This window comes from Bubalus bubalis, chromosome 1, assembly GCF_019923935.1.
Source record: "Bubalus bubalis isolate 160015118507 breed Murrah chromosome 1, NDDB_SH_1, whole genome shotgun sequence".
Classification (NCBI taxonomy): Eukaryota; Metazoa; Chordata; class Mammalia; order Artiodactyla; family Bovidae; genus Bubalus; species Bubalus bubalis.
The window spans coordinates 118,682,257-118,753,744 of NC_059157.1; the positions used below are offsets into that span (position 1 = coordinate 118,682,257).

Here is a 71,488-nt window from a genome sequence, read left to right on the forward strand (position 1 = left end):
TCCTCTGTTGCGGGGACCCCATTCCATCAGAAAGTGCATCCCTTCTCAGTTTGCTTGTTTTTTGGGTTTTTTTAACCCAGCTTCCTTGTTTCAAAATGACATTAACCTCCACCCAGAGACCTGTGAAATGACCACAATTCATCTTCAGATCCTTGTGATCAAAGCTGGGTTGGGTTTTTTCTTCGTCTCTTTTTTAAACTCTTGTTACACAGTCCTTCTTTTCTCACATTGGTTTGCTGCCAATGTTTCCAGGCTGAAATCAAAAGGAATAGTCTATTAATATCAGGCTCCTGCAACAAGGCCACCATTGTCTGCCTCGTTTCAGAGTACCTATGGTCCTGGTGTGAGAGAGATGGTGAGTGTGTGTGTGTGTTCAAATAAGCAATTTCTAAATAAGCAGGAAGAGAGGGAATTAACAGCCCTAATTTATTTCAAATGTGAGGTGAATTTCAATGACTCTATCTATAGATTCAAATTGATCACCTGTTTAGCTTTGAAAGTATTAAGCTCTAGGAAGCATATTTGGTAGGAAAACTTCTTTTAATGCTATAAATAAGGTGGTGGTAAAGGTGACAGTGTAGGCTTACAGACAATAAAGGGGGTGCTGGTGGAGGAGGTAGGGGAATTAAAAGCGGTGTGGATGGTATTGGCGATGGCATGGAGGAGACAGAGGTAGAGCCGGTGGAGGGGTGCCAGAACAGGGTGGTTGTACTAATGATGGTGTGGAAGAACTGTAGGATGGAGTGGTTACAGAGGTGGTGAGGGAGGAAGTAGAGGAGGAGATAGTGGAGTGGTCTGGTGTTGGAGGTGGGAGAAGTAATGGAGGGAGTGGAGGAGGAGGTGAAGGATGTAGTCATGGTAGAATGGAGGCAGTGGCAGTGAAGGACATGGAGAGGGGGTGCAGAGCACAGTGGTGGTGGAGATGGTGGAGGTGGTGGTGGAGATGGAGGTGCTGGAGATGTTGGTGGTGATGGAAGTGGTGGTGGTGAAGGTGGTGGTGGTGGTGAAGGTGGTGGTGGTGGTGGAGATGGTGGTGGAGATGGCAGTGGAGATGGTGGTGGTGGTGATGGTGGAGGTGGTGGTGGTGATGGTGGAGGTGATGGTAGTGATGGTGGAGGTGATGGTAGTGGTGGTGGTGGTGATGGTGGAGGAGGTGGTGGTGATGGCGGCGGTGGTGGTGGAGATGGTGGAGGTGGTGGTGGAGATGGAGGTGGTGGAGATGTTGGTGGTGGTGGAAGTGGTGGTGGTGAAGGTGGTGGTGGTGGTGGCAGCGGCGGAGATGGTGGTGGTGGTGGAGGTGGTGATGGTGGAGGTGGTGATGGTGGTGGTGGAGATGGTGGTGGTGGTGGTGGAAGTGGTGGTGGAGTAGGTGGTGGCAGTGGTGGTGGAGATGGTGGTGGCAGTGGTGGTGATGGTGGAGGTGGTGGTGGAGATGGTGGTGGAGATGGCGGTGGAGATGGTGGTGATGGTGGAGGTGGTAGTGGTATTGGTGGAGGAGGTGGTAGTGATGGTGGTGGTGGTGGAGATCGTGGTGGTGGTGGTGGTGCTGGAAGTTGTTGAGATGGTGGTGGTGAAGATGGTTGTGGTGGTGGAGGTGGTGGTGGAGATGGTGGTGATGGTGGAGGTGGTAGTGGTATTGTGGAGGAGGTGGTGGTGATGGCAGTGGTGGTGGAGATGGTGGTGGTGGTGGAGATGGTGGTGGAAATGGTGGTGATGGTGGAGGTGGTGGTGGTGATGGTGGAGGTGGTGATGGTGGTATTGGTGGAGGACGTGGTGGTGATGGCGGTGGTGGTGGAGATGGTGGTGGCAGTGGTGGTGGAGGTGGTGGTGCAGATGGTGGTGGTGGTGGACATGGTGATGGTGATGGTGGTGGTGGTGGAGATCGTGGTGGTGGTGGTGGTGATGGTGGTGGTGGAGGTGGTGGTGGTGGAGATGGTGGTGGTGGTGCTGGAAGTTGTTGAGATGGTGGTGGTGAAGATAGTTGTGGTGGTGGAGGTGGTGGTGATGGTGGAGGTGGTGGTGGTGATGGTGGAGGTGGTGATGGTGGTATTGGTGGAGGACATGGTGGTGATGGCGGTGGTGGTGGAGATGGTGGTGGTGGTGGTGGAGGTGGTGGTGGAGATCGTGGTGGTGGTGGTGGAGGTGGTGGTGGTGGAGATGGTAGTGGTGGTGGTGCTGGAAGTTGTTGAGATGGTGGTGGTGAAGATGGTTGTGGTGGTGGAGGTGATGGTCGTGGTGGAGATGGTGGTGGTGGAGATGGTGGTGGTGGTGGTGCTGGAAGTTGTTGAGATGGTGGTGGTGAAGATGGTTGTGGTGGTGGAGGTGGTGGAGATGGTAGTGGTGGAGGTGGTGGTGGAGATGCTGGTGGTGGTGGTGGTGCTGGAGGTGGTGGAGATGGTGGTGGTGGAAATGATGGTGGTGGAGGTGGTGGTGATGGTGGAGGTGGAGGTGGTGATGGCGGAGGTGGTGGTGGTGTTGGTGGAGGTGGTGGTGGTGGAGGTGGTGGTCGTGGTGCTGGAGGTGGTGGAGATGGTGGTGGAGGTGGTGGTGGTGGTGGCGGAGATGGTGATGATGATGGTGGAGGTGGTGGTGGAGGTGATGGTGGTGGAGATGGTTGTGGTGGTAGAGATGGTGGTGGTGGTGGAGATGGTTGTGGTGGTAGAGATGGTGGAGGTGGTGGAGATGGTGGTGGTGGTGGAGGTCATGATGGAGGTGGTGTATGTAGAAAAAGTGGAAGAGGATGCAAAGGGGGTATAGGAGGTGATGGTGTTGGAGGACATGAAGGGTGAGCAGAGTTACTGAAAGTGAGCTATCCTTGCTTCCTTCACTCTGTCCCAGCAGATCCCAGAAGCTGGGAAGACTTAGATACTTATCCCAGGAATCCTTGTTTCACCTGCTGCTGCTGCTGCTATGTCACATCAGTCGTGTCTGACTCTGTGCGACCCCACAGACGGCAGCCCACCAGGCTCCCCTGTCCCTGGGATTCTCCAGGCAAGAACACTGGAGTGGGTTGCCATTTCCTTTTCCAATTCATGAAAGTGAAAATGAAAGTCAAGTTGCTCAGTCGTGTCCAACTCTTCGTGACCCCATAGACTGCAGCCCATCAGGCTCCTCCATCCATGGGATTTTCCAGGCAAGAGTACTGGAGTGGGGTGCCATTGCCTTCTCCGTTGGTTTCACATAGCGGTGTGCAAATCTTTTCTTGCATACCTGGGCAGATTTTGTGTGGTGATAGCTCCCAGCTGAGGCCTGCTTGGATAACCTTTGTTGGAAACAGTCCTCCCTGGATCAGTATCTCATAGATGTAGGTCCACATAATCCAAGTTCGTGGCATGCATCTGCTACAGGCTAACCCTTCTGCGAGTGATAGTTAGAGTTTGGGTACTAGTGGGGTAGAGATCATCTGAATCACCCAAATCAAATACGCTTAGGGCTCTTGAGTGAACTGCATGATTCAGTAAGAAAAAAGAACTGGGGGTCCCAGAGCCTGGATGCTAGCCATGTCTCTGATAGCTCTGTGACCTCCATGGGCCACTTTCCTCTCCATTCCCCAGTCTCCATTTGTGTGAAATGGCATCATCGAATTAGAAGAGTTCTGCCAGCTCTGACCCTTGGATTCTACTTGGAGAAATTAAGACAAGTATTAGAGCTTTGCTTGAGTTCTGTCCTTTCTGAAGGATGAGTTTTATTTTCCGTTTCTTCTGGCTGAGTCTTTTTCTGAAAGTAGAGCAGAGTGGCCTTAATTCACCCATGTCAGCCTTGGGTGAGAGAGAGGGTGGGTCACATGACCCAGTGCCCATTTCCCTCCAGCCACCACAAGAACCGAGTTCAGATCAAAATCAGGTTGATTCTTCCCACAGCTGCCTTAGAGGAAAGGTTACAAGTTCTGGTGAGAGGGTTCCAAGTGGCCTGCTATCTTCTATCAGTGCACATTGCCCAAGGTGAGAAGTGTAGATCAGAGCCCTAGAATAAAGCTGGACTCCCCCACCAGAGAGTAAGCTACTGACCTTGGTCTAAAAAAGCTGGCAGAGACAGGACAAGGGAGGGCATGCGGTAGGAAGGCCAATTAGGGTAGGGAGGTTTTTGTTGAAATGTCACCTCCTCAGATGATCAGATCTGCACCTCTCCCAACAACTTCCTTTCCTTTAGGTGACTAGAGGTGTTCTAGTCACAATCTGTAACGATTGTTGTTGTTTAGTGGCTCAGTCATGTCCGACTCTTTGCAGCACCATGGACTGCAGCATGTCGGACTTCCCTCTCCTTCACCATCTCCCAGAGTTTGCTCAAACTCATGTCCATTGAGTCAGTGATACCATCCAACCATCTCATTCTCTGTCGTCCCTGTCTCCTCCTCCTCCTTTGTAATGACACCTTTAGCCGGTTGGGCTTCCCAGGTGGTGCTAGTGGTGAAGAAAATGCCTGCCCATGCAGGAGACATAAGAGACACAGGTTCAATCTCTGGGTGGGGAAGATCCCCTGAAGGAAGGCATGGCAACCCACTCCAGTATTCTTGCCTAGAAGAATCCTGTGGACAAAGCAGCCTGGTGGGGTCTACAGCCCCTACTGTCCATGGGGTCTGCCTGAAGTCCTTGGATTTTTTTCAACCAAGTTTGAAATCCGAGGCAAGTGGTTCAGCCTTCTTGGGCCTAGCCTCTCAGAGCATTGGGCTGGGTGATCACTAAGGTTTTGGCCAAATGTGATCGTTCCATGTTCATTCAGGAAGTAACAGAGCACATCTGTGTTTCAAAAACTGTGCCACAAACTAGGAATACAGCAAAGGACAAGTCACAGTCCTTTTCCTCATGGAAGTTCTAATGCAGGAGACAGAGATTAGACAAATAGTTACACAAACAAAGAGCTTCCCAGGTGCGTCAGTGGCAAGCAATCCGCCTGCCAATTCAAGAGACACGGGTTCAATCCCTGGGTTGGGAATGTCTCCCTGGAGGAGGAAACCCACTCCAGGATTCTTGCCTGAAAATTCAATAGACAGAGCAGTCTGGTGGGCTATGGTCCATGGGGTCTCAAAGAGTCAGACACAGCTGAGCATGCACGCATGCATGTTTACACAAATAAGCATGTCACACAAATTGTTCTGGGAAGAGGAAGTAAAAGGTGCAATGAGAGTTGATAAATGAGCACCACTGATCATTTATAAACTATTGGGGTAATCGTAAGGTCAGATAGACCTACTCCCCCCAAAAGAGATATTTTCTTAATTTTAAAAATGTTCAGGCTCTGGGGGAAGGGACAGGTAGCTTTGGGAGAGTTTCTGGCTGAGTCTCTGAATGTGGGCTGTGCATCTGGGTAGATGCTTTCTCCATGGTAGGGATGAATCTCATGGCTCCTGGTACATGGCATGTGGGTCCTCCTGGAGCCAGGAGGGTGTACTTATGGAGTCATCCCTTGGCCGAGGGGCGATGGGGAGTTCACTGCAGTGTGAAGACTAGTTTTTTTCTATGCAGCAAATAAAGTGAAACTTGGTGTTTTCAACTTTTTGGGCCAGTCCCCTCAACCCACCTGGCCAAAGCCCCACAGGTAGCAAACAGAAGTTGGAGGTGGAGGGACTGTCCATTCTTCCCTTACTCGGTATGTGATTTTGTGGTGGGTATGAATCTTATGCAAATTTATTTGTGCAAGAAATACCACTTTATTTTTTTTTTAAATCATCTTAAATCTTTCTCGATGCCCTCATCCTTCCAGTTGGAGAAACTCAATCCCTATCATTGCTTGACTCTCCTCCACTCTCCCTGATGGGTCCTGAGGAGGCTGAGATACTCCAAGCCCTCTCAGGCTTGGTCTTCCTGGGGCACCATAGAGCTGTGTGAGGAGGCCACCTTCTTAAGGGCTTGAGATTGCACAGGACTCCAGGGGCCTCTCTCCATGGCTGGAGAAAGTTCTCATCTCTCTCTCCTAGTCTGCTTTCAAAGGTCCCTCCAAGATACCTGCATCTCTCTGTGCTTTGACTTCTGCAAAAGACAGTAAAAGACTCAATTTTCAGGCTTTGGTGCTTACTTCCCTGTAGAAACCCTTGGCCCTATTGTTAAACTGAAAGCCTAAAACCTGCTGCTGCTGCTGCTGCTGCTGCTGCTAAGTAGCTTCAGTCGTGTCCAACTCTGTGTGACCCCATAGACTGGGGGATCTTAGACCAACAATATGTTTTTGGGGGGGCAGGGGGAAAAGGGGACCATTTTTCTTTTTTATAGAGGTAGAAAATGAGGCTCAGAGAGGTTCCGTAGTTTGTCCAAGGTCATGTGACCTGTAAGCACATAAGCTGGGATTCAAAGTGGGCCTGGCTCAGGCTAATAGTCCTACCTAGTCACCCTCAGGAGACAGCACCTGAGAATTCTCGTGCCTGGGGATTCTCTCCATGATGTTCTACCTCCTTCTCCTTGTTCCAGACTTTCATGGTTCATGGAACCCACCCCTCAGGACTCCCCCGCTTTTCCGGCCACGGCTGCTCAAGGCATTGGCTGCCCCTCCTCCACTGCAAACTTCTTCCCAATCGTCCATCTCAGCGGGCCAGCAGGGCCAGGGCATCCCAGGTGTGTGATGAATATTTCTCCTTCTGACAGTCTCCCAAGGACATTGTTAACCCCTTGGCAACAACACAAAGTCTATTTTTCAAATTACATCAGTCAATGACTTTTTAGTTTCTGTATTTATCAAAGTTTCACATACACATAATGGGGAGAGTCAAACAGTTTTAAGAGGGTGGCCCTTCACATGCTTGTGTTTCTGTTCTGCTTTTTCAGTTTTAAGCACTGACTCTGGAATCCCCACCAGGAAAGAGGAGATTTGCTCTTTCATCCCCTGCTCTAGCCAGCTCCCCCTCCCTTTTTACTCACACTCCTTTTCTAGTCCAATCTTCCCAAGATGGTAAAATGCTAATATAGTTTATTCTGGATTTACAGTGTAAAAAGCAAAATTCAACCCAGTAGTGTTAAAGATCTTAGTGGTTCTCTCTATTCGATGATCCATGAGTTAAGCAGCAACCAAACTAGCAGATAGAAAGGAGATCTAAGAGGCTGTATGAAATGAAAGTCGTTTATAGGCAGAAAGGAGCAGAAATAAGAAGTTATACTAGGAAGGTTGCTTTCAGGAATGGCACAAGTCTATCAGGCAGATTTCCAGCCTGGTAACTACTCAAATGGTTTCTGATGGACTGGTTTACAATTCCAGTTTCTGGGAGAATCGAAAATTAAAATGGAGCCTCAGTTTGATGACATGTAGCTTAGTATAAGTGACTCCATTCTGGGCCTGTTGTCTTGTTTTTAACAACATTATGAAAATATAAATTATATTTATAATGGAGCCTTTTGGTAAACTGTGATTGATTTCCCTTTCTGGAGTTAGTAACTGCTTTCTTTTTTTCATTTGCTTTGTTTCCTTTGTATTAAGCAATAATTAAAATTCAAACTCTTTGCCAAAGATCAAAATACCCGCCACAGTTATTTGAACAACCAGTTCTTCTATCCAACTCGCCTCTGTGCGAAGCCCCTTCTGGAGTTCTGTCCTGCAGTGGTGCGGGTGGCTTAGGGTCAGCACCCTGAGGCTCCTTCCTTTCCAGGTTGGAGCTCTTGGATCCTGCATTCATGTCTACCTCTTTCTTGGTTTGCTCTTGAATTTATGAGACGCTCATTTCAGTAACTTTGTAAGAAAGAGGGCCTGCAGCCATGTGCTTTTAATCTCAGCATCCCCAGCACTTGGCATCACAGGTGCTCAGTAAATGTTTGTTAAATTGATGAAAGAATAAAGGAAGAAAGAAAGACAGGAAAACATCAGGAGAGAAAAAGTTGTTGTTTAGTCACTAAGTTGTGTCTGACTCTTTTTGTGACCCCATGGACTGTAGCCCGCCAGGCTCCTCTGTGCATGGGATTTTCCAGGCAAGAATACTGCAATGGGTTGCCATTTCCTTTACCAGGGAATCTTCCTGACTCAGGGATCAAATCCGAGTCTCCTGCATTAGCAGGCAGATTCTTTACCACTGAGCCACCAGGGAAGCCCAGAGAAAAAGTTATCACACATCTAAGAGATAAAAGGGAAAATAATAAATCCTGATCACCTGATGTTAAATGACTGACCTAAACTTTTAATTTATGATTTACATAAGTAATAATGAAAGTTCACAAGAACACCTGGATATAGGGAACTCTTCTCATCTTTCCTAAATCCACCGGGGAAAGAATATAAGCTATGAATGAATTACCTAACCTTTCTGTGTCTCTGTTTTTTCCATCTATAAAAAATAGGGATGATAATGCTTACCTAGGAAAATAGTGGTGTTGAATGAGAGCTAATAATTGCTGAGCACTTTCACTTGCTTACCCATCTAAATGACATTTAAATTAAGTTAAATGTATGCAAAATACCTAGCTCAGTGCCTAGACTTTTGCAGCACTTGGTGAATGAAAATGACTTCCCTTCTTTCTCAAGAGCTCAGGGCCCTCTGAATTGCTCAACACAATAGTATCAGCGGTGTTGAAAATGGTTATAAAAAGTTATGGATTGGATTTGGATTCTAGAGTGATGGAGAGATGCCCATTCTAATTTTGACTTTCTACGTGACTCGTTGTGTACCCTTTGGCAAGCCCCTCCTCGTTCTGAGCCTCAGTGCTTTCTTTAGCAAAACCTGGGGCTATGTGGATGGCAACTCAGGTCCCTATCGTCACCCAACTTCGTCATGCTAGAAGCCCATCCTTCTAGAACTGATTCCACCCAGGGGCTGTGAGCTCTGATTGCCTACAGATAGAGGCCACCGCCGGCCCTGGCACCAGCTCCTGCGGGACTGGGGCTGTGGATGGTGTCCTGAGGTTGACTGGGGAGGAACCAGTGCATTCTTCCACAGTTAATGCAAGACAGCTCTGGCCTTGTCTCTGGCCAGCACCAGGGAAGTGGACTTCATTGCAAAAGCCACCTTGTCAGAGTCAGGTCAGAGTGATTAATGACTCTTTAATCCCACAGCAGAATACCTGACAAAATACGCTAGGGCCACATAGGCAGAACAAACCGAATTAGCCTGGTCGACCCACTCACAAGGTGTGGGTTGCTAAGGATCCTAAGAGCTTGGAAAAGGAAGCCTCTCCCTTTAGGTCTGTGAAAGCATCAAGTGGCCACAATGGGGAAGGGACTCCATTAAAAGGAGGGGGCGGCCAATGAATAAACATGCAGGTTACCGTGTTGATATTTCACTGAATGCCCTTCTGAAGTGGGGTGCTTGGGGCCTCGGAGGCCGGTGCCCCTGGTATTGTGCTGGGGGAGGGACTGGCCATTTGAAGTCAAGGTGAGGACATACTGGGGGCAGATGGAACCTGCTTTGTTTGTGAAAGAGTTTTTCTGCTATTTATGCTAATGAGTGGGAAACACTTCTCAAGCATTTCAGATGATTCTGTAATGAGGCCGGGCAGAATGTGCCAACATTGTTGGCCCAGGACGATTTTCAACTCCCACTCGCCACATTAGCAGCCCCTTTCTTTACATGAAGGCCCTTGGAGGGTAAAAGGGGACAATGAAGGAAGAGTGAACACATCACAAAGAGCGGCCTTTGTTTCGCATTCCTTTGAACCCTCTCAAAAGCCCGGTTTCAAGGGGTGTGTTGGGCCTGCCTTTCAACGTTACTGAACCCAGAATCCCCTGTTGTTTAGCAACATAGAAAGCTGACCTTAATTGACTCCACTTCTGAACAGGCTTTGTAAATCACTCTGCCCCAGAGTGAAATTTCCTGATGGGGTCTGTATGTGATACACACCGTTTATACATGGGATACTAACTAACGTGGCTTCACATGTATGCAGTGATTTTCAGCTTACACCCCATTTTATGGCCATTGTCTAGTTTAATTCTCACAAGCACCTACCACTGGATGAGGAATTGTTGCTCTCATTTTACAACTAAGAGAACTGAGGTGCAGAGAGTTAGGTGGCTGGCTCAGGATCACACATCGAGAAAGAACCAGAGGTTTGACCAGAGCTTGGGTCTCTCTGGCTTTCCCCACCCTATCACTAAGGTTCCTGCATGGAAAGTCATGCAGATGTGTGTGCCAGAGAAATACCGTCAGTGATGAGCTGCTTAAAAACAGTGTTTTTTGGAGAAAGAAGGGCACCACTGGATTATGGTTACATTTTTGGATTTCCAGCTTAATTTTTGAGCATGATAGCATTTCCTGGACAAGATTTCTCCTATATCTTAGTCATGCCTAAATGATTTGTACATTCCCCACTCCGTTCCTTCTCACTCCTAGGCCACTCAGCTGCAGGCACATGGCTGTCCAGTGGAGTAGCCCTGGATATCCCATCTTCTCTATAGGATGGTGCTTCTCTGCGCCTCATCAGTGGAGTGTGTTGTAAGAAAGGGGTCCACCCTGGAACTTGTCCAGAAGTGTGGCTATAGTTCAGGCCCAAGAAACATATCTCCATCCTCTAGGCCTCTAGACTACCAAGTATAGAAGTTGACTTTGACCTCTGACCAGGGCCAGCTTCACAGACATGTGACCTGTGCAGTTGTACAGGATGCTGTGCTCGCAAGGGTCCTGTGCTTGGTTTCATGCTCTGCTATCACTGTGTCTACAGGCTTAATGATTTCATCTTCTGTTTTGTAAAGTGAAGTCCAATAAGATGATGGAGCAAGGAAAAGGCATGCAATGTGCTTGTCCACTGCAATTCCTTGCTTGCTGTTCACACATAGAACGCTCCTGAGCCCCAGGAACACAGAATCCCTCTAAGGGGGCCCACAGTCGTGGAAGTTCAGTGACACTGAAAGCAAGGTAAGTGTGCTGCGTCTGCAACTGAATAAGTGGGGCATTGGTGGCCCCAAGAGGCTCATGCTTTCTGTTCAAACCAGAATGGAAGAATGCAGAAAGAAGACACAGATGTTCTAAGAAACACGACTGACAGACGACCCCATCATATCCTTTTTAACTCATGAGACTTCCCCCTATTGACCAATCATTTACACTGAAAATGATGAAAGAAGGAAAGGGAGAGAGAGGAGGACGCAGAGTGGCTAGTCCTTTCAGCAGCAACCTAAGACAGAGTGAGCTGGGGGAACGGGTGTGTATTAAGAAGTAAAATAAAAAACACTTGAGTTAGTTTTGAGCAGCACTTCTGCTGTTCTGGTAAGAACAAAAAACATGTACATGTGGGATATAAAATCAAAATTCTATGATTTTGGTGATTCTGCATAAGAGTAAAATGCTCTTGTATTTGCATTAAAAACTGGCCTTGTACAATGTAAAGCTGAATGGTAAAGCTCATGCTAATCATTTAAAAATTTCATTTTGCTTTACTTAGAATGGCAATAAATAGAAGATCAAAATCACCATGAGAAGCTGAAAGTGAGACCACAGATGAAAGGAAGAACTTTATATTTAAGACCTTCAATGGCACCTTTTCCCGACTTTTCAAACAAGGGGCTCCCTACTTTCCATTTTGCATGGGGTCCTGCAGATTATGTTGCCAGTTCTGTTTCTGACAGAAGACATACAGAAAGTAAATATTAGGTGTTTAAAAAACATGTTCCGTGATCACAGATCTCATGATTCACTCATGGTGTGGAGCCTTCTGTTTTATTTGGGTGTGGTGTGGGCTGGGCGTGTGCTCTGTTGCTCTGTGGGTGGAGGGTGGTATGGTGGCCGTCACACGGATGTGTTCCCTATGTGAACATGGATAAGTGACTTATCCCAGGCTGTTTTCTTCCTTCTTTCCTTTTTTCCTATCTCTCTCTCTCCCTCTTTCTTTCTTTTTAGTGAGGTATAGTTAATTTACAATGTTGTATTAGTTTCAAGTGTACAGCAAAGTGATTCAGTTACACACACACACACAGATATAGATTCTTTTCCTTTATAGGTTATTATGAGATATTGAGGCTGTTTTCTTAATCTGCAAAAGAGATAACACATGCTTTGCCCATTGGTCAGGGGTTCCAGTAAAAGAATGGATATAAAGATATTTTGAAAACTGTCAAGTGTGTGTATGGATAAAGTACTTTATACATTTTAGTATTATTTAAAAACCACAAAGTAGGAATAGTGGTATCTTTGTCCCCTCCGATTTGCAAATGAATTCTGAATGAATTCTTGCCAAGTTCGCATAAATCCAAATTCATTTCATTTTTTCTTTGACATAAATCTGTTAATAACTGTTTGGAAAAGAGTATGGAATTTCAATGTGATCACAATTTTTTTTTTTCCCTTTGTAGTCATGCAATATATATCAGTGTTTTTAAAGGCAAGAATGGTTTGGCCAAAGTAAGAAGGTTTTACTCAAAAAAACCCAAAAAAAACAAAATATAAAGTAGATGATACAATATTCTATGATTACACAGCTGTCAAACCAATGTATAGAAAAAGTGACAAGGAAATAAACCAAAAGCCCAACAATGAGATAAATAAACAACTTGGAGGACAAATCAGCCATAATCACGTAGGATCCTAGCGTGACATGGTCTACTGTTTTTATCACAGAGTTTGGATGACTTCTGGATTCAAAGGTGTTTCTCTAAATGTAACAGCTGCTCACAGGCCAAATCTGACATATCAACCCACAGCAAATGTGCTAATCATATCCCTCAATACTAGCATTATAAATAGTTCTCTGTCATATAACGAGGACTTTGTCATAAATGGCAGACTGATACAGCAGAATAATGGTTGTACTAGGAGGGCAAACATTTCTGCCTGTGGCCTTGGGGAAGGAACTTCTCTTAGCATGGGCTTCAGTTTTCCCATCTGTCTTTGGGATGGAGTGGACCGTGAACTTGAAAGGGCCATCCGGCACCAACATTTTGTGCTTTGATGGCTTTGATGTGATCTTCAAAGTCTCACTGCCCGTGTCACCTTCAGGGCCATCTGAAAGAGGACATGCATAGACATGGGCTCATCCAGTGTGAACAGGTTCCTTGTCTCAAGGTGACACAGCAGATGTGGGCTCTCAATAGTTGTCCCAGTTCACACCAGCAGAGCAGTTGACCTGTGAATGTTTGTTGAACACGGAGTTATGGTTTCATAATTTACACCTCACTTAATTCTCCTTTTAGACTGCAAGCAGGTTAAAGACAGGCTCCTCAGATTCCTCTCTCTCTTCCCATAGCCCCCAGTGCACCCACAGGGCCTGGCACATGGCAGGAGCTCAGCAGATGTGAATTTCAACATTTCAAGTAGATCTAAATGATAACTAACAACCATTTTGCTGAGATATTCTCAGGAAGGGCCCCAGTTGCAGACAGCAGTCCTGATGGAGCCTGCTGCCCACCAGTGGGAAGAATAGGGGTACAACTTGTGTTTTCTGGGAAAGACGTGCAAACCAGAAACTGTCAAGTCCCAGAAAGCTTTCCTGCCTTGACTAAAACCATGCCTTATGGCTTTGGGCTTTTCCCTGCTTTGCAGTCCAGTTCAAAATGACATTTAGAATATACACTTTGAGCCAGCACCAAAAAATTGTGAGAGGCTGCTGCTAGTAGCGGTTGCATTAATAATAACCTCAAACTGGAAACACCCCAACGTCCATCAGCAGGAGAGCAGGCAAACATGAGGTGTTTTACCCTTATTGGAAAAACTATTCAACAATAAAAAGGACAAACTACAAGCATGGGTCCTAAAAGCACATAAAGTGAAAAAAAACCAGAGACAAAAGAGCCCATACTGACCAATTCCATTTAAACGCAGACAAAACAGACAAAATGGATCTAGAGTGAGAGACATCTGAACAGTGATTGCCGGGGGTGGGGTCGGGGGAGTGGGCATTTTGACTGGAAAGAGGGCAAAGAAACCTCTCTCTAGGGTTTTCATTATGTTTCTGTCTTGACTGGGCTGGTGGTTACATAGGTTACATTTATGAAAACTCATTGAACTCTACACTTAAAAAATCTATATGTTGTATGGATGGTAAATTAACCCTCAGTTCACCTCCTCTCCCAGCAGTATTTGGAACTGAAGCTTCTCAGCCTTTCAGTGGCTGGCTGTCTCCTGGCTCTGGGCAGGGAACTGGGATTCCGGTGACTGTGGCCATACTGCCTGAGGATTTCTTCACATCCGCCCAGGGCGGCCGCAGCACGTGGCCCATTTCTCATCCAGGCACTCTGCTGGCTCTCCCTGACTGTCTGTCTCTCTCTGGGCTCTCCGGGGACCCATGCAAGACACCCAGCCTCCTTCCGTTTAGTATTTCTTTAGATCTCAAGTTCTCTCTGCATTTTCTCTTCTCCAGACTAATCCTCAGTTTTTTTCCATTCATGCTTCACTGAACATGGTTTCCAAATCCTTCCTCCTCGGAGAGTCTCTCCCCTGGATCCTATCCAGCTGCCTGGGGCCCATTTAAACGATTCTCTGAACGCTTGGGCTGACAACACGACTCCTACCTCCCAAGTGACTGCAGCAAGAGGTGGCAGGCTACAATCCTTTGTCTGAGCAACCCAACAGGTTAAACTTTATTTTTTTTTAAGGGAGAGAAATGAAAACGTGGTGGGTATTCCACGAAGGCTCCTGTGAATGATTGACATACATTTAAGGGGATGATGTATTTGTGTGATGCCAGGGGGCTGATACATTAATAGATATAATTTGTAGGCTCCCAAGGAGAGGTTAAAGAGGAGAGCACAGATTCCTTTGAGCTGACTTGGTGCTCCCATGTCATCTGTCCCGGCCTTAATCAAGTTATCATATCAACCCAGTGTCTCCTGGACCCCAGCTCTCTGTCTGAATGAGGAAAAAAATTGCAGACAAATTTCTAGCAGCAGGAAGTTGGTTCTCTCCTGTGAGGCTGGATAAAAAGTACCTGTAACCTCTCCAGGCCTCCCTCCTGCTCCTGCTGGGAGTTCAGTTCAAGTGGTTCCCTTATTTGATTACGCCTCTCAGGCTTTCTCTGGTGTAGGTATCCAATTCACCGCCATGACCAGTGGCTCCCTACGAAGCAGAAAACATTAGAGTCACTCTTTTGTGAAATTACAGGGAAGCTGAGTGGGCCAAGCTCTTGTGGGGGATGTGTGTGTGTGTGTGTGAGAGAGAGAGAGAAGACGCACAGATGTAGATAAAGAAAGGAATGCTGTTTGTTAGCAAATGTGGCATTGATTTATATTCGCTTCCTTTAGTCACAGAGCAACTGAGTGGCATCTCCAAATTCTCACGATAAAAAAACAAGAGGTAGAGGAGAAAAAAGACTCCTGCTAAGTGCTATATATCATTACTGTTTTTTTTTTAGTGTTTGCAAAAGATTTAGAACACGCAAAATTTAAAATCAGTGGACCAAGTTCTCCTATTATGGATGCCTTTGCTTCATGACTATATAATTCAAATTATAACGCTAAATATTATTTATGAATGTGTGAATTATGATGGTCTTTGTAACTGTTTTCAGGGTATTATTGGAATGATGCTGATAGGTTGGTGGATCTGTGCATCTATTTCTCCTACACATTAATTTTTGAGTGGACAAAAAGATCTTCCCTATAGCTCAGACGGTAAAGAATCTGTCTGCAATGCAGGAGACTCGGGTTCAATCCCTGGGTCAGGAAGGTCCTCTGGAGAAGGGAATGTCAATCCACTCTAGTATTCTTGCCTGGAGAATCCCATGGACAGAGGAGCCTGGCAGACTACAGTCCATAGGGTCATAAAGAGTTGCACACAACTGAGTGACTAACACTTCTGCTATTACAAAAAGAGTGGAAATGATGTATATTGTCAGCATGGGTCTACTCTACATTATCTTTAAAAAAAATTGGTTTTCTTTAAAAGAAACATTTATTTCCACATGTGTGTGTGTGCTCAGTTATGTCCAACTCCTTGCAACCCTATGGACTATAGCCTGCCAGGCTCCTCTGTGCATGGGATTCCCCAGGTAAGAATACTGGAGTGGGTTGCCATTTCCTCCTCCACGGGATCTTCCTGACCCAGGGATCGAACCCACGTTTCCTGCATTGGTAGGCGGGTTCTTTACCACAGCCACGTGGAAAGCTGGTTTCCCCACACAAGCACCAAAAAAAAAAACAACCCACAAAAATACAGACAACAAAAAACCACACTCCCCTGCCTACTGTGGACAAAACTTGGCAAGGCGAGGCAATATTTTGTGTCCATTTCAGGAAATCTCAACCTAATCAGGTGAAATGATGGTACCATTGTTTATCTTCAGGTGCCTAAGACACCTGAGAATCCGGTGGAAGAGGAACTTTTTCAGATTGGCCTGTGGCTTCCGGCAGTGGCGAGGAGCTGGTAGCGAGGAGCTGGTAGCGCTGAGCACTCAAAGGATGAAATTGGATTTACCCGCAGGCTGAGGGCAGCGCTGGGCTGGCAAGCTGTGGAGTCAACATCCATCCATTCATTCCTAAGGGGGGAGAAAGGAAATACACTATCCGAACTCAAGAGGCCTATTGATTTATCCCCGTTAGCAGGCAGGACACTTGACAAGCCCACGTCTTGGGGCTCGATAGCGTCTTTATTGCGAGAAGATCTCGCCCGCGAGTTCCCACGGGGGCCAGGAGTCAGCGGGGCGCACTTTCCTTAAAAAGCCTTCTTCACAGAGTGGGCTGGAATCGCAACCGTTAAAGAGGCCTCACCGCACAAAGGGGCGTCCCGGCGGTAATCGGTAATCGGGAAATAAATTTGATTTTCTGAATTCTTCGGCAGCTGGTGACAAAGGAGCAGGTATGGAGCGCGGCGGGGGCGATCCTTGCAGAGGCGGCCGCCTGGAGGGGCGCGCGAACCCGCGTCTCACAAAGGCAGCTGGCGGCGGCACAAAGGCTCGCCCGGGGCTCCGCGCGTCGGGGCCGGTCGGCCGCGAGCGGCGCGGGGCGCGGACTGGCCTCGGCGGAGGCCCTGGATCGGCAGAGGCTGCCTCGCTGCTGGCCCGGCTGCAGGTACTGAACCCTAGGACAGCAACTGCCTTCATCCTGGAACTTCTGCTAGGGCCACAAGCAGCAGGGGACTTTGAAATTTTCAATCGGTTCATCAAGAAGTGTCCACAACCCTTGCCTAACCCAAAGTTTTGCTGTGATTTGGAAGGGATCACCAGAAATTCCCTGAAATTTCCCTAAGTTCCTCTCGTCTCAATGGACTAGGCCTTCCCTTGTCTTTGGTCATTTCCTGAGTCTTGTCCTGTCTCGTAAGTTTCTTGAAGGGCAATGGTGTATCTTATTTTTCCCTTGGTGGCTAAGTCGAAGCGCTAAGGGAAAACCCCTGGGAAATGGAGCTGTTAGGCTTGTAAGGGCAGGAATTAATGCTTTGTCATTCATTCATTCAAAAATATTTCCTGAGCACTGCTCGCTGGCCCCCCAGCCCTGTGCTGACTTTCAGACATTTTCACCTCTTCTGGCTCCTGTCACATCTTCCTAAGTCAGCTACAGTAGTAGCACCTCCCAAACTCTCCTGGAACAGAGTGTCTGGCTCCCCACCAGGCCTAGAAAGTCCTGCTGGTAAAGGCAGAGATTTGCTTCTCCTCAAACTTGAAGATGTGTGTGGGCCGGATTTCCTCAGCACCACTCTGGAATGTTCTGACAGTCATTACCCTAGACACTAGCCAAACTTTGGTCTCACATCATTCCTGTCCAAAATGAGGCCATCCATAACATTGATTTTGTTTGTAGAGGATGTCAGGACTCCAGAAAAGCAGACTCAGAAAGGAACAAAATGTGTTAAATAACACACAGCTTACTATTCCCACTCTCTTTACCTAAAAAGAAGTCTAATGTCTTTGTATTAGTCACTCAGTCATGTCTCTTTCTGACCCCAGTGTCTTTCGCAGCTATTAAAATACAAGTGGCCATTTTAAAAGATATTATAGAAGTGGTGCTCCCCTGCTAGATTAATTCTGCCTCAGGCTTAATTCTTTTTAAAAAAAACTTTTGGTGGCTCAGATGGTAAAGAATCGGCCTACAATGGAGGAGACCTAGGTTCCATCCCTGGGATGGGAAGATCCCCTGAAGAAGGGAATGGCTACCCATTCCAGTATTCTTGCCTGGAGAATTCCATGGACAGAGGAGCCTGGCAGGCTACAGTCCATGGGGTCGTAAAGGGTTGGACACTAACACCTTCATAGTTGATTTACAATGCTGTGTCAGTTTCAGGTGTACAGCAAAGTGATTTACTTATACGTATACATATATCTGTCTTCCCTGATGACTCAGAGGCTGAAGAATCTGCCTGCATTACAGAAGACACAGGAGACATGGGTTCGATTCCTGAATCTGAAAGATCCCTGGGTGGGGAAGATTTCCTGGAGAAGGAAATGGTAACCCACTCCAGTATTCTTGCCTGGGAAATCTCATGGACAGAGGAGTCTGTCAGTCTACACAGTCCAAAGGATTGCAAAGAGTCGGACATGACTGAGCAGGAACCCTGTGCCTAGTATCCATATATCTTTTCCTTTTCAGATTCTTTTCCCACATAGGTTATTACAGAATACTGAGTAGAGTTCCCTATGCTATACAGTAGGTCCTTGTTCGTTATCTGTTTTATATAATGTAGTGTATATGATGGGACTTCCCTAGTGGCTCTGGTGGTAAAGAATCTGTGCTCATCCCCAACCTCCTAATTTATCCCCACCCCCTCACCTTTCCCCTTTGGTAACCATAAGTTTGTTTTTGAAGTCTGTGAGTCTGCTTCTGTTTTGTAAATAGGATAATTTGTATCACTTTTCTAGACTCCATATGTAAGTGATATCATAGAATATGTCTATGTCTGATTCACATCAGCTAGTATGATGATCTCTGATCCATCTATGTTGCTACAAATGGCACGATTTCATTCTTTTTTGCGGTTGAGTTGGCAGATTCTTTTTGTTGTTGTTATTCAGTTGCTCAGTCCTGTTCAACTCTTTGCAATGTCATGGGCTGCAGCATTCCAGGCATTCCTGTCCTTTACAATCTCCCAGAGTTTGCTCAAACTCATATCCACTGAGTCAGTGATGCCATCCAACCATCTCATCCTCTGTCATCCCCTTCTTCTCCTACCTTCAATCTTTCCCAGCATCAGGGTCTTTTCTGATGAGTCAGCTCTTTGCATCAGGTGGCCAAAGTATTGGAGCTTTGGCTTCAGCATCAGTTCTTCCAATGAATATTCAGGGTTGATTTCCTTTAGGATTGACTGGTTTGATATCCTTGCTGTCCAAGGAGCTCTCAAGAGTCTTCTCCAGCACCACAGTGTGAAGGCATTAATTTTTCAGTGCTCAGCTTTCACATCTGTACATGACTACTGGAAAAACCATAGCTGATTCTTTTACTTGACCCTTTCTCTCAGAATCAATTACCAGATAATAATACCAATGCCTCATGTTACATGCCCTTAGACTCTGTCTCAGGGGAGTCCTCTTTCCTGCTGGAGTCCTTTTATTTCAAGTTAATCCCTAATTAAATTCAATGTAATGTGGGACCTGTGTGTGTGAATGTGGGTCTGTGCATGTGAGCAAGGTGTTTGCAATCAGCACCACAAAGCCTGAAAATGAAGTCTGATTAAATGAGAATCTAAATATAGAACACATACCCTAGGAGATCTAGGAAGAAAAATTATTCTCACCCCAGCACAGGGACAGCAACCTACAGGGTGTGTGTGTATGCGTGTGTGTGTGATGTTGGAGCAGTGTGATGCTGATAGCAGAAGAACATAATTATCAGACTCATAGGACGTCAGGCAAGGAAGATTCCCCTGCTTCACTGTATTAGTGATCTACTGCTGCATAACAAATTACCACAAACTTTATGGTGCACAACAGCACTCATTTGTTATCTTACAGATTCTGTGGGTCAGGAGGCTGGGGCAGCTTGGCTGGGCTTCCCATTTCAGGGTCTCTCACAAGGCTTTCATTCAGGAAGCAGCCAGCCAGGGCTGGAGTCTCATCTGCAGCTTGACTGGAGAAGGATCAGTTTCCTGGCTCACATGGTTGTGCACAGTTCCTGGAGGGTTATTGGACTGAGGTCCTTGACTCCTTGCAGCACACTGGCCAGAGGCCACCCTCAGTTCCTTGCCTTATGGACCTCTCTATATGGCAGCTTACTCCATCAGAGCCAGCGAGGCAGGCAGTCAATACAGAGAGTCTGCTAGCAGGGCAAGTGTTATAGGCTTATGTAGTGTCATCATGGGATGGAGTGGCATCCCACCATTTGTTGTATTCCATTGGTCAGAAGCAAGCCACAGCCCTACCTGCTCTTAAAGGGAGGGGATTATACAAGAGTGTGGACACCAGAAGGTGTGAACCATGGGGGTCTCCTTAGAGTTTGTCTACCACATTTATCTTACCCTATAAATAGACTAGGTTGGGGATGTGCCCTGGTCACAATCTCAGTGGTTAGTCTAGTGGCTGGATGTTCATCTCGCTAGGATTTCTATTTTGTCTGTGCTCTTTCCTCTATGGCATGTCTCCTAGATACAGGTGTAACACCTGTGAGGCCCCTGGTTCTGGAAAGCAGGCTGGTCTCTACACAGCAGCCTTTGATGGCTTCCAGCTTAACATCCATTCCCCATAATCACTGTGGTCTGCTCCCAAGGAATGCAAGGAACCATTATTTCCCTGGCCTCCACAGAATATCCCCAAACCAACACAGTAGAGAGAATCTCATTTCCAGATCAATTAAATGGGGACATTTTGAGAATATCAGGATTTTTCTAGTCCCCTACTTCTAACCTGCTCCAACTCCTTTCAACAGCTGAGACAACTGAAGCTAGGAAGAAGTAATTTCTTCAAGCCCCCATGGACACCGCCCAGCTCTCTTTCTTTCTGACACATATGAAGTGTCAGTGAGAAGGTACTGCCTTGAGCAAGTAACCATAGGACAGGCTGGCCTGTAGGTCAACTGGAACTAGGACTCAACACCCTCAGAGTTGCTCCTGTAACCTTGGAGGTTACTCCTCCATCCCTCCATTGCAGCCAGAGCTCCAGGACCCCAGCCCCATCCAGGCCCCAAGACCAAAAGGAAAACCATCAAGAAAACAACAGTCCTCATCCCATCAGGTCATGTTGCCTCTTGAGAGGGGGAAAAAAAAAAATTACTCAAATCATCAATTCCAGACATGCAAATCTGCTTAAACAGCTAGTTCCCCAGGGACCACACAATCACTGATAGAATAGAACCCTAGCTTTGCCTCTCTAATTTCAGTAGGAAATTACTGAAGTGGGAGTTACTTCTAGATTGACATGGGGAGAGAAAGACTGAGATTCCTTTTTCTGGGTCCAAGTCTTTGTCTCACCTCCCCTCTGCACTAGAGAGAAGAAAGTAGTATTTTTTGATCTTTGGTCACTGCATTTGGTAAAACAGCCTCCCAGGAAGCCATGAACAAAATCTCCTCCATCTGTGTTCTTATCAAAGCAGCCTCTGGCTGCATCTCCTTCCATAGTCCTCAGAGGATAACCGCTGGAAATAGTGAAACAAGGTATAAGGAGTTCTTATGTTTAAACAGGGTATCTTGAGTTTAGAAACCCTGAGCTGTCTCCTTGCTGGCTTTGAAAAGCTGAAATCACTCCATGTGTGGGAGTAGTTCAGAAAATACATAGAGGCTGTGCCTCGGATCAGCTCATTAAGTAGTGCTGATCCTGGGCTGTCTTTGAGTCTTATTTCCTGGGATCAAATGGACTTTCTTTTTTTTTTAATTTTTGAATTATTTTTAAAAATTGAAATATAGATGATGCACAATAATTTGGGTATACAGCAAAGTGATTCAGTTTCATATATATATACGTACACACATATATATACACACATATACATATTCTTTTACATTATAGGTTATTGTAAGATTTTGAATATAGTTCCATGTGCTATGCAGTAGGTCCTTGTTTATCTATTTTATATACAGTAGTCTGTATGTGTTAATTCTGAATTCCTAACTTATCCCTCCTCTGCTTTCCGCTTTGGTAACCATAGTTTGTATTCTATATCTGAGTCTATTTCTGATTTGTAAATAAGTTCAAGCATGTAGACTTCCTGATGGCACCTGTTTTCCAACAGAAATAAGAAATAGACTTCAGGAAAAAAAAAAAAAAAACATTGAATGGTTTGGGAAGAAACAGAAAAGGTAACACTTATTTTAGCAATAAGATGCACAGAGTTGGTTGGTTTCCACTCTGGACTTTCACAGCCCTTCTTTGTACCCCTGTCTGGATATTGACAACTTTTGCAATAGTTGTAAACTGTTGCTGGGGAGACTGATGCAGCATGGGAGCAGGGGTTGTGTCTTGTCCATTTCATTTTCCTTTTTGTAGGCCTTACACAGCTCGTAGTGGCACAAGTTTGATGGGTAGTTGAGTTGATAAATTGCTTTGAGGAAAATGTCTTTGACTTAGTTATTTTGAATTTTTGTTAACAAATTGTCTACTAGCATTCCTGTGCATACGCAGTCAGCTTTGAAATGATATAGAGCAGCTATGTGCAGTATATGAACTTTAAAGAAAACAAAGACTTCCACGTGGACATACAGTAAGTCCCCTACATACCGACCTTCAAGCTGGGAACTTTCGAAGATGCAAGCGAACATTCCATCCATGTCAGGTGTGAGTGAATTGCAGCTTGTCCTCTGTCTCCTGTTGTTGACGATCCTTCAGCTCTACCATCTCCCACCACCTCTCCCTCCTCCAGTCAGTGACTCTCTTGCTCCTGTGTGCCAGCTGTTGTACCGTACTACTGTACTTTTCAAAGTATTGGAGTGTAAGATTTTAAATGTTTTATATTTTGTTTGTTTTTTTATGTATTATTTGTATGAAGAGTATTGTAAACATATTACATATTACAGTATAATACTATATAGCCGATTGAGTTAGTTAGGTGCCTTGGCTGACTTTGTGGACTTACAAACAAACTGGACTTATAAACACACTCTCAGAATAGAACTCATTCACATGTAGGGGACTTATTGTATAGCATAAATGAGTCAGCTCCCTCTCAGGAATTAAAAGGAGATCGTATGCCTATTATTCCATGTTCCTAGTCATTCCCTGTATGTACTGAGCACTCAATGAGTCTACATGGCAAGCTAGAGGCTTTATAGAGACTATCACAAAATCCCTTTAAGGTCCTCTTACGCTCATTTTACAGATGAGAAAACTGAGGCACAGAGATGAAGTAAACTGCCCCAGTCACTACCTGGTGATGGAGCTTGAGTCATCTGGCTCCAGGCCCCAGCTCATGACCTCTGAAGGGTCATGGAAACTTTGTCCCAGCAGTGCATTGACTGCAATTAAGGTCTATGACACACTAGTGTCTGCTCCCAGTGCTTCAAGTACATGAATAAAAGTGATCAGGTTTCTACCCTTGAAGTTCTCTAAGTGGGATGAAGGTGGGAGCTCAGACAGGCACATATTACTATAATGCAGGATGAAATGAAAGTGTCATCAAGAAGCAGGATGTGCTATGGAGGATTAGGAAAGTTATTTTGCAGGAGATGAGTCTTGAGGGATGGGGAAGTTATCAACAGGTCATTGGGGAGGGATCCAGATAGAGGCCAGAACCAGCAGATGGGAGGGGGTTAGGTAACAGCCAAGGGACAGGAGGCTGGGAGGTGAGGCAGGGCCAGTGCATGGAGGGTCCAGCTACCTGCCTGGAGGTTGTAGCCATTCTGGTAAACATTGCCAGGGGCTCGTTTAGATGAGCAAGGAAAACCTGAACTCCAGATGGGTGAAACAGAGCCTTGTGGGGCTGACGCTCTAACTACTGGCTTAATGTCTCTGTTAAGGGTTTTCCAAACTTGTCTCTTCTTTCTGAGGTTTCTGTCTTCACTGTTGGTTTCTAACAAGTCTTTGCTCTGGCTCCCACATCCCCTACTCCCTCTGCCCCCATTACCTCTTAATTGTGATTAGAGAGTTCTATGGGACTGTCTCAGTACCCTTCAGAGATTTGCGGTGGTTAATAACTTGCCTGGAGCCTCATTGTTCCAGCTCTCTGATCACTCTCTCACTCGCCCCAGCTGCTCCTCTGCGACCCCAGTAGCACTCAGCCATGGCGCTTCACGTTTTAAATATCACATGGTCCTTTAAATATCAAACGGTCCTTCTGGCCTCTTAGCCAATGTAAACATTATTAAAACCTCATTGTCTAGAAACTGAGTAGAAACTCGCTCATGAGAATCCACTTAGTAGCTTTAAAATGAAGCATCGTTCTAAAAGTTCAGCCTTCAAGGTGTTCGTGGGGAGAGGCTACAATTCCTGTGGCAGATTACCCTCCAGTTCAGTTCAGTTCAGTCATGTCTGACTCTTCGCGACCCCATGAATCTCAGCTCGCCAGGCCTCCCTGTCCATCACCAACTCCCAGAGTTCACTCAGACTCACATCCATCGAGTCAGTGATGCCATCCAGTCATCTCATCCTCTATCGTCCCCTTCTCCTCCTGCTCCCAATCCCTCCCAGCATCAGAGTCTTTTCCAATGAGTCAACTCTTTGCATGAGGTGGCCAAAGTACTGGAGTTTCAGCTTTAGCATCATTCCTTCCAAAGAAATCCCAGGGCTGATCTCCTTCAGAATGGACTGGTTGGATCTCCTTGCAGTCCAAGGGACTCTCAAGAGTCTTCTCCAACACCACAGTTCAAAAGCATCAATTCTTCAGCACTCAGCCTTCTTCACAGTCCAACTCTCACATGACCACTGGAAAAACCATAGCCTTGACTAGACAGACCTTTGTTGGCAAAGTAATGTCTCTGGCTTTTGAATATGCTATCTAGGTTGGTCATAACTTTTCTTCCAAGGAGTAAGCGTCTTTTAATTTCATGGCAGCAATCACCATCTGCAGTGATTTTGGAGCCCAAAAAAATAAAGTCTGACACTGTTTCCACTGTTTCCCCATCTATTTCCCATGAAGTGATGGGACCAGATGCCATGATCTTAGTTTTCTGAATGTTGAGCTTTTAAGCCAACTTTTTCACTCTCCTCTTTTCATCAAGAGGCTTTTTAGTTCCTCTTCACTTTCTGCCATAAGGGTGGTGTCATCTGCATATCTGAGGTTATTGATATTTCTCCCCACAGTCTTGATTCCAGCTTGTGTTTCTTCCAGCCCAGCATTTCTCATGATGTACTCTGCATATAAGTTAAATAAGCAGGGTGGCAATATACAGCCTTGACGTACTCCTTTCCGATTTGGAACCAGTCTGTTGATCCATGTCCAGTTCTAACTGTTGCTTCCTGACCTGCATACAAATTTCTCAAGAGGCAGGTCAGGTGGTCTGGTATTCCCATCTCTTTCAGAATTTTCCACAGTTTACTGTGATCCACACAGTCTAAGGCTTTGGCATAGTCAATAAAGCAGAAGTAGATGTTTTTCTGGAACTCTCTTGCTTTTTCCATGATCCAGCAGATGCTGGCAATTTGATCTCTGGTTCCTCTGCCTTTTCTAAAACCAGCTTAAACAACTGGAAGTTCACGGTTCACGTATTGCTGAAGCCTGGCTTGGAGAATTTTGAGAATTAGTTTACTAGAGTGTGAGATGAGTGCAATTGTACAGTAGTTTGAGCATTCTTTGGCATTGCCTTTTCTTTGGGATTGGAATAAAAACTGACCTTTTCCAGTCCTGTGGCCGCTGCTGAGTTTTCCAAATTTGCTGGCATATTGAGTTGAGAGGGTAACAGGCAGGAAGGCCAGGGGTCTCCAAATGGAGGAAATAGCCTACAAGTGTCAGACATTTTTCTCTCTCTTAAGCGGCAGGAGGAAACAAACTAGCAATATTTTTTTCCTTCTCTATACAAATTTAAAGAGAGGTTTCTCTTAAAATACTGTGTTGCCAAAATGACACCTGGTTTCACCTGAAGTTAGCTATTCTTGAGCCTAGAGATAACCAATGCCTTTTTCTTATGGAAATGTTTGTCTTAAGCCATGCTAATGTACTACGCCTTTACCCCAAACTCCGTCTCCAAGTCGGTTCGCCTCTGGGCCCAGAACCTACTTGACAAACCAGTATGTTATACTCAGATATTGTTCCCCTAATCTATGTAAATGAAACTATTTGTATGGTGGTCTGCCCTTCTTTAAGATTCAAGTTAATTATTTTATGGCCCAAGATAAACCATTTGGTGCCAAGATTATCCCAAAATGCATCTTATGGGGGAGGGGCCTGGTGCTATTCTGAATTATAAGACATTCCTTTCTTTCATTAACAGACTGCTAGTGACTATATAACATCCAGCTGAAGACTAGCAAGGGGGTACTCTTTCTGCCCCCTTCTGATGCCTATGTCAGAAGCTTTCTCTATCTCCTTTATACTTTAATAAAACTTTATTACACAAAAGCTCTGAGCGATCAAGCCTCGTCTCTGGCCCCGGATTGAATTCTTCTCCTCCGGGGGCCAAGAATCCCGGTGTATTCGCGTGATTCAACAACAACCTTTCAGAGTGCAGCACTTTCACAGCATCATCTTTCAGGATTTGGAATAGCTCAACTGGAATTCCATCACCTCCACTAGCTTTGTTCGTAGTGATGCTTTCTAATAGGGCCCACTTGGACTTCACATTCCAGGATGTCTGGCTCTAGGTCAGTGATCACACCATCGTGATTATCTGGGTCGTGAAGATCTTTTTTGTACAGTTCTTCTGTGTATTCTTGCCACCTCTTCTTAATATCTTCTGCTTCTGTTAGGTCCATACCATTTCTGTCCTTTATCGAGCCCATCTTTGCATGAAATGTTCCCTTGGCATCTCCAATTTTCTTGAAGAGATCTCTAGTCTTTCCCATTCTGTTGTTTTCCTCTATTTCTTTGCACTGATCGCTGAGGAAGGCTTTCTTATCTCTTCTTGCTATTCTTTGGAACTCTGCATTCGGATGCTTATATCTTTCCTTTTCTCCTTTGCTTTTCACTTCTCTTCTTTTCACAGCTATTTGTAAGGCCTCCCCAGGCAGCCATTTTGCTTTTTTGCATTTCTTTTCCATGGGGATGGTCTTGATCCCTGTCTCCACCTCTGCCCAAATGTGTCCAGTGGTTATGTTCACCATCTCTGTCACCTTTCCTCCTTCTCAAGGTCACTGGCTGGAAGGGGGCCAAACCCACTGAGGAGCGGAGGCCCCACTTCAGGAATTTGGTACCCTACTCTTCCTCTCAGCCCTGTGGCTTCTGCTCACTCATGTCTTCCACTCCCTGTGGCTTGAGATTCTACAACAATACAAACATTCTTTGAAGGGGGTGCCTTGCTTATTCATCTTTCCGATCCACTTAGCTTGGCACCCTGCACACAGGAATTATTCAGTGAGAGTTTATTGACTTGCTTCTTTGCAGTTCACCAGCCTTCATGGCTTTGACTCCATGCCCCAGTGCCCCTCTGCTTGTCTGGGCACAGGAGTGGTCCCAGGCAGCCTGGCTTCCATCAGTCAACTTTGCAGGTCTTATTTCCTGATATAATCATGAGCTTAGTTCCACTCTGAACCTCCTCCCACTTCTCATGTCCCTCTAAAGCTATCAAGCCTATAACTTGATTCTCAAAATACAGACAGTGGGCTGGAAAATACTTTTTAAACTCCAAAGTGCAATGCAAATGTAGAAAATACAAGTAAAATGATGAGATTTCTATGAAGGACCATAATGGCTAAGAGTAGAGCTAGAATGGTGGCATAAAGGAAGGACTATACAGACAAGGTAGATAACTGTGAAGTGAGTTTAGTTATCTAGGAAGTCATTCTCTCTTAACAAATATCAGTTGAGACATAACTTATATATTTTCAGTTGGAAAACAAAATGGATTTCTTTCAGGAGGGCATGTGTGATTTCATTTCCTCTACTTCCAGAAGCTATTTGAGAAACCTACAATAAGTTATCAGCCAGAAAAGGAGAAAGAATTTACATATTGGCCCCAGCTTTAAAATTCTGTGATCACTTTTCCTCTCTGTGTCTCCATTTGTAAAATAAAGGGTTTAGGATTGGAACAGATAACCTGTAAAGTCCTTTTTGGCACTGGTGGCCTATGATTTGTTGAGAAAATCAAGTTTTCTGTGATTCCTTACACGGCTGAGTTCACTTCCTACGTGTTTCTTCCTGACATACATCTCCTTTTTTGCCTTTTTTTGGTTGTTGTTTAAGTGTAGCTTTCCCTGATTAGACCATAAGCCCTCCCAGGTCAGGACTGTGTCTTGTCCAGTTTTGCGCCATCCTGACTCAGTAACTGGCACATAACAGTGATTACTGTTCAATGAAGAGGTCTGAGGTGCTGTCAACATCTCTGTTTTTGGGTGACTGAAGGGCTGGGCTAACGAATAAAACTTGCAAAGGACTGTTACTGGGAGAAAAAGATTTCAAATAGCCTGTCTGAAACATTCTTCAGAGATTCATTATCATATCTTCTGAAGCTGGTGAATAAAGGAAATCTAAAAGGGTAGCACATCTCCATTGAACACATTTTTTCAGTTTGTATTGATTTTCTTGACCTCTTCTAAATTTAACTGGTGTCTGTCTGGCCATCTCTGATCTCTGACAGCATTTTAACATCATAAGCATCTTTGCAGGCTGATGGAGATGATCCTACCAGCCACGCGTTTGGGAGTGCCTGGGGTGTTGGTTCATCATATGTGTTGATGAACCAACAACATAAAATGGTGGTTCATCATTTTATCTGAGCTAAGGTGATGTCAAGACACAATTTCTTAAGTGGAAAACTCAGTCATTCATCCAGATGTTTTGTCTTTGAGGAGTAGATATGCTCACCTTTGATAACATAAGCTCCTTATCATGGAGTCCTTAATTTGAAGGGGCCCAATAATATACAAGCTGTTGAGCCTGTACACAGACTGCTGAGTTGGGGGACTGACTAGCTGATTTTGTTCCATCAGACCGACTGCCATGATCATGGCTTGGTCACTGTCTTTTTTTTTTTTTTTTTTAAAGCAGCTTATATTACTGTTGGATTTACTTTCCCTTGTAAACAAATATTTTTAAAGTAGAATCATTCAAATGTGAAAACTTGAGAGAGGATGCTACAATTGGGTAAGAGTTAGCATGACAGCTCGTGCATTGGAGTCCTGGGTCTCATCTCCCTCGGGTCTGGAAAAGATTCTTGACAGCACAGTGTCTAGATCTCTGTTGGCTGCTGGAGTCCTTGCCAAGGAAGTTCAATATACCTGAATAGACTCAGTGGGCAGAACGTACTCTGTGCACCCAGGTCAAGAGTCTGGAAAACGGTTGGGCAAGTACTACGCCTTGCCTGGCTAAGCAGATAGAATGAGAAGAAAAAATAAAGAGAGATGAGGATTGAAGTAATTCAAAAAATAAAATTCAGGGGTAAAGAATAGAAAGAGAGGAAATATTTCACTGACCTAAAATTGAAGACATGTAGACTTGAGTATATAGGGAGTTGTGCCAATGAGTTCAGTCTTCTGGTTATGTCCATAGTGGAGCCAAACCTCAGAGAGGGGTCAGGACTGCCCAAGATCACACAGCTAGTTAGAGATATACTTGAAATTAGAAGCCAGGTCTCCTGGCTCTAGCGCTGGTAACAGGACACCATAAAGTTAGCCAAAACTTATTTTATTAAGATCATCTATGTTTATTTAATAAAGCCAGAGAGTCAGGGAAGACAAAACAACTTAATTAGTTATGATTCATCAACTGGCCTTCAACTCCTTCTCCCTTTTTTTCTCTGAAGAGTGTTTATTAAGGTTCAACTGGCCTCCATTCTCTCTGAAGCTTTGAGTCTTGCGAGAGGAAAAAACTCTAATCTTCTTCCTGGTCTCATGAGAGGGACCTATAAAAACACCTTGAGGTCTTACCATAGCAGCCCCTCAGAGAATAAGATCTTATCCAAATCTGTTTTTCGTTTGAAGCCTTTTTTCTCCAGTCTTTAAACATAAGACAATTCAAACAGTTCTTCGGTAGCATACACCTCTTTATTTGACTGGGTGGAAGATACTGTTTTTGAAAAATTAACTGCGATAGTGTTATTCCCCGCCCCCTCCATCTCCAGCAGAAGTATACATGTCTGAGGTTTCCTTCTGCCCCAGGCCCTTCCTCTTTGATCCAAACAGCTGGGGCCTAACTGCATCACTCGCTGCTCCTAAGAAGAGTGTCGCAGACAAATGCAGAGAGCCACATGTCAACTCATGCATGTCACTAGGGAATAGCAGGGGACAAAGCTGGAAGAGTAACAAGGGGGGTCAGTGTATGAGGGCTTTAAATGCTAAATGAAAGAGTGTTTTCTTCATCCTATAGGCCTGGGATGGCCAGAGGAAGTATTTAAAGGGGAAACACCACAATCAGATTTAGTGTTTAGAGAAGTTTGTGGTTGCACTGTGGATAGTGGTAGCAGACAGGTAGCAGTAGGGAGGCCAGTTGCCAATCTGTTGTAGAGGAAACTGTGAAGGGAGAGGTAGAGATGGCTTGACTTTGGGCAGTTCCAGTAAGGAGGAAAGGGAGATAGAGTCAACAGGAAAAAAAATAGAAGAAAGGAATGGAAGGGTCTGGCTATGCTGAGCATGGAGAGTAGAGGCATCTGTGAGGTTGGGGATAGGAAATTAGGAAGGGAAGTTGAGGAAAATGAAAGTTCTGGCCTGGAGGCCATAGCCTATCCAGGGGAATGGCGGGGGTAGGGGGCGGGCGGGAGGGGTGCGGTGGGGAGCAGACAAATGTGGCACGATGTGGTCCAGGGGTGGGGTGGAGGGGAGAAGGAGTGACAAGTTCAGCTCTGGCACATTTAAGGAGTTTGTGGGCTATGTAGGTGGACAAGTCCTAGGGGAAGCTGGAAACACAGGTGTGGGGTCAGGAGGGCCCACAGCTGAACACGTGGACTCGAAAACTGACAGAAAGTGGGGGCAAGTTTATGACTAAACGAACATCCAGCGTTCTAACCATAGGCTCTGCATCCTACATGCTGTCACTGTATTCACTTTCTAAAGCACCACTCAGACCCAATTACTCTACCTTTACCTGCAAATACCCCTACATTTCCTACAAATCCAACTCTGCTTTCTTGACTGTTTTCATTCTCATGCTTATTCTTTTGTCTTCTTGGAATGTTTCTTCCAAGAATGCAATCTCTTACTGCTGAAATGTATTGTGTATTATCTATTCTTCCAAGAATCAAATAAAATCTTTCCTGGTCTCTCACCTCCCCCAAAAGTGATCTGTTGGGTTCCTGGACTTTTTAGTTTAAATTGTGATAATTCTTTTGCTCTGTGACACCCCTTTGCCCACTACCACCATCACATCCTCTCCAGCCTCTCCCAATTTCCACACCATGTGCTTTAAGGAAGGGACACGACTGCAGACTGCAGAGAGCAAGTAGGTCAGATCTTGTACTTGAGTTTCACAAATTGAGGATGTAGAGTTACAAGAAACTGGATTTTTGAGTTAGCATGTTATATGATATATGACAGATCTGGAAGACTGGATTGAAAACCAGGCTTCCTTACTCCCAAGTTAGATGAAGAGTCTTCAGATTGGGGGAGGGGTGAGTTGGAGGGAGGTTTATGAAGTTTGGGTTGAGAGAACCAGGCCTGGAGAGACCACTCAGACAGAAGAGGAATCCGCCTCCAGGAGTCAGGCAGGCTCTGCTCTGCTGGGCATGGATGCTGGCAGCCAGAGTGGTGCTACAAACCACCCAGTCTCCATCACAGCCTGCCTGCATCCCACCACATTATGGGTATTGAGGAGCCCCATCAACTGTCCTTCCTGTTGGACCACTGCCACGGACCAGCCATTAGGAACTCTCCTGTCAATGCCCAGAGACTTTGTATAGTCCCTATCTGGCTTGCCTGTGTGGACAACTCCCTTTTCAACTGCCCCAGGATAAAGGGGCATCCCAGACATCCATATCTACACTTCTGTGACATTACCTGGAAATAGCTCAAAATTTCCCTCTTACAGAAAGAAACATACTCCTTCTGCATACACTTTTCTACTGGTATAGATGATCATCTCTCTTGTGTTGCAGATATTCCTTACTGCTGGATGTCTTCTACTTGCCTCTCCAGATACACTCTCTGCTCTTCTTCCCTCCTCTCTTCACCAGAGGCTGATTAGTGTCGACTGTAGGCCTTTGGACTTCCTGTTGGTTTCAGTCAGTGGAAAGCCTGGCAGGAGATTGGACGGACAGAGCATGAGGTCAGGACATTTATTCCCCCAGCTTGAATTCCTCTCTCCTGAGTTCCTGCAACCTCTCCTTCTCCTTGTTCCTTCCAATAGGGACAGGTAGCAATCTCTGTGTTACCAGCTACCTCAGGATATCACTGTTGTTTCTCTGCATGCCAAGTCACTTCAGTCATGTCTGACTCTTTGTGACCCCATGGACTGTAGCCTTCAAGGCTTCTCTGTCCATGGGATTCTCCAGGCAAGAAAACTGGAGTGGGTTGCCATACCCTCTTCCAGGGGATCTTTCCTACCCAGGGATCAAACCTGTGTCTCTTGTGTCTCCTGCATTGGCAGGCAGGTTCTTTACCACTAGCGTGTTTCTACGCCTTGCTTATATCTTCATCACTCATGCCTTTGTTAAGCTTCCTTGAATTATCCTAATTTGGTTATGACATCTGATTTCTTCTGGAACACTCCTGTGGATTGTATTCAAAGATGGTGAAAAAGGCATCTCCCATCCTACATGCTCTTCTTAACGTATAGTGTGACTTTGACAAATCTCCCTCTAGAGGAAATGAGACTGTGACTTCTGAACTAGTCATATGATACAGCTTCTGCCTGATTCTCCTGGGACATGTACCTTTGGAGCCCTGAACTGTCATGTAAACAGTTTATCCTAAGGCTGCCATGCTGTAAGGAAGCCCAAGTTGGCCCACTCAGAGAAAGAATGTGGAGAGGCTCTGAGACGCTATGAAGAGAGATGCCTAGCCAGCCCCCAGCTGCTTTAGCAGCCTGTGTCTGGTTCCAACTAGAGAGGAGCCCTGTGCCAGAACTGCTCAGCTGAGCCCTTCCTGAATTCCTGTCCCAGAAGTACTACGAAAGATACTAAAATGATTGTTGCTTTAAGCTGCTAAAATAGGGATGAATTGTTAATGTAGCAATAGATTACTAGGGCAGACTCTCATAGATATGTTGCATAGCCAGCTCTCCCTACTGGGCTGTGAGTTTCCTGTAGTGAAGGGATCATGCCTTGTTATCTTCCCTAAAGGAGCAGGACAGCAGTCCATTCATGAATATTTGTGAATGTGTCCAAAGGATGCAGCTGATTTGAGTTTTGGTCCTCAAGGAAGATTTGTGTGTGCTGCTTACTTGGAAAATAAGAAATGAGGACCATTGCACCGTTGACTGCATGAAGGCAGACTGTGAGTTCTGCTTTTTTTTTTTTTAACTTACAAATAGGCCTCTTTGAATCCCAGTGACCACAAGCAGATATCCCTCAGAATTAAGATGCTCTTTAAAAAATAATATTTACCCTAAGAAGTAGAACACTAATTGTGCCAAAATGAGGCCCTAGACTTTCCCAAAGACTTATCGAAAACCCCATCCTAAGGATGGGCTCCCTGTTTTCTCCCCTTTGTGTGTGTGCATGTGTGTGTGTGTGTGTGTGTGTGTGTGTGTGTTCTTTGTCAGCTCAAGGCCAGCAAGAGAATGCTCTTTAACTGGGAAATGGAGTTAAATGTGGGGAAAGAGGCCACTACTTGGATTACATTCCTGAGATGATGGGTCTGAAAAGTGGGAGTGCCAGAAATTTCCTGGAAAGTTTATTTTTGCTGAGTTTTAAGCCTGACTTCAGACCATGAGAGCTCTTGGATAATGCCAGTTTGTTGAAACATGTAGAGAGCCAACTGTCCCTAGAAATGAGGTTTTCTCTTGCCAGCTGCGAGTTTTGTGGTCTGGCTCGCCTCTCTGCTCGAGTTAAGGCAGACCTTAACTCTTACAGCAAATTGTCAGGAAAGGTCAGAGGGATGCCGTGCTGCCAGGATGGCTGATAGGAGTTCCTCTAGACCAGTGCTTCTTCCAGGGAGCTTGTGAAAACACAGATTCAGACTCATGTGGTCTGGAAGAGGGCTAGGACTCTGCTGGTCCAAGGATTAGGCTTTGTGAGACAGCCTTAGAGGCTGTGGCTTACTCACCAAGGGTGGGCCCTTGACTGACCCACCTCCATTGGGCAGTCCTTCCATTGGGGTTCAAAGTTTTTTTTAATTTATTCCCAGGATCTTCTAGTAAAATGAAAATGTCTTGGGTTGGGATGGGGTGAGGGAAAGGTATCCACCTGAATTGGGGCAGCAAATAAGTCATTGCTACTTAAAATCAATCATCCCGACAACTCAGCTTTAAGAAACTTACCCTTTGCTGGGCTCCATGCCAAGGGCTTTTTGTGTGTTGTTCTGACTCATCCAATCCTAATAATCACCTGGTAAGGCAGGTCCTAGTGCGCCCTTCTTACACATGAGGAAACAGGAGCAGAAAAGTTAAGTTCCTTTCCCAATGTCAAACAGCTGGTGTGGAGCAGCACTGAGATGGGTTATAAGACTTCAGAGGCCCAGGTCCTGAGCAGGAGGACCCGAGAGGCTCCTGTACGCAGCAGAAGGGTCAGATTCAGGGAGAGGATGGGGGAGAGATGATGGGTCAGCCACCTCTTTGTATTTCCAGGGACATCGTGGCTACATATTTGGCTGAAAGTAGTATTGGCTGAGAGTGGAATTGTAGTAGTATTGTTTAATGTCCACATTAAACCAATTATCCACGTCTTTATTTAGCATTTGCTGAACATGCAGTGATACATCTGACCTTGCACTAGGCACTAGGGTAACACTCTGAATAAGCCACATCTCTGCCTTACAGAAGTACAGAACTTCTTTGAGGAGGGTGACCTGCAGTAATGCCAGGGTGACAAACGAGAAACACGCAACCACAGCTAATCTCACTGCCATTTTCATGACCCTGGAGCAGACACTTCAAATGCAGAAGTTAAAAAGTCTCTGCCCCCAAACACTTAACCCCCTCAAGGATTTAGTTGGTGCCTTGATAGTATCTCAGTTGACACCCTTTGCATGTCCCCGTCTCTCTGTCTTTGCTTGTGCTGTGTCCCCCTCTAAAGTACCTTTCAGCCCCTTCTCCCTTGTCTAAATCCTGGCCACTTCCTCCGTGAAAACTGAACAGATCCCCTAGTGACACACATCACGTGGACCTACACTTGTCCAGGGTGACCCATTGTCCCAGTTTGCCCTGGTCTGAAGCATTTCCTGGTGGATTGCATTTCCATAGCCACGTAACAAATCATCACAAACCTAGCAGCTTAGAACAACACCCATATTAGCTTACAGCTCAACGGGTAGAAGTTCAGGCATGGATGGCAAGGCTAGGTCCTCTGCTCAGAGTTGCAGAGGCTGGAAGTCAGGTGTCTGCCAGGCTGAGTTCTCATCTAGAGGTACTAGGTAAAAATATTTTCAAAGCTCATTCAGATTGTTGGCAGAATTTAGTTTCTTGCATTGCTGGGCTGAAATCACCATTTCCTTGCCAGTTGTCAGCTGGAGGCCACTCAGCTCCTAGAGGCTACCTGTATTTCTTGTCATAAGAGCCTCTCTGTCTTCAAAGCCTCATTGGATACTCTTGTACTTCAAATCTTTCTGACTTCATCTCTGACCTCCAGAGCTGGATGTAAAGGGCTCTTTTGATACAGTCAGGCCCACTCAGCTAATCTCCCTATCTTAAAGTCTATTTATACCTGCAAAATCCCTTCAAAGCAATACCTAAGTTTAATGTTTGATTGAATAACTGAGTGAGGCTCTGTATGCAGCAGGTACTAGGAATTTGGGGAGTGGAGCTTCCCTGATAGCTCAGTTGGTAAAGAATCTTCCTGCAATGCAGGAGACCCCGGTTCGATTCCTGGGTCAGGAAGATCCACTGGAGAAGGGATAGGCTACCCACTCCAGTATTCTTGGGCTTCCCTTGTAGCTCAGCTGGTAAAGCATCCACCTGCAATGTGGGAGACCTGGGTTTGATCCCTGGGTAGGGAAGATCCCCTGGAGGAGGGAAAGGCTACCCGCTCCAGTATTCGGGCCTGGAGAATTCCATAGTCCATGGGGTCGCAAAGAGTCAGACATGACTGAGCGACTTTCACTTTCGCTTTCTAGAATTTCTGCCTATTTCATTCGGGATGAAAGTCTGGGACCACATGCCAGTCTGTTAGCAAATTCAGCAAGGGCCAGGCATTGGTTATTCATCTCTCTTCCTCACTTCTGACCACACCTCACAGCTCTGCACATGGCAGGTTCTTGCTTGGTAAGATGCCCCGTTGACAAGGCAGCTGACCCCAGTGACATGTAGCACCAGGACAGGCAAGGCCTAGGGGCTGTGGCTGTGAGTGCCAAGTCAGACAAACTCAGATTCAAGCTCTACCCTCACCAGCTTTCTGGTCTTTGACTAGACACTCAAACTCTCAGAGCTTCATATGTTGCTATTTAGTTGTTAAGTCGTGTCTAACTCAGCGACTCCATGGACTGTAGCCCACGAGGCTCCTCTGTCCATGGGATTTCCCAGGCAAGAATACTGGAGTGGGTTGCCATTTCCCACTCCAGAGGATCTTCCTGACCCAGGGATCAAGCCTGTGTCTCCTGCATTGGTAGGTGGATTCTTTTACCTCTGAGCCAATTAAACCTTAATGAATAAAAATAGCTGCACATGTTTACATCAAGAAAAAAAGCCCTATTGATACAACTGCCCTGGAAGGCAATGATAATAGTAAATGTAAAAAATATTGCAACTGAAAAGTCTATAAACACTTAACCTGAATCTGGTTCATGAACTGGATATTAACAATCACTTTGGTGTTTATAAACCTGCCTGAATGTTTTATCACCAAACAAACATGCATACTGTCATTTATATTCATAGGGATTTTGTTGGGGGGGCATCACTAATTGTTTACCCATAGTCAATATTTGTTTTGTTGCATTTTCTCTTAAAATGCACTGTTATGGATTCCATTCTGCGCTGGTAACAATGATGCTATGAGGATTAACTGAAATCATGTACATTAAGCATCGAACTCACGGCCTGGTGTATAGTACATTCCGTGAAGCCAGTTACTGTTAGCATTACCACACTAGAGCCAGTTAAATGCCAGCAACCGGATACCGCCTGTGGTGCCATCTCTAGGCAAGATGCAGACGGAAGGGCTAACCAGTCACAGTCCTCCAGCAATTGGAAAAATAGAAGGGTTGTCTTGCAGTGATGTCCTAACCAGCCTAGGTAGCTGAACTCTACTCCGAAAATTCCTTCAGTAATTTAGCGCAAGAAACACATCTTCCTTCAATTTAAAACTTTCGGGTGGTATAGCAATACAGATGTTAAATATTTGGTGGGTATGGCTCGAGGGTAGGGGGTGGATCGGTAATTCTGAATCCTTTGAACATCTTAGCGGCCTCTCTGGATGAAAGGTGTATGTTGAATGCGGCAGTATATGAAATTAAAAGAAAATAATTTTCTGCTCAAACAGTTGTGGGGTCTCTGCAGACCAGAGGGATGTCTCAGAACAGTCAGTGGACCCTAGGGCACAGGGCCCTTTGGAAAACATCTGGAAATGGCACATCTAACTCCAACACAGCAAATCAAGGATAAAGTTGTTTATGGAGGAATTCCTCAGTTTCAGGGCATTTCCTTGCAAAAAGAGAAGGCCTTCTACTGCAGACTTGTGCCGAGAAGAGTGTGCTAAGAGGGGTTTATTGTTTTCGTTAAAATAATTTCAGCTTTGGATGATTCTTTACAAAACAACACACAGCCACAAACAAAAGACATCCAAACATTCCTTTCCCCTCTTCCTGCTCCTAAAGAGCACAGCTTGAGCTTTAAAGGGGGACTTACTGCCTTTGTCCTGGAGCCAGCAAACCAGGTGGTCACACAATCAACAAACCAATAACAATGACAGACATTACAATTTTCTACTTCGCTGCCGTAAACAAACACTGAGCAATGGGGCAGAGAAGGCCTGGGCCATCAGCAGCCTGGGTAGAAAAGGAAGACAAACAGAGTTGGGTCCCAAGATTTAGAAGAGGCCTCAGGCAGCTCCAGAGCTGGGGGGAAAGAAAAAGCCCGCCTCCTCCCTTCCTCCTTCCTTCTTCACAAATGTTCCAATGAAGGATCCCTTAATACCTAAGCTTAGTGGAGCTTAGCGAACTGTAACAGGCCCAAACACGGACCGCTGTGACCTCCACAGTAAATCACTTTCGAGATAGAGATTGGCATCCCTCCTTGACCCTCCTACACTGCCTGTAGATTAGATTTAAGCAGTTGAAGTTGAGGGGAAATGTTTTTTAAAAATTGCCTTTTCCACTCTATTTATGTGGATGGGATTTCCCATCATGAGCATTATTTTTTTGAAATCTTTTAAGTCTGTGAGCTGTCTTGCCTCTTTTTCTATGTCCTTTAAAAGGAAGTTCCATTCCCAGTGACCTTGATGTAATTTCCAGTAGCCTTTTTCAGTGGTTTTCTCTGGACTGGAAAGGATTCGGAGGTCATTTAAGTCCAGCAGTTACCTAACATGGTTGTTAGCACTAGCCGGAAGGCTCTGGGACCTGTGGAATCAGACTTAGGGGGCTGGCCCAGGAGGTGTGTTTAAATGCCCCTGTCTCTCATCACACCCTTGGTGAATCTCATATGGCTTCTTGGTGGACATGAGTCTGGGAACCATAGGAAGTGGAAATCTCTCCCACACCATCATCCTCAACGTATAGGTGTGAAAACTGAATTCCAAAAAGGGGTCATGATTTGTCCCAGTTCATGTGACAAGTTGATGGCAGAGGTCTCCTGACTGAGTTCAAGAAAGACTAGGACCTCTCATCTGTAGCTGTGTGCGTGTGATTCTGACTCCAGGGCTGAAGAATGACCCTATGGTGACAGGGATGGGCAGCATGCTGGTTTTACAGGGAAGCTGCCTCTCTGGCAACCACATTCACCTCACCAAAACCTCACTTGGGAGACTCTCAGTTCCTTGCCAAACTCAATCCATCTGGCTCAGTATCCTCTGGGTCATTTCTCTTGTCTGGTGTGTTTGTCCAAGACTGGTGGTTAAAGCTGAGTTTGAGATTCAGTAGCAATGATCTCATTCCTGGTGAATGCTTTCTTTCTCCCTTCCTTCCTTCCTCTCTCATTCCCTCCCTTCCTTCTTCTCTTTCTCTTTCACAAAGAAGAGAAAGCTGTTACTTTTTTTAGCCACTAATCCTTCGACTACTTGTCTTCCCTGGAATTTTCTGAGCATCTACAGAGTTAAGCTGAGGAGTTGAGAAGCTGAGTGCAGACACCACTTCTGTGTCCAGGAACCACCTCCCTCCTTGTTCCTCTAGTCAGGGTGCTTGTTGGAAGCATCAGTTGAGGGCAGCTTTGTGCCCTGGATCTGTGCCTTCTTTTGTTACTAAAAAAGGGAAAAAAGTTTAATCTGTCATCATTCTTCTGTTTGTCAATGTAATCTGTGGGGGCAGGGATGCAGTTTTCAACTCTGACATTCCCAGGAAATAGTTACTTTAGTTTAGAAAACCAGTGACCTTACTCAGTTTCATTTCTTCTTTCTCACCTTCTTTTTCCCCCTTCTTCTTCCCCCTTCTTCTTTTTCCCTTCTCTCCCTTCTTCGGGTCAGCCTGTGTCTTCCCCTCATCACCCTCCTCCTCGTCCTCATCACCTCCCCTGGAGCTGGCAGCAGGAGGAAGAGGGGAGAGGGCAGGACAGCGGGGAGGAAATGAAGAAGCAGAAACCAGTGAATGAATGAACACAAGGGTGTGATTGTGATGATCCCAGCCCTGGTCTGGGCACCCGAGGGAAGGTCTGGGATGACGTGTTGCACAATTTGAACTTTCGAAGCAATGAGCTCTGCCAGGGAACTTCCCCTGCTGCATTCTGTTTGATGTGGGAAGCAAAGTAAAGGTTACAGTTCATCTTGAGAAGAGAGTGAATTTGATGGTCTCCATACTGAGCCCAAACTCTCTTCTCCCTCTCCCACAGCACAGTCTCAGAGACAGCTTCTTACTGATACACTGGATGGACCTCAGCTGCAGCTTGAAGGGTCCGAACATACCAATAACAGCCAAAATGACGCCCACCGACTTCTACCCCAAACTGATTCCTTCTCTGCTACCTTCTCCTTAGAGGACAACAGTTTTGTAACTCGGGAGTCCTCCCACGTTCGGTGGGGGTGCTTGGGCATATTGTAGATGGAGACAAAAGGAAAAACTCAGGAAGATGTCCTGTCTTTAAATCCTTTCATATTTTATACATTGTAAATGCTTTGCATTAATTTTTATTTTTAAAAATATGGCATTAAAGTGGTATTTATCTTGATTACTGAGTTTTTTGATTCTTCCTTCAATTTTGCCCACTGGTCTCAACTTCACCTAAATCCCTCCAAACTCTGCAGTTTAATTGGTGACCAAGTCCTAAATCCTGCTAATTCCATCTTACAACTTTCTCTGAAGTTCCCTCTGTCTCTGTCCCTCTGTCTCTCTTTCAGTTCTGCTGCCAACACACCATATGAGGCCATTACTCTTGCTGGCCAAGGATACAGCAACAGCCTCCTAATTTGTCTTCCTGCTTCATCCACCCTCACTCCCTAACAGTCCTTTTTCTCCAGTGACTCCAGGGTGACTTGACAAATCCTCAACTTGACATCTTCCAGGGTCTCCCTACAGCCAGCCCAATAGAACCAGCTTTGGCTCAACATCACAAGTCCTCTGATGTTTGGCCACAATCTTCCCTCCATCTTTACTTTTACTAACATATGATTTGCTTCCCTTTTGCTTGGTTATGGAGTATGGAACCTTGTTGTTGTTTAGTTCCTAAGCTGTGTCCAACTCTTTGCAACCTGCAGCATGCCAGGCTTCCCTGTCCATCACCAACTCCCAGAGCTTGCTTAAACTCATGTCCATCAAGTCGGTGATGCCATCCAGCCCTCTCATCCTCTGTTGTCTCCTTCTCCTCCTGCCTTCAATATTTCCCAGCATCAGGGTCTTTTCCAGTGAGTCAACTCCTCCATCAAGTAGCCAAAGTATTGGAGCTCTAGCTTCAGCATCAGTCCTTCCAATGAATATTCAGGATGGTTTTCCATTAGGATTGACTGGTTTGATCTCTTTGCTGTCCAAGGGGCTCTCAAGAGTCTTCTCCAGAACCACAGTTTGAAAGCATCAATTCTTCAGTGCTCGGCTTCTTTATGGTCCAGCTCTCACATCTGTACATGACTATTGGAAAAACCATAAGTTTGACCGCATGGAACCTAGGTATTGAGAAAGTATAGCACTAGATCTCTTGAGAGAACAGGTATTTATGAAAAATTAAGTCAGTAATCAAGTTTGGAGTTGGTTTCCTTTTTCCCCTTCTTGGTGATGCAAAATGATTTTTAGCATATTAAAACCTCTAAGTAGGTAGCAACATTATCCTAATACTTGCCTGTTGAATCTCTTCTTAAAATTCAGAAGAATCTTTTAAGAGATACGTTTTGCAGAACAGTTTGAGAAATATGTCTAATAGTGAAAGCCTTTTGGATAATCAAGCTAAAAACCAAGGTTCTAGTGTTGCCGCTGGTATTCATTCACTCATCCCATTGTTCATGTTACACACAATGCACTCTGAGGAAATCAAATGAATACATTAATAGCATTAAGTTTTTGTCCACAAGAGTCCACTGGGAAAATTTACAAACCAACATGGTAGAAGAAGTCATAGTGGTAGGGACAAAATAAAGAAATTCTGCTGAGGGACCTTTGAGAAAAAGAGATATTTGAACTAGGTCTTGAAAGAATAAAAATTTACGGTTGGAGATGGTAGAGACACTTTTCCTAAGAGGAACCAGTGTATGGAAAGAGGACAAAGGGACACTATGTATCTCAGAAACGGGGGCAGAGAGCATGTGATGGCATGAGGTCAGTGCTGGAGAGTTTCTGGAGAAGATGAGTCCCAGCTCTCACTATCGAGTGGGCACCGTGCGATGGTCCCCCCTTGAGTTGTGCAGTGCGCAGCCTAGCCTGCACGCCTGAATGAGACAGTCCTGCAGCAAGTGTTAGAGAGTCCCGCAAGGTCACATCCCAGAGCGATACCAAAGTCAAAACTTTAGCAAAAGGCAATCACAGCCTAGTGAAGTAATACTGCTTTTTGTTTAACTTTAAAGCTATACAATATATGATTATTTTTTAATTTTAAAAGTTTGGAAAAAATATAAATTTAGAGTTAGAAACGAAAGCCCCACACTTCCCCTAGCCCTACCCTAACTGCAGTCTTACTCTCCTCACTCCACTCTCAGATGACACCTCCTCTATCAATGGTTTGGCTATATCCCTCCAGACTTTACATACAAATATTGGCTCCAGAGAGGTGGAGTGAGATAGGGAAGGGTGGTGGACGGGGAAGTGACTGTGACCTTCAACCCCATGCTCACCTGCCTCAGCCTGGATGGCCTCTGTGTCCCAGGAGTCTTATGAAAGGGCACAACCTCCACAGCTTCCAGGGCATGTCTGTGCTGATATTCCATGCTCCCTGCCTGCTCACAGACCTAGCAAATAGAGATGAGGTCTGAGTTCTTGCACTAAGAGTCCCCAGATCCTTCTGGAGACATTATTCTCTAGAAGATCCTGCTTACTCTGCTGTATTTTCTTCATGCTTCTATCATCATCTGAGGTATTATTTATTTATTTCTATTGATTCTCTGTCATGTCTCCCTCCTCACCCAGAACAGGAAGTCCATGAGGGAGGGACTTGGTTTTGGTTGTGATCATATCGGAGTTCCTAGAACAGTGCCTCATATATCAAGGCAGCTTGGTAAATTGCTGAGTGATTGGATGCTCTGAATGACTCTCTTAGTCCAGTCTGGTTGCTATAAGAGAATACCACCGATTGGGAGACTAATAAACAATAGAAGTTTATTTCTCACAGTTCCGAAGGCTGGAAATTCAAGATCAAGACACCAGGAGATCTGGTGTCTGATGAGGGCCTGCTTCCTGGTTCATAGAAGGCTGTCTTCCCACTGTGTCCTCACAGGGAGGAAGGGGCAAGGGAAGTCTTCCAGATCCCTTTTATCAGGGCACTAATCCCATTGATAAGTGCTTCACCCTCATGACCTAATCTCCTCCCAGAGGAGAGGCCCCACCTCCTGATACCATCACCCTGGGGGTTAGAATTCAGCATGTGGATTTGGGGGTAACACAAAGATTTAGAACACATCAGTGATTGAGTCGGAGAAGGCAATGGCACCCCACTCCAGTACTCTTGCCTAGAAAATCCCATGGACGGAGCCTAGTAGGCTGTAGTCCATGGGGTCGCTGAGAGTTGGACACGACTGAGCGACTTCACTTTCACTTTTCACTTTGATGCTTTGGAGAAGGAAATGGCAACCCACTCCAGTGTTCTTGCCTGGAGAATCCAAGGGACGGGGGAGCCTGGTGGGCTGCCGTCTATGGGGTCACACAGAGTCGGACACGACTGACGCGACTTAGCAGTGATTGAGTAGGTTTGCAGCCTGTTTCCCCAGGGAGACAAAGTTGACAACCAGTCAACACCACAGCCCTGTTGGAGGTGTAAATAAGGCTGGGCATGAGGAGACAGAGGCTGAGGACATGGTCTCAGGAGCCTTAGTACCAGGGCACAAAGACCTCAGCCAAATAGCCCTAGGGAATTTAACGATTGTTTTCATCATTCATGCTTTTTCAAACCTTCAAATGCTGAAGAGGAACAAAAATAGGGAAATTGTTTATGATCTGTGGTCCTTTTTTTACCTTGAAGTTGAGTGAACAAAAACAATGGAACTCGCCCTAGAGGAATGTTCAAAGTCACATTTGCTGTTGTGCCCAAGCTCATCCGGCTGTTTAGAAGTGAAGAAGGAAATACATCATGGAGTGGTATTGACAAGTGTGGAGTTTACTGAGAGTTCGGACGAGTTCAGAGGATATTTGCCACGCATGGCTTGCCACCCTCTTCTTAGGACCAGGAAAAAAGAACCACATATATCTCATCACTTCAGTGAACCTTGGTCTCCTCAGCTATAAAATGGGGTGACAAAGACCCACCCTGTGGAAGCGACCAGTTGGTGAGTCTGAGGTGCCCTGTAGACCATCAGATGCTGTACAAGTGCATTAGTGTTTTCATTACAAAAGGATCGGAATTCTGCATGGTAAGATGACATGCACACATGGCAGGAAAAATTTATTGAGATATCCATTTGGAATTTGTTCTTATTGTATTCCCCGCCCCCCCCCCCCCCCCTTTCTAGGTAAATACTCAGGCCACTGAGTTTCTTTGTTTCAGGACTCTTTGAGCCAAAGGATTGAAAGCAGGAGTTCCTCAAGACAAGTGATCTCTCCCTCTCTGTCCTGGCTTTAGAGAGGAATTGTGCTTAGGAGGAGGCAGTGGGGGAGGCTGGGGAGCAGAGGGAAGGGAAGCAGCGGAGGGGAGGGAAGAACTGGCTGGAGAGGTTCTCTCAGACCTGGAAGGGAAGCAGTTTGGGGTTCCAAGCCCTTATTCCCCTTTCTCTGAGGGCGCCAGGGTAGAGGCAGAGCCTCAGTGAGCCCAGTGACGCTCATCTTCAGCAGAGGCCCTGGTTCAGGAGCAGGTGACCAGACAGCCTGTGGGGACCTTGGTCTGTGAACACGTCAAGTCCAAGGATGTGACACTCCTCCTCCTCTACGGCTCCTGGGTGGCTGTCCTGCTGCCGCTTCCAGCACAAGCCACGTCACATATGACCGAATGGGTAAAGTCCTCCACCAGCCTAGTGAACGAGACACTCCTAATCAGAATTTGTTTTTAGAAAAATTATGTGGTATTGATTTCATGCCCCTGTTTATGGAATAAAACCCATTGCCAGCTCCATACCAACTCCATATAGAACACAATTTCTAATAAATGCCCTTGGACAAAACGTTACATAAATAACAACACCTGAAAGAGACATATCCTGAAAGAACCGGCTGAAATCAGGAAATCACTGTCCTATTTTTGCCTCTGGCACTAATAAGCTCTGTCCTTAAGTAAGCCACTTTCTCCATCTGTGCCTCTATTTATTTATGGATTAAATGAAGGGAATTGGACTAAATTCCTTGTGCATGTTACTGCAAATTTAGAAGGGATTTGAGAAACATGAAATAGTCATGAAACCATACTCTTAACTAAAGTTATAGTTTAGAAGCTTCTCCACTACTGTTAATCTCCACCTCAGAAATAACTGACTTCAAAAATAATTGAGAATTTCTGCAATTGCAGAAGACACTTTTATGTAAAAAAGTGACATTATGTCTGTTACCTGCTTAATCAAATCTTGTTCAGGCCCTTATGGTGTCTTTGCCAGGACTTTGGTCTTCATAGTGATGTGTACTCGGGATTTTCATTTTAAAAAGAAAAGAGCCTTTGAAAAAAAACCAGTCCTTCCATAACAGGCTCATCTTTCACCGAGGCTGAAATAGTGTAAACATGACCACATGAGGCTCTGGGTTTATGTTTTCTCAATGATTTCCAGATCAAATTTGCTGTGTTTACAAGATGGAGACACTTTTTCTAACCGCCAGAATTGCAATTCAAACGGGGGCTGGGCAGGGGGCAGGAGGGGCTGATGCCCTCACGTGGCCCTCTCTGCCTTCAGTTATCCTGTGTCCCTGACAACATGTCCATGGATGCCCCAGCAGGATTCGCCTAGCTCAGCAGCTGCCTGTGGACACTGGCTTTCATACTTAAACTGAATCAGGATGTCAGGTTATTATTACTATTACTACTACTATTATTATTATGTTAAACTTTATGGTTCAGTCCAGAAGTAGGATCCTGACTATGGAAGTATTCTTCGCCCCCCTCCCCCCACATGCTGCTGCTGCTGCTAAGTCGCTTCAATCGTGTCCAACTCTGTGCGACTGCATAGACTGCAGCCCACCAGGCTCCCCTGTCTCTGGGATTCTCCAGGGAGGAACACTGGAGTGGGTTGCCATTGCCTTCTCCAATGCAGGAAAGTGAAAAGTGAAAGTGAAGTCGCTCAGTCGTGTCTGACTCTTAGCGACTCCATGGACTGCAGCCCACCAGGCTCCTCCGTCCATGGGATTGTCCAGGCAAGAGTACTGGAGTGGGGTGCCATTGCCTTCTCCAACCACTGCTTTACTTTTCCCTATACCTCCCTTGGTTCTTCTTTGCGACCTGGTGAATCTCATTTTGAAACTTCTCTTAATTCCCTTGAATTGTGAACAGTGTTAACCTGATGCCCTGAAATCCCTGGGTGGTCATGATGTTTGCCAGTCATCTGTTGAGGTACCCAGAGTGTTCTGTAAAACTTTAAGCACAAAGCCCTTGAAGGCTTTACTTTGAACAAATACCACATCCCTTTAGAACAACCATTTCACTTAAATCCCCTTATATTATTTGTTTAATGCTTTAAGACATGGTACCCGCACCATGGAGCTGGTGCCCCAGCTAGCTGTCACGATGTACTAACTGGGGTTCAGTGGACAGCAGGATGCACTGGTTCCTCTGTCACTGTCTGCTGCTTTTTCACCGAGGCCATCCCATGGAGCAGAGAGAGTGGCCTTGCCTTCAGCAGTTTGATTCACAGCCAGAAGCTGATACACTAGCAGCTTGACTTGAACAGAGTTGGACTCTCCAAAGCCCAATTTTCTCTTCTGTCCTCTTGCCTCACAGAGATCAGCTGAGGTTCCATGAAGCATGCCAGGCACGAAGGAGTATTGTAACTAAAACACCAGAGCTGTAAAGCATTCCATGACCATCAGGCTCAAGGTCCTTGGGGGCAGTGACTAGGGATGAAGGGATGCTCTGTTGCTATGTACCTGGGGATGTTTATAAAAAAAACCCTAAAAAGTTAAAAAAATTAACATCCCTGAGATTCAGACATAGGTTTTCTTGGACTCCGCCATCACTATAGCAAACTCCCTCCCTCCCTGGGTTCCCAGCTGTCCCTCTGTTAGCTGGAGGGATGGCCTTGGTGGTGTCTAGTGAGCCTTCAGCTCCAAAGTGCTGCATCTCTGCTCCATGGTCCTCAGGTTGGTGCGTAGAAAGATGAAATGGGATTAGAGGGGAGAGAGGGAGACTCTCTAGTTACACCTCTATAGATGATTTCTTTGGAAATAAATAAGCAAATGAAAATTTTATTACCAGGAAGCTCAGAACTAATTCAGTTCTAGTGACCGTCTTATTAGAGGTTTTGATTTCACTCAAAATATGCATTCCTTGACCACCTTGCCAAGATCATGCACACACAATGCATAAGTGTGTGCATGGTACACACATTCTTATTTCTACTTCCTTTCTTTCTCTTCTTCCCATCTCCCTCCCTCCTTTCCTCCTGTCTTCCCTCCCTTCATTCCTTCCTTCCTTATTTGATTGCAAGTGCCTCATTATATGCCATTTTAAATTTTTTTAAAAATTGAATAAGTAAAAATAATACATTTTTAAAAATGGAAGAATACTTATAAAGGAAGTAGACTGTTTGCCTTTGTATTTTCAGTACTGTAATCTTGTTCTTGCAACTCACAGAGCAGAGAGCTCTGCTGGTCGTTAATCAAACAGCGCCTTGACCTGGATCTGGGGGCTGCTGGCTCTGATGTTGGCTGCTGTGTGACCTTGGGACTGTTCCTTCTCCTCTCTGGACCACAGCTGCCTCATTCAGAAAATGAAGGATTTGGACTAGATAGTTTTTAAGGTACTTCCCAGATGTAAAGCTCTCCATATAGGTGTCTCTCACTTTATAAAACCCAACATCTGAAACAATAAATAAATCTATCCTCCTCAAATACCTTTTTACTTATGACACAGGCCAATAAAGGTAAAACAATTTGCATTATAAGAAAAGAATTTTAAAAATAGCTGTTTCACTTTAGAAATAATTTGATTTATGTGTAGCATTTCAAATTCCCTTATACCTATAATTGATAAAAATTTGTCTAGTTGGAACATTTTGGAGATTGTTCTTTATCCCTAGCAGCTGACCCTGCCACATCCATCAGACAAATTCCCAAGAAACACGCCTGTAATGTTCAGCTGAAATCTCTAATGGGTGTGATCAAATCAGGCTTAATGTTCGCTTTGGTGAACAGTTACTTTGAAAGCCTGAGTTACTTTCTCATTATCATTTTATTTCTACCATTAGCCACATTTAAAAGTATAAATCACTACTAACATCTTTCAGAATGAAAGTTAACCCTCTCCCCTCAGAGCTGATTCTCTTCTAGAGTGAGGACGAAGGGCATCTTGAAAAAAGGAGGGAGGGTACATGGTGTGACCTTGGCTAAGTCGCTTCTCTCTCTGAGCCTCAGTTTCCTCATATGTATATGCCGGCTTGGTCTAGGTTACTCTGAAGGGCCCTTTGGCACAGATGCGGAAGGATGCTGTCATAATCTCAGCAGTTGTTGGACTGTTATGTGTAAGAAATCTATCCCTTAAAGCATTTCTGATGGCTGTCCCCTTCAGTTTATACTGGGGTTTGGTGGACCGACTCACAGCATCCTTTAAAAGAGGAAAATGGTTCCTCAGAAATCACCATAAGGGAGAGAAGTGGAGAGTCAGCAAAGGACGTTATGAACCACGCCCTCTCCCACTCAGTCGGCTCCCAGTTTCAAGTGCCTCCTGGTTGCAGTGCCTTGGGACAGGGTTTTCCTGTTTGGTCCTCCAAGTATAGGGACAAATCTGTGAGTAGGTGACTCTCAAGATCCCTGGGAATAGCTGAAAAGACTCCTAAAGTAATGCTTTAGGGAGGGGCTCTCTTTTTAAGAATAGAAGTCTTTTTAAAAAGTAAAGTCTGAGATGGCGCCCCATATATAAAACAAATAAAAGTGGTGTTTACTGGTATAAACTTATTGGTGGTTGGTGGTTGCTAAGCTGTGTCTGACTCTTTTGACCCCATCGACTGTAGCCCTCCAGGGTCTTCTGTCCATGGGATTTCCCAGGCAAGAATCCTGGAGTGGGTTGCCACTTCTTTCTCCAGGGGACCTTTCTGACCCAGGGATTGAACTCATGTCTCCTGCTTGGCAGGTAGATTCTTTACCACTGAGCCACCTGGGAAGCCCATAAACCTATTATCAATGTTTAAATGGATGACATTAATTATCAACTCAACAAGAGGCTGTTTGTCTTGACTAACATAAAATCTTGAAATTGGAGAATAGTGGTGCCAGGTGCTGACTTATCAGCCTCTGCATCAGATAAATTTCCGTAATGTATTTTGTTACATCATTTCTGGATTGCAAATGGGAAATTTTTCTGAGGGTGGCTTTGTGTCAAGGGACACGCCTCAAGTATGTTGAGAAGCAATTTTTATTTTAAGTTCAGCCCTAAATGAGTTATAGACTTCTGTTAATGGTCTTTGATGTGTTAATACAGTATAATTCCATGTATTAATAGAGGATAATTCTTGCTTTCATTAAAAATATTTCTAACTATACTATAAAAATATAGATTTGCCTGTAGTGCTTGTAGAATTTCTGAATCACTTGTGTGGAATGTCTTTGGGCAACAGACATGGAGAATTCTGGAGGCTTAAGACAGCCCTGCAGGGGGCTATGGGTGAAATATGTTCTCTGTCACACAGAAGCAGGGAAAAAGGGCCCAGAGTGACCCACAAGGTGCTGATATGTAAAGCTGTGCTTTAAAGCCGGATTCGAAGGACTCACTGGAACTCAGCGGCATCCCTCTTGTGGTTTGCTATTCCCTGAGTGGAGTCTTTTGTAATGCTCCCACCTCCCCTCAGCAGGCTCCAGACCTCGCCTGGAAAGAGGGATGGGGCCACAGGTTAGAGGAAGTCCAGCCCTTTCCTGAGACCACCATGGAGGTGGGAATGTTGGACTTCAGGTCACTCCAAGGAGAAGGCGAGCCCTAGATATGGAATGAGGTTCCTTGGAGCTGCCTGCCCCAGAACCCCATCCTGTTCCCTAGCCAGTCCTCTTCCAGTGCCAACTCTGGAGGTTCTGGGCTTTATTTTTAATAATAAAGCCCACATTTCCTTAACATTCCAGTGTGCCGAGTTGTATATGAGGCGCTGTGGGGACAGAGAGATGAACAGGCTCAGGCCAGGCCCCCAGTGTCCCCCAGTCAACAGAAATGTGAGCTTCTGGGCTGGTTCACCTAAGAGAGAAGCTGGGTTCATAGTGTTACTCAAATATTATTTTCAACATTGACTCAGCTTGTTAGACTCAAAGATCTAATGGTACTAATTCATTTCCTAAGTCCAGGGAAGATCTACTGAAATGCTCCCATTCTTCTGCCCCACCCCCACTCCCACCTCTGTAGTGTGAGAAAGCAGCTTCAGGAAGTCTGCTAATGATTGATGATGGCCCGGCTCTCTTTGTGTTCCTTGGCCTGTAGGTTTAGGTCCCGGATTGTTTCAAAATGGCCAGCAGCAGTCAGCGTGTGGTATCTCTGGAATCTTAGAGACATCAGATCACATGCTTGTAACATCACACAACTGAAGAACTTAGCTTTTTAAAAAAAAAGAGTTCTCCTATATTTGTTAGTCAAGGCTGAAGACTTTACTTCTTGGGCAGTGAGGAATATCATCCCAAGGAAAGCAATTTTGCAGACGAAAAAAATAAGGAAAATAAGGAGTCCTACCTCGCCTAAGCCTGTTTACCATTTCTCCTTTCTCGGGGGTCTCTGACAGTGCAGGGGGCTGGGAGGGACACTTAGCACAGATATCCACTCCACAGATCCACTGAAAATCCAACTGTCTGCTAGGTGAGGGCATGGGACTTAGCAAGTGATTCTCTATCTCTGAGTCCACAGGGAGATAGTTAAATCTGTTCATGGCAGGAAAGATGAGAAGAGGTCTGTGAACAATTTTTAGTATTTCAAAGAGCTTGACAGGAATTCTGAATTGGCTTGGATACAGGCTGTAGTCTCATGAAGATGCCCCCTTCCTTTGCTCCTGGCTGTGTCATTGCACTGAGGACTGCTTCATGCAAACTGGAGACTCTGCTGGGCCAAAGAGAATTGTGATGAATCACCTGGGCTTTCACGGCAGACAGGTCTGGGGTCAGGCTGTGCTCATCCACTTCCTGGCCGGATGACTTTGATGAAGCGCCTTGATCTCCCTGAACCTCAGTGTCCTTGCCTGTAAAATAAGGACGATAATCACATCCACCTCACAGAGCTGCTGGGGTTGGTCCAGAGTGAGCCACTGATTAAAGGCAGCTGTTATTGTTAGCAGCTTTCATTAACAAAAAATGAGAAAAAAATTATAATGTAATAAAAGTGGAACATTGATAAGCAAAAATCTTTCCAAACTTGTAGCTCATCGGGGTTTGACAAAAGTTTAAAATCCTTTATACTAGGCAACTGTAAGGTTTTTGACTATCAAGGAGACAGTGGAATGGACGCATGTGCATGATTAAAATTTAATTGAGAGAGTTTGATTTCATCCCTTTGGGCTGACTATGCATATCTTCTGGTGTCATAAAACAAGCCCAGGACCATAGGGCAGGCCATATGCCCCGTGGTGACCTCTTTCTAAGCCACCCCTGTGTCCTCTGGATGGAAAACTGTTGATTGAAAAGGGCAGAACAATACCCTCTGTCACAATGTCTGCAGATCACATTCAATCAGGACAGCATTCTGTTGATTCAAAAGAAACACACACACACACTCACACACACGTCCCAGCTGGTGACATCAGTGACCTGAGGGATTTGAGGACAGTTGACCTAGCACTGAAGGTTTCAATCACACCACCACCCAGTGGCGGGTAGAAGGAACTTAGATCAGTGAGGCCTGTTCTAGGATTTTCCTTAATTCTCAGAAATCTTACTGCTACTCATTGTTCTTAGCTGGTAAAGAATCCACCTACAATGGGGAGACCTGGGTTCGATCCCTGGGTTAGGAAGATCCCCTGGAGAAGAAACGGCTACCCACTCCAGTATTCTGGCCTGGAGAACTCCATGGACTGTATAGTCCATGGGGTCACAAAGAGTCAAACACGACTGAGCGACTTTCACTCACTCACTCATTGTTCTTAGAGGTCTTTCTTGGCAATATGTGGAGACCTATGGTTTTTCTTCTTTTAAAAAAATACTCTGAACCTAAAAGTGCTCTGAGAAACAAGAACTAATTTTTTGAAAAGTCTGTGAATTCCCTGACAGTCTAGTGATTAGGACTCTGCACTTTCACTACCAGGGCCTGGGTTCAATTCCTAGTCAGGTAACTAACATCCCACAAACCTGCAGCTTGGCACAGCCAAAAAAAGATTGTTTAAAGGGATTTCCCTGGTGGTCCAGTGTTTAAGACTTCATGCTTTCACTACAGGGGACACAGGTTCAATCCCTGGGCAGGAAGCTAAGATCCCATAGGCCTTGCGGTGTAGCTTAAAAAAAAAAAAAAAAAAAAGTGTGTACTGTGTTGAAAACAGTACTATGAAACATAAAATTTTGTTCCCAACTTTTCATGCTATTGTTCCATGACTGAAAGCTAGAGTTTTGTACCTAATAATATGATTTCCCAGTCTACTGAACCCACATGGAAATTTCTTCTTGAATGCCAGCCCTCCTCCCCTCTCTCCCAGCACACAGCCCTCCCACCCACTCACTTTGCAGTGGATACTCTTTGGAAGAACTTTGAGGTTTTCTTTTTCATCACACAAGGATGTTGACATGCGTAACAAGGTCTTTCTTCCTACAGTTGAAGACTACAGCTTTCTGACAAATAGGATAGATTCATTTTCTTTTCCTAAGACACTTGAAATGTAATAGTTCTTTGAAGAGGGAGGGAGGAACCCATTTAGTTTTCGTCTTGACTGGAATGGAGATTAACAATTCAGAAATAGAGCTTGCTAATTAAAATTAACTACATTACACAACTTGCCATGCAGCCCACTGGGAATAGTTTCTCTCCTGCTTGATTATGATGATGAAAACTTACCTTTTACCAGGATAAAATGAAATCATCCTGATCAGAGAGAAAAACTGTTCCTTAAGACAGGCTGTAGAAGTATTTGTTTTTATAGAATTTTTTTAAACATCTAAAGTAATACATTAAAAGTTATTCTCCACACCTAACTTTGTATTAATGTATGTTTACATATGGGGAGAAATTCCTCACATACTAATCCAAATTTAATAAACCAAATGCATTAGATTTCTATAGTTGGAGACCTCAAGATTGTAAATACCTGAATAGGTACACAATTTCTAAATAATTCTGAAATTACTGAAGCCATGCTGTAAAGGCACTGTGCCTTTATCACTTGATTTATTGGATATGGTGGTTACCATGTTCTAGAATTCCCCTCTCCCCACTGGAGATGAATATATTGTTAACATGGTTACTGCTACATAGTTATATTGATCTGATACTGTTACTAAGCCTGACATTGCCTTTTAAGAAGATCCCCCAGAGAAATAAAGTGATTCTAAAAGGAGCAGAGGAATGGCGGGAAGTAGAACTACGGGCTTTAATCTCTGGAATAATTCCAACTCTGCAACAGGAGAGCACAAGCCTGCCCTAAGAGGCAAATTCCACTGGCTCAAGTGATAATGAGGGACCCTCTTCAACAGGGAAGCCATCTGCCCTCATCTCCCAGTGTTTTGCCCACCCCTGGCCTTAGGACAACCTATTAGTAAGAGAAAGAAAGGTCCTTTTATGTTTTAACCTCACTGCTTCTGAAACTGCCCTTCAGAAACCCTACCTTTCTCATTCTCTCTTTTCTTGGCAACACTCAAAGTCCTTTGTAAACATTCTCCCAGGAAGTCTCTGTAGACCTGTCTGATAAACTTAGAAAAGGAGAGAGTTTAAACTCCTGTCTGACAATAGATTGGATGGAGAGCTTAAAAGATTATTCCCTTCAGAGAAGTAGCCGAAATCACCAAGCTTGGAAAGATGTCAAGGAGAACTAGAAGTGACACAGCCCTGGTCTTTCTGTTCAGAGCTTTATTTCTCTCCCCAGACCCAGCGTTCTTATGAGCTTTGTGAGGAGGAGAAAGGCAGGCCCAAGCTTTTGATTCTAAATGTATGAAACTGGGAAAGCCAAGACAGCGCAGCATTAAGACATGTGCTCAAAGTTCATTGAAACTAGCTAACATATAAACCACTCCAACCAAACAGAATTGGGTCACAAATGCAAACTGTCTTCTTTTTTAAAACAACTTGTTGGCAACTCAAGTCCGATTTTTCAAATCCATCTAATTCCTTTTCTCCCCATCTCTTCTCCTTCACAGGGCAACAGACGTGTATCTTCTATTGAGAAGATACTGATTTCCTCCCCAATTCAAGATTCCTGCCGAATCACACTGAAAGAAAGGATAGGGATTCTGATGGGTTCAAGAGGACTGCTCGCTCATTTCTTCTTGTCCTCTTTCCATTTCTTCCTGTTGAAATGTAGCTAGTTGCATCATATTTGTCAACAGTGGGAGTTTTCCATCCCAGGAGATATGTCAGAGGAGAGTGGAACCAGAAGACCCCTAAAAGCTCCTTCCAGTTCTAAGGCCCTGCGGACCAGTCCCTTAATCCTATTCCAAGGGACCACTTGTGGTTCAGAAGTAATTGGTGCAAGTCTCAAGAAACTGGACTTGGATATTTACCTCTCCTCCCACTCAGATGATCCAGTACATTGTGAGTTTGCTGGGCTAGATTGTGGAGGATGCTGGGCTTGACGAGGTTAGAACAAAATGGACAAACAAATGAAAACCCTTCTCTTCTTCTAGTGGTGTCTCTTCAGTAAGACCGTGACTCTTTGCAACTGCATGGATTGTAGCCCGCAAGGCTCCTCTGTCCATGGAATTTTCCGGGCAAGAATACTGCAGCAGGTTGCCATTTCCTACACCAGGGGATCTTCTCGACCCAGGGATCAAACCTGCGTCTCTCTCGTCTCCTGCATTGCCAGGTGGATTCTTTACCGCTGTGCCACCTGGGAGGCCTTGTCTTTTGATGAGAGGGTCTTAATTTTTGTGAAGTCAAATTTACTGATTTTCTGTAATGTAAATACTAGAATTTTGGGGTTATAGCTAAGAAATCTTTGTCTAGCCCTGGGTCACAAGGATTTTCTCCTATATTTCTTCTAGAAGTTTTATAGTTTTAGGTTTTATATTTAGAGTAAGATCTGTTTAGGATTATTTTTTCAATGTGATGTGAGGCATCAGTCGAAGTTCTTTGGTTTTTTTTGCAGTGTTCATCCAATTTTGTTCCAGAACAATTTGTTGAAAAGGTCAACGTTTTCTCATTAAATTGTTTTTGCCTGTCTTCAAAAATTGATTGATTATATATGTGGGATCTATTTCTGGATTCTCTCTTTTCCATTGATCTATCTGCCCATCATCACTATACCAATATCACACTAACTTGATTACTGTAGGTTTCAAATAAGTCTTGTGATCAGATACCATAATCTTCCAATTTTATCCTTTTTCAAAAGCATTTGGTTAATTCTAGCTCCTATGTGTCTCCAAACTGGATGTAAATAGCCTAACGTGAGACACACAGAAACGCATCTAAACTTTTTACACCACACTTGTTATTAGTTCCTCAGGAAAGAGGATTCAGAGATAGATACCTACACTCATTAATTATACCTTTATTTAGAAGTATAGTATATAGGAATCTTGAAAGATAAGTCTTTAAGTAACTTGAAAGAAGAGAGGGAGAAGGATAGACAAGCTTCATGAAAGAGATGAAATTTATTGATATAATTTTGATAAGTAGGGTGTACATAAGCTGAGTTAGCACCTACAGAGAATAAAGGGTGCGCAGCACAAATTCCAATTAGCTTGGAAGAAAAAATGCATGAAGAAAGTGGTTTGTCTTCATATTGTAAAGGGTCTTGAGATGGTAACTGAGGAGTTTGTGCTTTATTCTCAGGACACTGAGGGGCCATGAAGGTTTTTTTCTGTGAGAGGGTTTTTAAGAGGGAGAGGATTGTTATGGCGGTTGAGCCAACAGCAGTAACTTAAGCATTTCAAGCTCACATCCTTTTACAGATCCACTCACATCTCACCTGCTTGCTGTCGGAGTCAGGAGGAGGAGGGAGGGAGGGCTAGGACTTGTGGGAGAGGTTGACTGGCAGCAGGGCTTTAATTTCAATGGAATGTTTTCACGGCATCACCTTTCCCTTCCTGAATGGATGGATGAGTGGAGTTTCCTTGGGAGTGTTTTTCTTGGGCACTTTCATTGGGTTTCAACTGAAAACACAGGATATTGGTATGTATCTTCACGGTTTAGGTTGAATTGCAGTCCACCCCCAAAACTTCCTTGAAGTTATCTTTTATCCAACCCTTCTCACTGTTCCAATGCCTACCAAACAGATTTATAGAATGTCAGAGCTAGAAAGGACCTCTGAGAACATCTGGACCATCCTTATCCTCTTACTCCCTCTGTTCTGTGAAGAAATGAAAATCAGAGAGTAACTCAGTTCCAATACCATGAATCTAATCACACCATTTACATCTATAAAACCCATCAGTGGTAGCCTGAAATCTTTAGCTAGGGTCACCCGGCATCCTGATTTGCCCAGAATGGTCTCAGTTCTTGCTTGTTGTGTTGTTGTTGCCTTGGTGCAGTTATTCATTGTAAACACTTTCACTTCCCAAAGTGAACCACCCTGAATGATACATTAAATGGTCCTCCCAAGTAATGCTTTCCAACATCCAGGCTGGTGTGGAGACAGGCATGGGGGTGGGTGGAGTCTCAGGGTTACTGAGGGGGGTTTGGATGCCCATCATGCTTACACAATTTCTCAATCAGCAGAGAGAAGAGTAAGACTATTACATTTTAAAGGTTCAAGAAGAATATTGGAATTTAGTATAGAAATCCCTTGCAAATATTGGGACACAATGACCTTCAGAATCCAGCCTTCCTTATCCAGCCTCCATCCTCCCCTGCTCATGTCCTAGTGCTCTGCTTCCCTCCTGTGGTCCAGCTCCGAGGGAGGGACAATTCATGGTGCCCTGACTCTTTTGTGTTGGTCTGGGGTTCTGTGCTTTTGAACACGTTTTCCTTCTGCTGGAAGATATGGACTGAGGCCACCAGCCTCAGCCCCTCTTGTCCAAGTGATAAAATCCCACACTTCCTTCACCACTCAGAGCCTCCACACCCCTGTCTCCCAAGCCACGCACAAAGCAGAAACTCTCCTTCTTCTGAGCCTTCTCACGCCCTGTGTTCTCTCCTTCCTACCGGTTGCTAACACTCTGTATTGGCTGTACTTGTTTACGTGCTTGTCTCCCTCCTGGACCGTGAGCAACTTGAGAGCACAGTGACTGGTGCAGTCCAGCCCCGTTGGGGAATGGGTGTGGTGTGGCGTGAGCATGAGGGCAGATTTGTGCATCATGCTTGTGTGTGCGCATGAGTCTGTGTGGCTCAAGGAGGTTTCCTGGAACCTTGGGTTCTTCTCAGGAAGCCAAAAACACTTCAGAACGAGTCAGCCTTTTTCCATGCACCTTCTTTATGAATTAAGCAGCATAAATCTCTGATCTATTTAAAAACAGGGAAAGGGAAGTCTGTAGAGACAAAAATAACTTTTTCAAGGTCACTGACTTAAGTGGTTGGCCCCCTGGGAGAGAAGCCTTGGACCCAGTTTAGCCCAGGGTGAGGGTCACCGGTGAGCTCGGCCTGCCTGTCTGTTCCCCTCAGAGGTAGGGGCTCCCTGCAGTGAGGCAGGCTGTGTGGGTGCCTGTCTCCAGACAGGGGCCTTTCCCGGGAGCTGGTCCAAGGCCACAGAGGCTGAGCAAAAGCCTGTGTGCTGTTTCTGGTGAGGAGGGCTCTGTTCTCAGTGGTTTACGTGTACAATTCCTAGAGCAGGGGGAAGACTGCAGCTGGCGCTGAAGTTACACCCCAGGTCCCAAGTAGCTTGGCAAATGGTAATGCAACCACTGAAGCCAAAGAAGATGGAGAGGGGCATCGGGGAGGGGGATGGGCTGAAAGAGAGAGATTGAGACACTGAGATTCTTAGGCTGTGGGGAGGGACCAGAGTCTAAGCTTTTGCTCTCAGAATAGCATAAATCACTCTCATTCTCTCTGTCTCTACCTCTCTCTTTCTGTTTCTCTCCACACCCACCACCAATTCAGCAACCCTCCTCTCCCCAACTCAGAGATTCTCTCCTCTTTCAGTCAGAAGTTGCAATGACTTTGGGCAGCCCTGGGTCCCTGATTCAAAATCTCCTTTCCTGCCTTCAACACCTCCTTAATTACACACAGGAACACTCTTCCGGAGCACGAAAAATGAGATATGGCTCGCACAGGACAGATGGGAAGGGAGTGGCTCCCACCTCAGAGAGATGTCACTCTCCAGGTGGGGCGGGGCCCAGACCAGCCACATCCACCGGGCGGGGATGAGAGGGGCTCGCCCCAGCTTCCTGAGGTAGGTGTCCTCCAGCTCTGAGTCTCAGATTCCACAGCCCCTCCCGGGTCAAAGAAATAAGGAGTCACAGGGAGGGGAGAGATGGTGGCTTGAAGGTGCCAGAAAAATGACAGCTGGTGTCAGGTAACTTGAACCTTGACACCTAGTTGTGTAGTCAGTCAGGCCTGGCCAGGGGCCTCACTCCATTAATTCTCTATCCTCCAACACAACTTCCTTCACAGCTCTGACCTTCTGTTGGGGTCCAGTGCCCCCTCCTCGCGGTCTGTCATGCCCACATTCGCCCTTCCACTTCTTGGGGTCACTTACCTCCCTCATCTACACACCCAACTATCCTGGAGTGTAAGGAGGTCAAAGGGTCCGCAAAGGCTTTAACCTGAGAGGGAAAAGAACTGGGGAGAGAGTGAGGGGGAGGGAGTCTCCAGTTTCATTTTGAAAGGCTGAGTTGGTAGTGGTGGGATCCTGGGAACAGGAACTCCCCCTTGGTCTCCAGGGAATCTGGCGAAAATCCAGGAAATGGATGGCTGCTGCTGTGGGGGCCACCCACAGGGGGACAGGGCCTTCCCAGAGCTCAGGAACCCAACATCAAGTTCTTGGGACCAGCCTGACAGTGCAGGATAGCCCAGTCTCCCTTCCTTCTCCTCTTCCCTTTCCACCTACAAGTTCACTCCAGAGTAGGGCTGGGAGAGAAGGGTACTGGGTGGGCATAGCAGGTGCTAAGACGGTTGTTGAATCAATGGTTAAAACATGAACCAGACAGAGAGGGGTAGAGGGAGACAAAGGAGGTCAGAATAAGAACTGGGCAGAGACTGGGGAGAAGGGTGGAGAAATGAGCAATTGAAAGGGGCTCTGTTTCTGAGGGCAGGTTAATGTCGACTTACAATCCATGGATCACAGCCATCTAACTGCAACATGGCATAAACAGTCTCGTAGTTCACAGGTCCATATGTATTGACCCTCATTCAGGGAGCAGGTCTCCTGGGAGGGCAATTCAGGGAACTCGGGTCTCAAAGTTGGAGGACTCCTGGGACTGTATGATCCAATGTTCCCATTTTACTGATAAAGAAACCGTAGTTAAATGAGGGCAAGTGACATTACCAAGGTCACAGTGAGTTGGGGCAAGATCCATCTCCAGGTCTGGTTCTGACTCCACCTGCACCCCTCTAGGGGATTTAAAGAGACAAGTTTTTCTTGGACCTTAAACTGATTGATGATTGTGACTCATTAGCACATGAAACTGGTCAGACCTGGCCTTTCTCTGCCTTCGCACTGGAAACCACACCCAGCCCTGGGGCTTCTTCTAACCTCTCTTCTCCCTCTGCTCTTGCCAAACTGCCTGGACTCTCCAGTCTTTCAAAAAAAAAAAAAATGTGCTCATTTTGCTTGAATCACCTCAGAGGGCCCCCTTTTGAGTTTTTTTTTATTTGTACCTGAATTCTTCAGAGATGGAGAGACTGGCGTCTCACTCTTACGTCTCTCCACAGTGACACAGCATGAGGACACAGTGGGCACTCAGTGAGGCTTCTTTCAGTGCTGCAAGGAAGCATGGAAAAGATGAAGACCAGATCTCTAGACAGCCTGTGGAGCCATGAGCTTTACAAACTTTGTTGATGGATTTTCTTAGAAAAACCCTGGAAGCCATGGTCTGGCAAGTAGAAGTGCCTTTATGTGCCTGTTAGACAAACAAAAAGTACTATTAAATCTTCATTTATACTCAGATATATGCAAAGAACAGAAGTAGGTTCTCAAAGCAATTTAGAATCAAGTCGATAGACAAGATTTAGGGAATGGGGAGTCCAGCTGGAGCAAGCTTGTGAACCCCTCCTTGTCTTTTAATATTCCTTTCCAGAGATGTAAGCACAAACTTCCTTCAATAGCAATTTATGACTTATTTCACATCCAGTCTATTTCTGGAGTTCATATCTCACATCTATAAATAGTCAAGAACAGTTGTGTGGACATGTGGACATCATGTGAATTTTGGGTTTGATGGCTCTTTAGGAGTGGGATCTGCAAAAATTACATATTCAGCTACTTAAATGTTTCAACCAAGAAGAAAAAGAAAAAAATGAGGAATGACCTTCAACTGTACTTCAAAAATGTCAGCTCAGTTGATCTTACAAGGTCATAACCAAAGTCAAGGAGGATTTTAGAGGTTTCCAGCCTTGGCTTGTTATAGCTCATAGAGTTTCTTATAATTTCAAGTAATTTCATAGGTGGCTCAAGATACAATTAAATTTACTTTAGCTGAAATGTTTATGTACACACGTATCCCATGTGATGCCTGATTATGTACATTTGACTTATATCACTATTGCTAGCAGTTGGCTTGCAGGATGATAACTACCAAGAAATCAAACAATAAGTAAACAACTCATACCCAAATGTTGCAGGTCCCTGGAATTACTTTAAAAGAAAAAAAAATATCAAATAAAAAAATAGAAAACATTTTTTTTTACAGAGAGGAAAATTACTATTAAAGGAAAGTAGTAAACAGAAGCAAAATCCCAAAAGCTTTCAATGCTTGATTATAGTTGCTCATAGTGTTTAAGGATATGTGTTCATAGTGCTTAAGGAAAATGAAGTTACATGACTTTCATTACTTGCATAAGTCACTGTGTAAGTGGGATAACGAAGATGAAGCTGGGACCTGGGTTTTAATTGTGTCAGTGAGGGCAGTGGGAGCTATGGAAGATTCAGATGGGAGGAGCAAGAAGAGGGAGCTGTGTTTTAGCAGAAATATCAGTAGTTCAATGGCAAGAGATGGACAGAATTAGAGCAAAGGCAAAAATCCAATTCTGAGGAGTAGCAATCACTGATGTGCAAAATACTGATGATACTTGAGCTGGGGTTGACACTGAGATAAGCAGTGGTTTGAGAGAGAATTATCTAAGCTCTTGGTGGATGATGATAGCAGGTAGGTGCTGGGGGAAGGGAGAAATGAAATAACCCTGAGCCTGGCTCTCTGAGGGGTGATGATCATTAGACCTTCCCATGCTTCTCTGGCCGGTATGGTAGTCATGGGCCACAGGCATCTGCTGAGCACTTGAAATGTGGCTGATCTGAATTGAGAAGTGCTCTCAGTATGACAGACACCTCTGTCAAAAACTTCAGTTCAGTTCAGTTCAGTTGCTCAGTCATGTCTGACTGCAACCCCACGGACTGCAGCACACCAGGCTTCCCTGTCCATCATCAACTCCCGGAGCTTACTCAAACTCATGTCCACTGAGTCAATGATGCCATCCAACCATCTCATCCTGTCATCCCCTTCTCCTCCTGCTTTCAATCTTTCCCAGCATCAGGGTCTTTTCAAATGAGTCAGTTCTTTGTATTAGTTCCCCAGAACAGAAAGTCAAATACCCCATTAATAATTTTGCACATGAATTACATACTGAAGTAATATTTTGGATATATTGGATTAAATATTATAATTAATATTAATGTTTCTTTGTACTTCTAAAAAATGTAGCTACTGGAACATTTTAAATCACACATTATTCTCTATTAGGCATCACTGATCCAGTGGTTTCCCATTGCTCTTAGGGTTGGACACAGATTTGTCACTGAGACCATCAAGGTCCCCTGTGACCTGCCAGCTCTCCCGAGGCTGAGTGAGGGCCCCACTCTCCTTGGTCAGCATGTTTCAGGCATGTAGCCTTGCTGTTCACCCAGCACGCCACTGCTTTTTCTTGATGCAGGACTTTCCCTGCCATGTCCCTACCCGTCATGTTCTCTCCTGAGATCTTGACTCGCTGAATCCTCCCACCTTTCACAGTCTTCTCTAGAGGACATCTCCCTCCCCAGGGCTATCTCATGCCCTACTTTAATTTCCTCAGAAGACTTCATCAGTATAGAAATTACCTTGTTAATTTCTTTGTGTAACGTTTTGTTGTCTCTTTCCTCCTGACTACAGCTTAAGTCCTTAGAAACCAGGGACCCCCTTCTGCCTTATTGTCCTTTGTAGCTCAAGGCCTGACACACAGTGGGTATACAATACATATTTGATAAATGATTGAATTGACAAATACAGAACCATGGACAAGGACTCCTGGCTAGACCAGCATAGGGTATTGGGATGATGGCTTTCAGCACATTTCCTCCTATATGGTCCACACGCCATAGCCCTCTCTAGACTGTGACTTCCTTGAAGGCCTTCGCATCTGTTCACCACTACATCTCCAGGGTTCCCAGCCCACCCCTGTGTGCAAGGTGAAAGCTCAGAAGATATCTATGGAATGAACACATGAATACAAAACCAAGGCTGGTGCCCTAGACCCCACATCTTCCTGCAGAAAACAAAGAGATTTCATCAGTTTTCTTTGAATCAGCTTCTACCTTGAATATTTCTGGTGCTTTGCGAACTGTGGAGAAGTTTTTAGTAACTGTATTCATGAAACAGCAGCAAATGACATTGGTCCTCTTTGTGGCCCTGGGTATCACAGTCAGCCATTTACAGAACTTGCCAGGTCAGCCAGAACAGACATTTTTGACCTTCACTGACCGGGTCTGCAAAATCAGGTTGGGTTTTTTGTTTGTTTGTTTTGGTTTAACTGGCCTTCCTGGCTTCAGGAGTCCCCTCCTCAGTGAGGTGTTCCCTGATCATTCATCCCAAATTAGGCCTCAGGCACACTTCTGTCCCTTCTATCACAGCACTTGATTTTAGTTGCTCCTTAGTATTTACCATGAGCTGATGTTCTCTCTTTCATTTATTTATTTTCTTTTTCGGTTGTCTTCTCCGCAGTGGGATGTGTGCACTTTGAGAGCCGAGGCCTGGCCGGTCTTGTTTGTTGTAGAAACTCTGGTGTCTGGAACGGTGTTGGCACAGAGTAGGTGCTGCATGAATCCCCGGTGAATGACTAACTAGTCAGCTGCAACCAAGAGCTGCTTTGTGGACCAGTGACCTACTGGTGCCAGACGCCCCCTCACTTCTGGTACTGCATCCTGAGCTGCAAGTGAACTCAACAAACTCTCTCTTCTGAAGAAAGAGAGAGTATTACCCTTAGGTAATACACGCTCATTGCAATCTAACACAAAACTGGGATGCAAAACACCAGTGGTCACAGACAGGAAAGAAAAGCCCAAACAAACTATACCAGGAAATTTAGCAACTGCTTTGTGGCTCGGGGGACGTTTTGCTTACAGAGACTGCATTGATCTTGTTGCAAACAGCCACATTGTCCTGGCAGCTGTTATGGTGTGGCTGCCTCCATGGATGGTACTTTGGAACCTTCTGTTACACCCTTAGACACTTATATCCACTGGTTTCTCTGGGTCATGGTGTGACTCATTCACCTACTAAAGAATGATTCCTAAACCAGCCCACACAAATATGATCTTCAAAATTGAATACTTTTCCTCTTAAAGTTTAGGATTTTCCCATTCTCTTTCTAACTTTGGGTTCTGAGAAGTTCCTGGTAGTTCATTAGTGCCGAGAGTCACTAAGCTTTACATGTAAAGAAACCTTGCCTTTGACTGCATCAATTCTGGCACTCAGTATACAGGAGGAAGGAAGGGACTTCCGGTTCTCATGCCCTGGGAGACTCGGTTACATGTCTAAGACAGAAAAGCGGGAATGAGGACAACAGATTTCCAGCAGTTCCAAAGTGGTTCTGCTATACATGTGGCAAAAGTGCATGGACTGCTGAGACTAGATCCAGGTTTAATTTGCCCTTGAAAGTCAGCAGGGAAAGGCAACCACAGAGACAGGCTTTAGGAAGTACAGCTCCATTTCTGTCCATTTCAAAGTCCGGTCCATTTCTGCAGAAAATGAGGGAAGTGTGACACTCCAGCCAGAAGAGGAGGGTTCCAGAGACCCACCTGGCTCTCTCTAGCTGCCACTTTGGCCAAACCATCTACTCCCTTTGAGACGAACTGTCCACATTTGCTACGAGGATTACATGTTCAGTCCTACTTACCTACATCGATTGCTTTTGGGATTAAATGAGGATGTTTGTGAAAGCATTTTGTGAAACTTAAATTCAAATTATTCAAATGTAAGTTGCTATTTTTATTAATATCCTCTTTCTTATTATACTAGTACTGTACACCTTCCTGAATGACTTCTGTACAGCAGCCATTGATTGTGCCACTTACGACAGGTAGAGAAAAAGTATGTTGCTTTTGCCTCCAACAGTCGCAGAGTCTGAGCTGGGGAGACAGATAAAGAAACACTCTAATCCAGTGTCATCAGTGCTGTGTTAAATGCTCCAGGAGTGGGGAAAAGGGGAGGTAGGCGTCAGAGTCAGGATTTGGAGGCCTCAAGATGGGCTTCTGGAACCAGGTGAATTGAGCAAAGTCTTGAAGGATACATAGGTAGGAGGTCTCTGGATGGAAAGTGGAGGAGGGATTCTTCCAGCACAGGGGCGGGCAGGGGGGTGGTGCTCATGGTACTGGTGCAGCTTTGCATGCCGAGGAAATGTGGATGGGGTACTGACTTCTTGTAGGCAATAAGGCAGGAGGCCAGGAGTAAACCATGTAAGTATCTCTCGTGGTGGAGGCAATAGGAAGCCTTTGGAAGTGTTTTCTCAGAGATGTGGTTGTTTGGATGTGTGGCTGAAGTGTGTGGTTGATGGTTGGAGGGAGGCAAAACTGAAGGTGAAGAAACCAGTCTGAAGGAGATGAAAGCAACGAAACTCCTGCACAAAGGCAATGACCGAGGGGAAGCTTTATGGCTCCTCGTGCCCCATGGGCGGCTGGGAGGAGACTGGTGGTGGGGTTGAGGAAGACACACTGACTGGGAAAAGAGAGGCAGGACACCTCCCGGGGTGGGGGCCTAAGGACTGTCACGTGGAGACGGCCCACAGGCAGCTGGGTCCACAGTCTGGAGCTCAGGGCAGAATCTGGGACTGAAGATACCAGATTTGATGGTCTTCATGCAGATGCCTAGTGGGTCTTCACGCTGTGGGTGATGGAGTGACAAGAGGAAAAGGACATGGATAGATTTTTCAAGTACAGTGACCTTAATGGGTGGGTCAAGGGGGAAAAGTCCCATGGTGGATGTTGAGAAGTCATCAGAGAGGCTGGAGGAAGTCAGGAGAAACATGTGCCACAGGGGTGCAGGAAGGAGGGAATTTCAGGATGGAGTCTGCACATACTCAGAACCTCACAAGTGTTGACGAGGAGAGAACAAAAGAGGGACCGTTGGATTTGTTCACTGAGGGAGGGGCACTCAGGAGTCTGGCTGCACAGGTAACAGGGAGAGAGAAAGGAGGCAGGGGGCTACTAGCTAGATTCTAGGACCCTTGGTGAAAAGGGAGGACAGCAGCCCAAGGTGGAGAGAGGGTGCAGGGTGGGGGAAGTTGGCTCTGAAAGATGGTAGAAAAATAAATGTATTTACATACAGCAGGGAAAAGTAAAAATGAGGTTGAAAATTTAGGAATAAGAGCTGATGTTCTGTGGACCACCTCCCTGGTGAAGTGGAAAAGGATCCACAGTCCCTGTGAAAGAAGGGAAGGATGGAGCCAAGTGAAGGTAAGCCTAAGGGGAGAAGGCAGGACCTGCCAGAAGGAGAGCCATTAGGACCAGAGGACTGAACAGTGGGAGAGCCTATGGCACCCAAGGAAGGAAGAGCCAATGGGGGCAGAGCATAGGTCCTCACTTTCCAGCCCAGGGACCCACCCACATCTGTCATCCCCATACTGCTTCCCATCCTACTCACATCTGGGGTGGGCAAAGTGATGCGTCATCCATCCATAGGCTCAAAAGAAAAGCAGAACCAGGCAATGGTGGCAGCAGGGGGTTCATTCAGACACTGCAGGTAGAGGGGCATTTATTTTAAAAAGAACAAGTTTCCAGAGAGAACAGTGGGAACGCTGAGGAGGGACTTACTCAGAGGAGGGAAGCACAGAGCCAAGATCTGGACTCCCAGCTGGAGGCTTTACACTAAACATGCAAACTCGATGTATTAAAAATGTTTTCCAATTTTCCATCTCTTTTACCTGATGTTCTTTCTCAGGCCTTTATCAAGTGTACTAGAAAAGCTTTTGTATACACATATATAAATGTATGTAAAACATACATATTTTAGAAAACTTAAGAATTTTGGCCTAGTTGAAAAATTTATGACATTTTGATTTCACATGTTTGACTTAGTATGAATAGAATGCTAGATTTCTAATTTAAAAAAATAGATACACAACAATTAACAGAGTTTTACTGTATAGCACAGGGAACTATAGTCAATATCTTATAATAACCTATAATGGAAAATAATATGAAAAATAATATATATGTGTAACTGAATCACCTAGCTGTGCACCTCAAACATTGTAAGTCAACTTTCTTCAATAAAATATAGTATGCTAATAAAAAATTAAGTTGAATTCAACCCCATATCAGGTTAGAGACTAGTTGCCATATCCCCAAATGATCAATTGCTCAAAATCCAGCTTCTATTTTTAAACTAGTGTATGCATGTAAATATGACTACAGCCTCAGATTTTTGATATAGGAGCTGTGCGAATATTTGAGGCAAGAATGGCATTTCAAGTTATCCTTTATGAACTTCTCCCAGCATTAAAATGTCTCTTCTTTGGATGGATACTCCCTATTTTAAACTTAAAATGCAGTCTCAACGAGATCACAGTAAAGTAGGTTCTGACTTCTCTAGATGATCATAGTTTATGCTCCTTTCCCATAGTTTATGCTCCTTTCCCATCGGCCCTTCCCCCCAACTCCAAAACAGGAAAACAAAAGTAAACCAAATGAGCCTACAGTTTCAGAGCTTTTTAGAGGCTTGTTCACCTCTATAAGGTATTAATGGCCAATTTCACAGTTACTTTGCTACATAGAGTTTCAAGGGAAATATCTATTTGATTCTGCAAGATTCTACAATATTTGTACGAAAATAATCATATGGGCCCTAATTATGGAAGAGACACAGGGAAGAATAACTCGGTGTTCGAGACCATTTGTTCTTCACAAATGTGGTGTATGGAAGCCTTCCTTTAGGATTTGTATCTCATCCCTGACCCTGAGTATCTGTTAGGTATTCGCTAAAATGAAAAAATGCCTTGAGTACTTTACTCCTAAATGTCACATAGGATTCTGCTTCTGAAACCAATTTGATATGGCTTTTACCCTCTCCTGCCCCCTTAAGGAATAATATTCCTGTTCTACATTTTGATGCCTTATTGACACATTTTTATGGGAAAAGCTAATAGAAAAAAAAAAACTTCCCTGGTGGTTCAGATGGTAAAGAATCTGCCTGCAATGTAGAAGACCAGGGTTCAATCCCTGGGTCGGGAAGATCCCCTGGAGAAGGAAATGGGAACCCACTGCAGTATTCTTGCCTCAAGAATTCCATAGACAGAGGAGCCTGGTGGGCTACAGTCCATGGGGTCACAAAGAGTTGGACACCGATGAGCAACTAACACACATTGGGGGCTTATGTGCCAAGCACCACTCCAAATGTTTTGCCTGCATTTACTCATTTCATCCTCACAATCCTATGAAATATCACCTGGGGAGGTACAAATACCACCTTATGGTACAAAGAAGGTACAGAGAAGTAATTTGCCTGGACTTACAACCTCAGCAACCTGAAGCCAGATCATGTGCTTTGGCTCTAGTTTTTGGCCTCCAAGCCAATTCATATACCTGAAAATTTCAATGCAACCATAGCAAACTTCCTGGAATTCCCCAAACTGGACTTACACATTTACCTCTGTCTGTGTTTCCCTTCCCATTCCCATCTCTTCTCTTCCTTTACCGCATCTGTCAGGTCTCCGCTTCAGGTGCCAACGCTCTGAAGACCTTACCTGGCTTACTCTCCAATCAGAATCCATCTCTTTGTTCTTAGGTGCCCTTTGTTGAAACTTTGCTGGCATGTCCCACATCAGGCCTGGGATGAATCACTTGGATGTTTGTCTATCTCCCTAGCTAAACTGAGAGCTCTGGGAGGGCAGGGGGTGAGTGGGTCTTAATGTTATCTTTTTAGCGCTTGCAGGGGGCTTGCTGGGCACTCAGTAGGTGCTAGGGTTTTCGGATATGAGAATCATTTGTTTTAAGGAGTCGCGAGGTGCCGTCGGGCGGCTGTGTCTTGTCTGGGACGACGGTGTGGGCTGAGCCGCCCTGGTCCGGCCGCTCTCCACGCCGGCCCCCACCCGCCCTGGCCTGGCTTGCCGCTTGGCAGGGCTCCGGCGGCCGCGAGGGCCTCTGCTGCCCCGACACTGGCCTCGGCCCAGTTTCCCGGCTTCTAAATGCGGCCCAGAGCTACCGGGGGAACTGGAAAAACACTGGCAGGAGGCCCCACCCCCGGGCCCGGCGGGTCGGGCGGCCGCGTTTCTGCGGCTAAGGGCCTGCTGCTTGGGAGGCGCTGGGGCCCCGGGCGGGGAAGCGGGGGAGGCGGCCGGGCGCGGGCGGCTGCCTGCCTGTCAGCGGGAGCGGGCGCGGGCTCGTGTGTCAGCGGCTCCCTCCTCCCTCTCCCCCCGCCACCGCCGGCCGGGCCTCCCGGCCTCCCGCCGCCGCCGCCGCCGCCCGCTCCCCCCGCGGCCTGGCAGGCTGCCGGCTGCACAGGCGGGGGTTCGCGCCGTTCTCACGACCTCTCAGGTTGCCTGAGCTCATCTGGGAGCTATTCATTTCCTGCCAGAAAGCAGCCGGGCCTGCTAAGCAAACCACCTTGGCCGCAGGGCCGCCGGGGCTGGCCCGGCGTGGCCGCCCCGGCCTGCTCCCCGCCCGGGCCGCGAGCCGCTGCGGCCTCCCTGGAACCCCCGGCGGCCCCGGCGGGCGCGCGGCGGGGGCAGCTTGGCCGCCCATCTGGTTGCACTTAGGAGCCGGGGAGGAAGCTAGCAGCGGGTTGTTACCGGCCAAGGGGTGTGGGAAAAGTTAATTGACTTTAATGACAGGTTTCCCGGGACGGCGGTGACGATGAGGGGGTCCAACTTAACCCCTAGGTCCCCACTCCAGCAACACGTGGGATGGAATGGGGCGCGCGGAGGGGGCGCTCCTCCCAGTCGCGGCAACTTGCTACTTAGAGAAGGATCCCGACTCTAGACCTAGGAGAGCCAACCACCCCCCGCCCCGCTTCCAGTTCAGCGCCTTTCCAGCTCCGGATGCTGCCGGGCACGGCGGGGGGCCCGAGCCCGGGAGGGTCTCCATTGAGAGGCTAATGCAAGCGGCGGCAAGGCCGGCGGCCCGCATCCGGACATGGAGATTGGAGCCGCACCTTATCGGGAGCCACCGGCACCGCCCCGGGGCGGAGGAGAGGGGCTGCTGGGTGCGACTCAAGATTGTGTAATTAGTTCTGGCCCGAAGGATCCTGATGTGGGCTAGACTGAAGCTTCTCCTCTCCCCCAGCTAATTACTGCCCAAAGAGCCTGGGTGCAGGAGAGTACAGGGCGTCAGAAGTAAATACACTCTTTTCACGGACTTGGAGATGTCCCGGAGAAGGGAAATGACTCACCCAAAGAGATACAGTGAGGTTGACGGCAGAACCGGCATAAGAGCCTGAAAATCCCCACTGGGGCCTAGGGTCCCCCCTTTCTTTTCGTTTTGTACGGAAATGCCTCATCTATTAGTTTAAACACAAATTTCGGGGGGGAAAAGACCACTTTCAAACTACAAATTATTTTCAAACGAACAAATGTTTACGTCTTTTAACATTATCACGCCCCTCAATATCTGTGTACTTTTAATATTAATAAAAATCCGCTTTTTCCCGTTGTTCCCCTACAGCACAGGGAAGATGAAGAGATTGAGTTTTGAGTTGATTTAATGATTGCACTGTGTGTGTGTCAATTTTTAAGAATATAAATATTTTTATAAAAATGAGATCCTGTTGTCTCCCTTATTTCTACCAGGACACTTCCAGTGGAGCCAGAGGACAGATTTACCAAGTGAAGCATTTGAGCTTCACTTGTGTCTTAAAAGAGCAATTGTTATTATGTCTGTGTTTAAACAGGAGAGAAATGGCAGGAAAATGATATGATAAAGAAGGGTGTGTGTGTATGTCTATTTCTTTGGTGGGAATGTATGTTGAGCACCTTTCACAGAGGCAAAATGAGGCAAGTAGGAGCCAAAATCTTTAAAGTATTTTTTAAACCTTTCACTCTAGATCTGAAGCTGGATGGAAGCTATTTGAGTAGAAAACTGACTGCTGTCTGCTAGATCATTCCAGTGATAGAGCCGCTCTCCACACTGGCCTGTGGGAAAGGCCAGCCAGGCAGGGGAGAGGTAAAGCTTTTGAAATAAGACAGAAAATCGTTGGCTTTATCTTTGTTAGGAAAGCTTCAAAGATTGATCTCTCCCGCCTCATCCTTCTCCTCCCAGAAGCCCTTCTAAGAGAAGGGGGGGTGGGGGCGGTGAGAGCAGGCTGGCGGGAGGGGCCGGGCCGGGAGGAGGACTGGCCGGCGGTGCGGGAGGAGGGCGCGCCCGCCAGACCCACAGCGCGGCTGATGTGTCTGGTCTCGCAGGGCTCGTGGTTTTCATTTCCCCAACACCTGGATGCAGTCAAACACCTGGCCAAATCTGACAAAATCTGACAAGCCTTTGTGATGGGATTTGGAAGAAATTCCCTGCAGATCCTGGCACAGTTTAAAGCTGTCCGCTTTGAGTTAGGACTTGTTAAGGAGGGTTATGTGAGCTGAAACCCGAGACAACCCTTTTGCTTCTATCTGGAGCCCACATCTTGCCTGGAAATGGGGCATGACCAAGCAAAGGGGTCGCTTGCTGTTTGTATTAAAAGGGGAAGATGGCCTGTGTGCTTGCCAGGACGGCCTCCACATGCTTTCTCTATTAGAGCCAAGCACAGAAACTTATCAAAAACATATGTCCGGTGTTAATCATCTGGACTGGGGCTCCACTTGGGAGTCTAACTAGCTGTTCCTTGGCAGAAGGAATCTGTTGACCTTCTCAGCTTGCTTGAAGAGGGTGCAGAGAGGCATTTCAAACTTTTAGGTGCTGGTACAGAAAATGTCTAGCTGCAAGGATTGACTAATTAGATAAAGACTCCAACACTTGAAGGCTGGAGCTGCAGCTATGAAGACGGTTTTTACTTGGATGCTGGTGAGATACCCTAGGGCAGGAGCCACCCTTAAATGTGCAGTGGGGACCTAGTACTGGGTTGATTAACTTCATGAATTCAGCCCCCTTCCATCTTCCTCAGGAGCCAGTATGAGAACCAGGACTGAATGACTTTACCCACCTGCAACTAAAAAGGTTTTTGAAATCTTTTAAGAGACTGACCACAAATTGACCAAGGAAGCCATAACAGATGGGTTCTCACAAATGAAATGGAATTTAGCTCAAGGAGCCATGGTAAAAGGCTTGATGGGTTTTTTTAAATTTTCTTTTAATAACAAAAGGAGCCAATTCCTAAATTCTCAGATTATGTGTAATTCAAATTCTGGCAAGACCTTCATTTTTACATATTCTGAAATAATCAATTCTAAGACATAAGAGCCTTCACTCTTTTTACTTTTATTATATTTT

The 71,488-nt window shown here is 45.5% G+C and overlaps 1 protein-coding gene and 3 long non-coding RNA genes across 4 annotated transcripts in view; 1 reads left to right on the top strand and 3 right to left on the bottom strand.

Annotated features, from left to right (window-relative positions):
* Positions 1–6,226: 6,226 nt before the first annotated feature.
* Positions 6,227–11,664, top strand: LOC123334090. Its single transcript, XR_006551857.2, has 3 exons — positions 6,227–6,542; positions 10,597–10,759; positions 11,286–11,664. It is a non-coding gene; the product is annotated as an uncharacterized LOC123334090 (long non-coding RNA).
* Positions 11,665–12,236: 572 nt separating this feature from the next.
* On the bottom strand, positions 12,237–30,048 carry LOC123333771. The gene is made up of 3 exons (XR_006551321.2): positions 29,184–30,048; positions 14,763–14,890; positions 12,237–12,962 (listed from the first exon to the last, which is right to left on the bottom strand). It is a non-coding gene; the product is annotated as an uncharacterized LOC123333771 (long non-coding RNA).
* Positions 30,049–61,588: 31,540 nt separating this feature from the next.
* LOC112585162 lies at positions 61,589–68,504 on the bottom strand. Its single transcript, XR_003109589.3, has 3 exons — positions 67,819–68,504; positions 65,718–65,810; positions 61,589–64,958 (listed from the first exon to the last, which is right to left on the bottom strand). It is a non-coding gene; the product is annotated as an uncharacterized LOC112585162 (long non-coding RNA).
* Positions 68,505–71,460: 2,956 nt separating this feature from the next.
* Positions 71,461–71,488, bottom strand: part of HES1 (hes family bHLH transcription factor 1) — a 2,559-nt gene continuing 2,531 nt past the window's right edge. The window contains exon 4 of the mRNA XM_006051524.4: positions 71,461–71,488. This exon is cut by the window's right edge and continues 892 nt beyond it. The gene's annotated coding sequence lies outside the window, so the exon portion shown is untranslated.